General features: G+C 46.8%; 1 protein-coding gene across 1 annotated transcript; it reads right to left on the reverse strand.

The window, feature by feature from the left end:
- Window positions 1–2,631: 2,631 nt before the first annotated feature.
- GRK5 (G protein-coupled receptor kinase 5) lies at window positions 2,632–58,907 on the reverse strand. Its single transcript, XM_040361474.1, has 16 exons — window positions 58,746–58,907; window positions 38,313–38,408; window positions 36,719–36,831; window positions 32,106–32,183; window positions 30,924–31,024; window positions 28,658–28,750; window positions 28,516–28,579; window positions 26,313–26,453; window positions 13,518–13,708; window positions 13,392–13,429; window positions 13,039–13,128; window positions 10,310–10,518; window positions 9,651–9,788; window positions 7,420–7,557; window positions 7,194–7,325; window positions 2,632–3,197 (listed from the first exon to the last, which is right to left on the reverse strand). Exons 1-16 carry the CDS (start codon window positions 58,795–58,797, stop codon window positions 3,099–3,101), a joined length of 1,773 nt encoding a protein of 590 aa, XP_040217408.1. The 5' UTR covers window positions 58,798–58,907; the 3' UTR covers window positions 2,632–3,098.
- Between the last annotated feature and the right edge of the window lie 508 nt (window positions 58,908–59,415).

Genomic DNA, 59,415 nt, shown 5'->3' on the forward strand with positions numbered 1-59,415 from the left:
AGATTTGGTGACCCCTGGCAAATCGTCATTCGAACCCCTCGGGGGTCCCGACCCCCAGGTTGAGAACCACTGGTCTAGACTCTGGCTAAAATGTATGCTCCGCGGGTCTTGGGTGCATTTGATTTGCATGTGCTCTGCCTGTGTCCCATGTGACCTCTTGATCTTACGTGCTCTCTATCACATTTTGGGAGTGCTGTAATTATCCAAATTTCTTCTAATGACTCTATCCCTCTGTTAAGAGTTCATGTCAATTGCTGTCATATGCAATACTGTTTATACTCTTTGTAGACTTTTTGAACTATTCAATAAACATTATTAAAATAGGATTACAGTATGAGAGCTGTCATGGTAAGCTTCATATACCTTATCCTTTCTATACCCTTTATATTATTATAATTCCAAGGCATTTCTACTTTTTTCCCTGGACGATTTTACCACCATGTAAAGCCACAGCCTGTTTTCTGTAAGTGCATAGAGAAGAGACCGGATCTGAGTGATCAGTCTTGACCAGCTGTGTACAATCCATATGGCTATCAATCCTTTTCATCTTTGGTATAAATTGGGTGATTGGGGCTGAATATTCTACTTTCAAACCTGGAGGATTCTGTTACCAGGGTTGAATGTAGCAGGAACGAGTATGTAGCACAGGACGGATCCAACCCTTCTTGCAATGATTATAAGTCCCCCACACATTGTTCCCTCAGCATTCTGCACATTACTAAAACTTCTCTGCATTTCAGAGTAACAGTCCCTTTCGCACTAGTCCTTAATTGACTCACCCTCTGCCTAACGTGTCGTTCTTGCCTGGTCTGTGGTCAGCTCTTGCTGTCTCCAGAAGTTCTATGTTCAGCTGTCTCTTCTCTCTCAGCTGTCTGACCTCTCTCACCTCTATACCCAGCTGAGATCAGAGCCCACTCTACCTCATATACCCAACCACAAATAAAAGTTGTCTTCCCCAAGATTATATCTAATAAGACACACTTTGAGCAAAGAGTGTGCAGCTAAAATATTGTCTGACTGGGCAGTAATGAACACCAGTCTGTTATGAATCATAGCCAGAGGCCAAAAATAACGCATTCAGACAAAGGCACGGATGTTATAGACCAGGGGTCTCCAAACTGTGGCCTGAGGGCCAGATGTGGCCCTTTGATTGCTTTTATGTGGGCCTTGGGGCACAATTCCTTCCACTGATATGAGGCACTATTTTTACCACTGACAACAACAATGGGGCACTATATATTTTACCGCTACCAATGATGGGATACTATTCCTCCTACTAATAGGGGGAATACTCCTCCTATTGACCACCAACCCTGGGGCCATATTTATTCTCACTGATGCTGGGCCTGTGACATTTTCTGCCCCTGCTGGCCACAATCCGGCCCTCCTAAAGTCTGAAGGACAATAAAGTGGCCCTTTGCTTAAAAAGTTTGGAGACCCCTGTTATAGACAATAACGAGTAGTGGACCCTCTGTGCTATATGAGGGAGAGACTGTGAGCCCTAAAAAGGGTGAAGAGTGTAAGTACATGCCACCAGATCTTCACCAGAGCACCCTGCAATGGGTGGTGGACTTTACTGGATAGTGTAACAGGTTGCAGTCATGTGTACAGGCACATCTGCATTTATGACAGTTAACCAAATGTTAAAATTGGCAAGTGGTACAAAGACGACAGGCAGATTCAGATTCTAATGGTCAGGGCAGGCAGGGAACAAGCATAGTCAAATACAAGCCAAAGTCGGCAACCAGAGGATTAAAAATGCAAGGCCACAGGGGCTAACACAGAGTGGAGCTTTGGGCAAGGTTATGAATCAACCTCCACAGTTGGCCTCTCACAGTTAGTTTGGATGATTTTCCAAATTTTTTTCAGTATACACCTCTTAACACAATCCAAATATTTTCCTTGAGACTGTGGAATACATACAGGTAGTATGAAGATGTAGATGATGACCCATCAATGCCAGAGGCGTAGCTTGAAGCTTGTGGGCCCTGATGCAAAAGTTGACCTGGCCCCTGGGCTGTTCTAACCCTGTGATCCTCTCCATTCAGGAAATGGCTCACAGCTTGTCCCCAGCAAATGAGAACGGAGGGGTGTGGACCGTGGAAGCGAAAGTGGAAGCCCAGTACTGGAGTGTGGCTGTGGGGCCCTTGGGCAGATCGGAGCTGGACTTTGTGGAGGATATGATAATATGACAGGGAGGCTGCAGGGGCCCCCTGGAGCTAGGGGTGGGGTTGCGATTGTGACCCCTGCAACCCCTTATGCTACGCCCATGATCAATGCTAAAGAAAAGGAGCCTCAGACCATCGTCAGGTGAAGGTCGCTAGATAACAAATAAGCAGAATTACAATTGGTCATGACTAATCTGATCAGATAGCATATTCCTTAAACTGGATTTTTTTTGTCCAGCTGTCTCTCCTGTAAATACTGCATGATAGTTCTGCCCTTTGTGATGCAGCCAACGAATGATACACATTCTGCAACAAGATATTCTGTGCGTCTATGCATATGCTCAAGTAGTCTCACGGACAGAAATGTGCCACCTGCTTCACCTGGAATGCTAACTTATGAAACTAAATTTAAAATCCTGCTTTTCCACAAAATGTTGTAATAAATGTTAGACACACTTAAAAATCCCGAAAAATAAAACATTTTTTTAATTTCTTTTGTTGAAAATAAAGATATAGAGTACAACTGTGGACACCTAAGCCAAGAGGCCCATTGGTCTTGTCGCTTGTCGTGTGGATTTAGTCCTTTTTTTTTTTGTGTGTGTACGATGTGATTTTGTTACCTGTTACATGCAATTGGCAATGTCCTATTGCAGAGTCATGTGACTGTGGGAGGTATAATTTTTCTTGTTTAACCCCTGTCATAAAAAGGAGGGGCTTGTACCCCCTCACCTGAGCGAATCTTCCATGTGAGGCTTCACTGTGAGAAGAGGAAAGAAACTCCCATGATCTGTCAATCCCGCCGACACACATATACAGCGTTCCCTGGTGGAAGGCTGTCAGGCCTCTGACTCTCCTCTCTCTCTGACGTCAGCAGTAGAAGAAGGTCACCACTCCTGACTGTATTTCCCTTTTGGTGAGTGCACTTCCTCACTAACTGCTTCCCGTTGAGTTGGAACTGATATGGTTGGTGTTCGCATGATGGTTTATAGAGGACTTGGGGCCAGGCAAACTGTTGGAGTTGTTTTGGTGCTGAAGAAGAAAAAAAAGATGAATTAGAATTTTTTTCAGATTGCACAAATACATGTACGTATACTGTTTGGAAGTAGAAGTGGTTTAGAAAATACACTCTGCACCTAACAAATCGTTGTTTTCTCAGAAAAGCTATGAAGGGTCCATTAAATGACTGTGGCAGGAGATGTGCCTCAAGCTGTTTTTTTTTTTAAAGAACATATGAAACATGTATCAGAATACATATATGTTAATCAGCTTGCGTCACCCTGGTTGTTCAGTGCTCTATAGCAGTGATTACCAAACATGCCAGATGTGACCCTTTGCTTACCTTTACCTGGCCCTTAGGGCACTGTTCCTCCCACTGATATGAGGCACTAATCCTTCCACTATCACCAACGATGAGGCACCATTCCTCCCACTGATGCACACATTGCGACACTATTTCATCCATGGACACTGATGGTTGGGCACTATTCCTTCCATTGACACCAATGATGAGGCATAATTCCTCCCACTAATACCAATGATGGGGCAGCATTCTTCCTCCTACTGACAACAGGTGCTATGTAAACGTTATTAACGTCATTAACCATCAAGCCTGATGCATGGTCTACTCCCACTGATGCTGGGGAATTTTCTACTCTCACTGGCTACAGTCCGGCCCCACTAAAGTCTAAAGCAGGGTAATATGGCTCTTTGTTTAGAAAGTTCCCTGCTCTATATCAATCACCTGGTATGGGGCAGCATTGTCTATGTAGAAGACTTCGGGCCGGATTCATAAAGAGTTACGCCGGCATATCAGTAGATACGCCGACTTAACTCGGAATCTAAGCCCGTCGTAAGTTTAAGTGTATGCTCAAACTGAGATACACTTAAACCTAGCTAAGATACGACGGCCTGCGCCGTCGTATCTTAGGGTGCAATTTTCCCGCTGGCCGCTAGGTGGCGCTTCCGTTGTTTTCGGCGTAGAATATGTAAATGACTAGATACGCCGATTCACGAACGATTCACGAACGTACGCTTGCCCGTCGCAGTAAAGATACGCCGTTTCCGTAAGAGATACGCCGCGTAAAGATAAACCTGCCCCCTAGGTGGCGTAGCCAATGTTAAGTATGGCCGTCGTTCCCGCGTCGAAATTTGGAAATTTTCCGTCGTTTGCGTAACTCGTCCGTGAATGGGGCTGGACGTAATTTACGTTCACGTCGAAACCAATGACGTCCTTGCGGCGTACTTTGGAGCAATGCACACTGGGAAATTCCACGGACAGCGCATGCGCCGTTCGGGAAAAACGTCAATCACGTCGGGTCACCAATAATTAACATAAAAGACGCCCCCTCATCCTCATTTGAATTACGCGTGCATACGCCGGCCCCATTTACGCTACGCCGCCGTAACTTAGGAGGCAAGTGCTTTGTGAATACAGCACTTGCCTCTCTGACTTACGGCAGCGTAGCGTAAATACGATACGCTGCGCCGCCGTAACAATGCGCGCCCCTACCTGAATCCAGCCCTTGATGTTAGTATAACTTAACCAAGAGAAGGACCATGTGTAATTACTGCAAGTCAGTTTTCGAACCAAAAAATCTTCTAATGCTAGACATTCCCCTTGAAGGGCGATCATAAACCCTCATTTAATATTTCATCAGCCTCAAACCCAAGGATATCTGTCCTTATGCAACTCTGTAGCACAGACTGTAATGGCTCCCTTTGAGCAGTACACCTCTCCCCCTTTAATGGGATTGATGGTTCATACTGCAGGTTCTTTGGACACAAACCCCACTACTGTATACAAAGGTTTCTGAACCCATGCAGTCAGGGCTGATGATCTGAGGAACATGTGTGACTATGATGTTGATCCTTGAGCTGAAGAATCAGAAGTTGCCGTTGAACCTGTAATCGAAGGAACAGTGCTAGTTGGTGAAATGCTGGAACTCATTTTCTGTCTCTCGAAGGTCTGCTCAGCCTAAGGCTGCATTCACACCTGAGCGTTTTGTCGCCTGAAGCGCGACGCTCAAAAACGCTAGAGGGGAAAAAATACATTATTCCCTATGGAGATGGTTCACATCTCCACTCCAAAACGCCTGACGCCGAACGCCTGAAGGTCAAACAATAGAACATTTCACCCAGGCAGAAGATAAAAAAAATCTACCAACATAGCAACAAGTGATGAAAAGATGATAATTTTTCTTATTAGCTAAAATAAAAAACGTCGAAGTACAAAAACGTCAGACGGCGCTGTATGCAAACGCGGGAAATAAGCATGAATACGCGCGAAAAAACGCCGGAAAAAATGACCGAACGGCCTACGTTCAGGTGTGAATGCAGCCTTAAAAATACAACAGCAAACCTTCCTTTTTCAGTGTAACTCTAGAGAGTCCTATCTTTGAATGGTTTTAAAAGGGTAAAATGAATCTTCTTATGGCGTGTACACACGCTCGGAATTTCTGACAACAAATGTTCGATAGGAGCTTTTGGTTGGAAATTCCGACCGTGTGTAGGCTCCATCGGACATTTGCTGTCGGAATATCCGACAACAAAAATTTGAGAGCTGGTTATAAAAATTTTCCGACAACAAAATCCGTTCTCGTAAATTCCGATCACGTGTAGACAATTCCGACGCACAAAATTCCACGCATGCGCTGAATCAAGTACGAGACAGAAGCGCTCGGTCTGGTAAAACTAGCATTTGTAATGGAGATAGCACATTCATCACGCTGTAACGGACTGAAAATCACGAGGCTGAAAAGCGGGAATCGTCTCTCACCAAACTTCTACTAATACGACTGGTATTGAACTTTCCTTAAATAGTGCCGTCGTACGTGTTGTACGTGACCGCGTTCTTGGCGATCAGAATTTCCGACAACATTTGTGCGACCGTGTGTATGCAAGACAAGTTTGAGCCAACATTTGTCGGAAAAAAATCCATGGTTTTGTTGTCGGAATGTCCGATTGTCTGTACGTGGCATTAGTGTCATTCTCCTGAATACACAACCCTTTTGTAGGGAGTCTTAAAAACAGTGCACAAGCTGTGCAGTGGATAGGTGAGAGGGGTTTGCCCATAATGAAGTATTTCTGGGGTAGATTCAAAGAGCAATTGCGTCTGTGTAACCATAGTTACGCAGCGCAATTGCTTACCTGCGCCGGCGTTACGAATGCTCCTGATTCAGGAACCTTGTTACGCCGACTGCAGCCTAAGAAATGACTGGCATAAGGCTCCTTATGCAGTCATATCGTAGGCTGCATTCTTATGTTGGCCGCTAGGGGGCGTTCCCGTTGTGGTCAGCGTATAGTATGCAAATTGCATACTAACACCGATTCACAACCCTACGCGAGCCCTGCGTACGCAGTTTACGTAGTTTGCGTACGCCAGGTTTCACGTAAGGCTGCTCCTGCTAATAGCAGGGGCAGCCAATGTTACGTATACCCGTTGTTCCCGCGTCGCGAAGTTAAAATTTTACGGCGTTTGCGTAAGTGAATCGTGAATGGCGCTGGACGCCATTCACGTTCACTTTGAAGCAAATGACGTCCTTGCGACGTCATTTGCCGCAATGCACGTCGGGAAAGTTTCCCGACGGAGCATGCGCACTACGTTCGGCGCGGGAACGCGCCTAATTTAAATGATCCACGCCCCCTACGGGATCATTTAAATTGCGCGCGCTTACGCCGGGCATTTTGCCGGAGCGCCCACGCAATTTACGGAGCTACTGCTCCATGAATCGTGGGTAGCGCAGATAATTTGCGGGGGCGCAGGGCAAAAACGGTGCCCTGTGCCTACGTAAAAACTGCGCAAATCTTACTGAATCTACCCCTCTGTGTGTCCATGTTCTATAATAAAGAATAATTCCGCCTAACAGAACCGCAGCTGTACAGAATTGCGGACAATATGCATTATTTTAAGTACTGTCTTTACTAGAAAAAAAAAATTCTCAGGAAGCAAGTACAGTCCTCTAGATCTTTCTGGAGACCTCTTCCCAGGACAGGACGTGGGCAAATTTGACCCTCTGCTTTCCTCACCTGACGTTTAAAGATGCGATGTAGCAGACTCTTCTTAGGTGGCTCTGGTGGGTGACTCCGGTTGAGATCAGGGGACATGGTACCATTAGGCCCGAAAACATTCAGTTCTTTGAAGCATTCAGTCTCTACCATCTAAGGGGTGGAGAGCAGGAGTTGTTACATGATGCTACACTGGGTGCAAAGCCTCAGAAGTCAATGCAGCCGGTATTACCTTTCACCTTCTTACCTCATTTTGCCAGGGGATGGACACTGAGCCTGTAGAGAACTTGCTGTAAAAGTCGTCATCTGTTTGGTCCAAGTTCACTCCCTTCACAGTGGAAAACTGTTCGATGTCTAGGACATCTTTGCAGTAGACGGCTCGAGGCTGTAGGAGAGTTTCAGTCACGGGTAAGTTTAAAGAAAAACTATAATGGATTTGTATTACTGCTATTTGAGTTGTTTCTTTAAGCTGAACTCCAGCTAAAAAAATACTTTATACTTCTTGCTACAATACTCAGCTTCAATCCAGAGCTGCTCCCTCAACAGTAATTTCTTTTAGCCATTCGATTTCCTTTGTCTTCTGGGTTAAACAGCTAGGGCCAGATTCACGTATCTGGGCGCATCTTTGTGCGGGCGTAGCGTATCCTATTTATGCTACGCCGCCGCAACTTAGACAGGCAAGTGCAGCATTCACAAAGCACTTGCTCCGTAAGTTGCGGCGGCGTAGCGTAAATTGGCCGGCGTAAGCCCGCGTAATTCAAAGTAGGCTGGTAGGGGGCGTGGTGTATGTAAATTATGAATCGTGACCCCACGTAAATGACGCGCCTAACGAACGGCGCGCGCATGCTCAGTATCACGTCAAATTTTTTCCCTAAGTTACGCCGGTTCAATGCTTAGTCAACGTGAACGTAACCCACGCCCATCCCCATTCACATACGACTTACGCAAACAACGTAAAATACGACGCTGTTCCGACGTTTCCGACGTCCATACCTAACATGACTTACCCCTGCTTTATGAGGGGTAAAGTTACGCCGGACCGACGGCTTACGTAAACGGCGTAGCTAAATCCGACGGGCGCAAGTACGTTTCTAAATCGGCGTATCTACCTAATTTGCATATTCGACGCGGAAATATACGGAAGCGCCCCTAGCGGCCAGCGTAAATATGCACCCCAAGATATGACGGCGTAGGAGACTTACGCCGCTCGTATCTTGGCAACAGTGAGGCGTATCTGATTCTATGAATCAGTCGCAAAGATACGACGGCGCACATTCGGACTTACGATGGCGTACGTGGAGATACGTCGTCGTAAGTCCTTTGTGAATCTGGCCCCTAGTGTCATTCACTCCACTTCCTCTGAGCCCAGGCTGTCACTGAGCTGCACCCAGGTGGGTGGTCCTTACAAAGCGGAAGGACTTTATTACATGAGAGGTGTTCATTGCAAGAATAAAGACCGGGGCGATCCTTACTGCTGTACTAAACACCTGTTATGGGTCTTTCCTCTTTTCCTTCAGTGGTAGTGATGGGGGCCACCACCAACACTGCAGGAGAAGAAGAAAGACCCATTTTCTCAAGTGGAGGGCTGCATCTAAATCAATCATTTTGTATTACAAATTTTCTGTAATTAAACCAGGAAAAGACGTGCATATAGCAGGGATAACCCCTGTCTAGAAAGCTCCATCCTCAGGGGTCCCTCCACTCCATCCTCAGGGGTCCCTCCACTCCCCTGCATACTGCTGCTGTATTCCTCTCTAAAGACCAGCCTGTATGAAAGCAATGCCACAGACATGGTCATGCAAGGGGTTCTAGATGTTCAGCTCAGAGTGGGGGCAAGTAATAAAGAGCAATGGCCGTCTTGCATTGGTCACTGTTTAGCTGGGACGCTACGGGCAACAAAAGAAGGCCCCATGAGCCTCCAGTTGGACAACCCTAGACTATATGAATGCTGGGAGCTTATAGAAGCTATACTATAGCTATACATTGCGCTAAATGACATTTTTTTTAACATAGACGTGAATCCCGATTCACGGACGACTTACGCAAAAAAATTGTTTTAATGAAACGCGGGAACGGCGGCCATACTTAACATGGCAAGTCTAACTATACGCCGCAAAACAGCAGCTTTAACTATATGCCGGAAAAAGCCGACTAGAGACGACGTAAGAGAATGCGACGGTCGCGCGTACGTTCGTGGATCGTCGGAAATAGCTAATTAGCATACTCAACGCGGAAAACGACGAGAACTCCACCCAGCGGACGCCGAAGTATTGCATCTAAGATCCGAAGGCGTACGAAGCCATACGCCTGTCGGATCTAACCCAGATGCAGTTTGAGGATTCAAACCAAAGATACGACGCGGGAAATTTGAAAGTACGCCGGCGTATCAGTAGATACGCCGGCGTACTCTCTTTGTGGATCTTCCCCATAGTGTCCATATTTCCAGCTAATAACCCCATCTATCAGAGGAATACTCACATCTGGGACAAATGGAGGGTCCATGATTCCCGCTTCTAACCGCTTAAAATATATGACTTTGAAGAAAGGATGCCTCTTGACCTCTGTTACCCTCTCATTGTGACACCCAAGCCGATTCCTCACATCTTTGGTTAGAAGCTGAAAGTGATTTAATAGAATTAGCAGAAAAAGAAAAATGAAGAAAGCGCTGTAAAGTGTATGATATAGGTAATGAAGATACATGACGTTGGGGGCTACCCCTCGACCCCACCACACTCTCCTGGGTTTGGCTGATACCAGGAACTAGCTGAAGGTCCATTACACATAACATGGATGTAAGCAAACATTGATGTGAGGTTGTAGACATTTACCGGCATGCTGGACAATTATCTGCCTTTAAATATATGTTCATGGCCTACTGATTAACACTGAAGCCTAGGTAGGCTGATAGTGCTGACTAGCCCTGCGGAAGGTAGCCACAAATTCTACCTGGGCAGCAGATACGCCTGAGTCTGTGGTGGGTGCCATAATCTGAATGGTCACATAGGGAGGTGATATGAGTGCTGATAGAGGGAGACATGTAAGATCAATGCAGATGTCCATGGTGTGGAGTCGAGTGACCCTTCGGGCACAGCCTGAAATGAGTACATGTGGAGGAGCAGAGCACTGAGTGGACTCACCATTTTACACAGTGACTTTGCTTCCTCAGAGAACTTCTCGCTATAAACCTCCTCTGTCTCCAGGACCCTCCTGTCCACCTCTTCCCGCTTCACCTTCTCCTTCCTGCCCCTGAACGGACTCTGTCCAGCTATCATCTCATAGATCAAGCAGCCCAGGCCCCAGAAATCAGGACTGAAGGAATATCGTTGGTTATTGAGCACCTCCGGGGCTGTAAGGACAATTCACAGGCTCAACACATAGAAATAGAGTCAGGCTGCCAATCCTGAGTTTCCTAACAGAAAACTACTCCTTTGGGGGTCAGAGCTACTCACACAGCTTCTGCCATACTAGTGAGAAAGCCCTGAAAGGATTCTCTTTTCACTCTGAACTGACCTGTTGGGTCATCTTCCCTGAGAGAGGGATGCGAGGCAAAGAATTAAACTGACCGCTATCAAAGTTTTCAACAGTTGTCACCCAACTGTTGTCGTCAATTCAAGCCCATGAACAGGCAGATTATAGCACAGTTTTTTTTAGATGACTGCATAGTTATATATAGCCAGATTCAGAGAGGTTTACGCCGGCGTATCAGTAGATACGCCGTCGTAACTCTGAATCTGCGCCATCGTAAATTTAAGTGTATCCTCAAATTGAGATACACTTAAATCTAGCTAAGATACGACATCGGGCGCCGTCGTATCTTAGCTGTCTATTTAGGCCGGCCGCTAGGGGCGTGTACGCTGATTTACGCCTAGAATGCGTAAATCAGCGAGATACGCCTATTCACGAACGTACGCTTGCCCGTCGCAGTAAAGATACGCCGTTTACGTAAGGTGTTTTCAGGCCTAAAGTTAGTCCACCAAAAAGATGGCGCAGCCAATGTTAAAGGGTCACTAAAGGAATTTTTTTTTTTAGCTAAATAGCTTCCTTTGCATTACTGCAGTCCTGGTTTCATGTCCTCATTGTTCGTTTTTGCTTTGATGTTGCTGTAATTCCTCTCTGTTCTGGACACTTCCTGGTTGTCTGTTTCCTGATCAGCACAGTACTGGGAGATTTCTCACTGTGGTGACTAATCAAGGAGGTGTGTCTAAAAACCCTCAGCACCAATCCAGTTTCATTTTGCAAAACCTTCACTGCCATCTATTGGCTGTCTGGCTCTGTACATCAGAGAACCAGGAAACAACAGCAAATACGAAACTAAACTGCAGGCACATTATATGATTGGTTTTTATCTATTTTTAATCATTTTTAAAAGGAATCAGTTAACTATTATGTCTCTATACCCTGTAAACAGTCATTTCAGCAAAAGATTTTTTTTCCTTTAGTGACCCTTTAAGTATGGACGTCGGTCCCGCGTCAAATTTTTACGTTGTTTGCGTAAGTTGTCCGTGAATGGGGCTGGGAGTAATTTACGTTCACGCCAAAACCAATGAGTCTTTGCGGCGTAATTTGGAGCATGCGCACTGGGATACGTCCACGGACGGCGCATGCGCCGTTCGATAAAAACGTCATTTACGTGGGGTCATGCTTTATTTACATAAAACACGCCCACCTCTTCACAATTTGAATTAGGCGCGCTTACGCCGGCACATTTACGCTACGCCGCCATAACTAAGGACGCAAGTGCTTTGTGAATACAGCACTGGCCTCTCTAACTTACGGCGGTGTAGCGTATATGAGATACGCTACGCCTGCCTAACGATTCTTTTTGAATCTAGCTAATAGTTATTTGGTAGGGTAAGGTTGAATAAAGATACCAGTCTATCCCTTTCAAACTGAATATGTGTGTGTTTGTGTTTATAACACTAGCATTTTCTATAGTGCTGTACATTGTGCTCTCTAAAATCCCTTTCACGCTGGGGCTGTGGGTGCGTTCGTGGTAAAGCGCTGCTCGTTTTAGTGCCGCTTTTTACTGCTGTTTAGGTAGCGTTTTTCGGCTGCTAGAGGGTACTTTTAACCCCAAAGAAGGGGTTAAAAACTCCCGCTTTGCGGCTCTTCCGAAGCGCTGCCCATTTATTCGAACGAGCAGGGCGTTTTAGGAGAACTTAATACAGCACTCCCAGCCTGCACCAAAGATGCTGCTTGCAGGACATTTCGGGAACGTCACGCAAGCGCACCACCCGAGTGTGAAAAGTCACACTTAAATAAGTGGTTTTCAGATGCTTAGCAGAGGCTATTTCCAGCGCTTAAGTGCTTGAAAAACCGCCCCAGTCTGAAAGGGGTCTAAGAAACACATCTAAAAGAATTTTAAATGTATCTACCCTCCCTGTCAACACCACCAACTGTGGAAGAGAGTTCCACATCCTTACCGCTATACCAGTAAAGAACCTCTTACACAGTTTAAGATTGAACTGTTTCTTGTCCAACTTCATGGTGTGTCTTAGTTAGAGACTTTAGGTTAAATAGTTTTCTCCCAACTCTAGAGTCACCATTTAAATATTTATATATCACTTAATATAACCCCTCTTAAGTGCCTCTTCTCCAGGGAGAAAAAGTTTTATGTTTTCAGTTATTCCTCATAACTGAGGTCCTCCAGTCCCCTTATTAGCTTTGTTTCCCTTCTCTGGACTCTCTCCAGTTCAAGGACATCCTTTCTGAGGATTGGTAACCAGAACTGAAAAGCATACTCAAGCTAAGGCTGAACCAAAGTTTTGTAAAGTGGTAGAATTATAGTTTTACTGCATGTTAGGCTAATTTGGACAGCAAAACAGGTAGACTTGGCCAAGTCATAGTGGTAGCAGATTCTACTCACCCATGTAACCAACTGTCCCCACACGGCCACGGATTGTGTCCCCCTCTGGAATTTTCACAGCTAGACCCAAATCTGATATCCGGATATGACCTGTAATAATGTAGAACACAGACATAGGAAACACTGTCTGCAGAAGATTCCGATCATGTTCTTGATAAGTCTAGGTGGTCCCAGGAGATCATGTCACATGCTGTCCCTTTTCCCAGGAAATTGTATATTTTGCTGTCCCTTCTCCCAGGAGATCATTTCAAATACCTACCTTTAACCCAGGAGACCAAGCCTCATGCTGCCCCTTCTCCTAGGAGGCTGCGTGACATGCTGACCCTTCTCCCAGGAGGCTGCGGTCTACTTACCGTGATCATCTAACAAGATGTTTTCTGGCTTCAGGTCTCTGAGTGAGACAAAACAGAAGGGTCATATTCATCAAACTTTATAAAAATTTACAGTAAATAACAATATAAGCAGTCTGGTACTCTCACCGGTACACAATACTCTCTTGATGGAGATCAGCAAGACCGCATAGTATCTCAGCTGCATAGAAAGAGGCTCTTTGTTCCTGGAAGCCTGGGTTTCCCATGCTGTAGATGTGGAATTTCAGGTCTCCTCCATTCATCAACGTCAGCACAAGACAAAGGGCGTCCTTCGTCTCATACGCATATGCCAGATTCACCTGATATTTAAAAAAAATATTTTATTTCAGAACTCTCTTATTATACCATGTAAATTAATATATTTTTTGCTGCATCCACCACCTGCTTACTTGAGATGCAGCAAAAACTGGAGGGCGGTGGGATAACCTTGTGCTGATCACATCATCCACAACATGTGGCCACCTCTTGAGGAGGTTCTGCCACACCAAATCTACACATATGCTAGCAATTGTCCCTTAATTTGCTTCTTTACACCCATCACTGCAACAGGTGTGTCTAAAATAAGAATTGCCTGTGTTGCTCTACAGCAGTTAATCAAGTTTTCGGGTTGCATTGAACTCTGTGTATTCCGAACACATGCTGTAGGTAAGGCAGGGCTCAAAATTTCAAGTCCTGAGCTACTAGCCAGGCCTCAAGAGTTACTCGCCACCAGTTGCCCCACCTAATTCATACACTGCCCTGCGCCTAATTGCACCCGTAAACACGCCCTCGTAGATTATCTCATGGAATGACAATGTTTTATGCAGAATAAAGTTACAAAATTAAATATTACCAACAACAACTTTAACAAAATGGGACAGGGCACTGGGGGCAGACCAGAGGGACAGGGCACTGGGGGCAGACCAGAGGGACAGGGCACTAGAACTGGGTCTCTTCCCCATTCTCTTGCTGTCTCCTCTGCAACTCCCATCCATCCTCTCTCTCTCTCCCATTCATCTCATCATCAGGAGCCTGTGTGTGCGGCTCCACGCTTGCATGTCCCTACTTCCCCCTTTAATTCAGACTGGCAGAGAGGAGAGGAGCTGCAGCACAGCGGGAGGGAGTACAATCCAGCGCTGAGATCCACACAACTGCACAGCCATTGACACCATAGCACAGCGCACACTGACAGCGCATAGCACACATTGAGACCAGTCTGCTCACAGTGCTCAGGCTAAACTGTTGGACACTTACATAGAGCACAAGGAGAAGAAAACTGCATAAACTAGAAGGCTGCCGCTCTCATGTCAGGGCAACTTTCAATGAGCGCTGCACCGGAGTGGTAATTTTGGCAATCCTCCACCTCACTCATTACTTTCTGCTCTCCAGCTACATTGGTCGGGCCCGGGGGAGGGGGGCAGGCTCAGAGAGGTCATACTGTTGGGTCCCATGGCTTAATGAGAATTGTAAGTAGAGCACCTGTGTACTGCTCTGCCTGTGTGCGGCTCACCAGACTACTTTTCCCGAGCATGCACCTTTCCTCTTCGGCCACCAATCTCATCGGGACTCTAAGTGTAGGCACAGATTGGAGGGAGATTGGTCATGCAGCCCTGTCATCACTCGCCCCCAGCTTAAATCCACTTGCCAAATGCTAGTAGGCGAGTGGAAATTTTGAGGGATGGTATAGTGTAGTCATTAAAAGCAGGCCAGCTAAATCAATGCAGGAAAGGGGTAGATGGGTTAGTAAAGAAACAATGGCCAACTGTTTCCTTCTTTACAACATCAGGATTACCCCTACTTTATAGGTCAGAGAACTTGAGCCCTTATGAGATTTTGTTTGGGGGCCCACCTAAGACAGGGTTGTATTTTCCACATCGGACTGTTGTAATATATAATCATTTTATTTGTTATGTAATTATGTAATATAGGCAACTGTGAACCAAGATACCAGTCAATGCTTGAGGGGATTGTGCTATGGTCCAGCTAGTTATGCCCCTGAAAATCGTATCAGAACACCCGTGAACTAAGAGTCACCAATGGTATTGAAGGAAAACTTCTCCCAAAGGGTCATTTAACTCTCATATCTGTGGACAAAAAAGTGTAGCGCTCTGATACAATAAATGATGACATTGAAGTCAAAACAATACATGAATAATAGATAATGATGTAAAAACAAAGTATCAAAATAAATATGGAACCGTGGTTCAAATGATAAAACAGCGCTAAGAAGTGTATAGCCCCAGGTAGGAGCTTTAAATATGAAAACAAAGGTGGTGTGCTAGGTGATCAATAAGCAAGGCGTGAGTGCACCCTGTACCCTATTTAGAGATTCACCAGACTAATAATAAAATTCCCAAATGGGATGCAGGCTTACCACAGCCTGTAAGAGGACTGGCTTGTAAAAGTCAATCCTCTCAGGCACAACCTCCTTATGTTTTCAGAATCTGCCACAGGTCATTCCAATGGGGGCACATATAGGCAAAAGAGAATACTCAATAGTGAAGTAAGACCAAAAAATATCCCACACCATGCCAGGAAAACAAAGCCCCCTTAAGTAAATGCCCGTACAGAAAAACCAAAGTAAATGAACAAGTAATCAAGCCTGTAATGTTCTGCTGTCACCGCCGTCCACGAGCACCAGGGGCCGCACGAGTGTTTGTATCGCTGGTAGCGCTGGTAACCAATGGTCAGCTTGTGGAGCGCAGAAAGACTTCCTGTGTTGCGCCGATGTAGCCACGCCCTGACGCGTTTCGTCACTTCCGACTTCGACAGTCGAAGTCGGAAGTGACGAAACGCGTCAGGGCGTGGCTACATCGGCGCAACACAGGAAGTCTTTCTGCGCTCCACAAGCTGACCATTGGTTACCAGCGCTACCAGCGATACAAACACTCGTGCGGCCCCTGGTGCTCGTGGACGGCGGTGACAGCAGAACATTACAGGCTTGATTACTTGTTCATTTACTTTGGTTTTTCTGTACGGGCATTTACTTAAGGGGGCTTTGTTTTCCTGGCATGGTGTGGGATATTTTTTGGTCTTACTTCACTATTGAGTATTCTCTTTTGCCTATATGTGCCCCCATTGGAATGACCTGTGGCAGATTCTGAAAACATAAGGAGGTTGTGCCTGAGAGGATTGACTTTTACAAGCCAGTCCTCTTACAGGCTGTGGTAAGCCTGCATCCCATTTGGGAATTTTATTATTAGTCTGGTGAATCTCTAAATAGGGTACAGGGTGCACTCACGCCTTGCTTATTGATCACCTAGCACACCACCTTTGTTTTCATATTTAAAGCTCCTACCTGGGGCTATACACTTCTTAGCGCTGTTTTATCATTTGAACCACGGTTCCATATTTATTTTGATACTTTGTTTTTATAGCTTTATTGGGTTTTTTACCCATTTTAAAATAGCAGCTCTTTGGATCTTTTTATCAATTTTAGTTACTATTGATAAATCCAACACCTTTCCTTCACTTCTTTTTCTACACTTGGGATCAGACAATTTATTGTCCACTGGCGCCGGAAGTGCACTTTTAGTCCCATACCTGTCCAGTTGATGCACCTTTATCTTTAATAGATAATGATGGTAGAAAAATGCACATATAATGAGGACAAATGAATTCTGTCATGGATGCATAAAGTCCAAAGTGAACCAAGTAATGAATAAATAACCCAAAGTTCAAAATTGGAAATTCAATGAAAGTGAGATGATGTCTTCCAAAGAAAAAAATAAGTGAATTGAGATGAATTTCAAGTGAAAGAGATATCCCGTCACCAGTGTGAGTGCAGGCTTACCGGAACGTGTGGACTCTGAGAAGGTAGAAAGGTATAGTATAGCAGGGCTCAAAATTTCAAGTCCTGAGCTACTAGCCAGGCCTCAAGAGTTACTCGCCACCAGTTGCCCCACCTAATTCATACACTGCCCTGCGCCTAATTGCACCCGTAAACACGCCCTCATAGATTATTTCATGGAATGACAATGTTTTATGCAGAATAAAGTAAAAAAATTAAATATTACCAGTGCGCATGCGCGCGGCGCCGAGGACGGTCATGAGCTGATCGAGCTCCGCACAGCCTCGGCCCTTAAACAGCCACAAATAGCGTTTGGACGGGCGGATCGCATCCCAGCCAGCTCCTGTTACGAGGACCATGCAGCGGAGGACGGCCGGTAACAGACATAACCAGCGCCGTCCCTCCCAGCAGACCCGGAAGACGCGATCCTCACAGGCCCTGCAGCAATCCCCGCAGTCCAAGATGGCGCCGGGTAAGGGGAACGTCTCACGTAGCGGCTCCCGGGCGCAGCCGAATCTCCAGGCCGCGGAGGTGAGACAGGGAGGGGGAGACTTACATCAGACTGGCCCTCAGTCCCAAGTGCGTTCTCCCTGGGGACAGATATTGTCACAGCCTGGGTCGGTAGCTGGAGGAGGAGGTGGTTCCCCCCTACATCGGGCCCCCCTGCCTACAATGGCGCTGGGAAGCAATCAGGGAGACCAGGATTTGGAGACTGCTCTGCATAGCCCTGGGAATGTGATTTCAGTACAGGCTGTGGTTCACAGAGACCCTTTCTCCTCACAGTCCCAGGATGGAACCCCCTCCCCATGCTCAGATATGGATAAAGGGCCTAGTCAATCTCCTTTGTTAGACTCCCCTAATGGGGCACAGTTGGTGTTTGCGGACTCCGCTGCTTCATCCACAGACAGGCAGATGGCTGAGCTAGTTGAAGTGACTTTCAGTCAGAATAGTCCCGGGCTTTCATTGCCCTCAGTCCCTGCTCCAGCATCATCATATTCTGGGGACACGGTGCTCCTGGCCAGATTTTCAGCCCTTTTGCAACAGGAATTGACAAAAGCTTGCACTATGATAACCTCAGGGATAAAATCTGACTTTCAAGAAATTGGAGCACGATTGGATAACATTGAAACCAAAATGGACGGCACGGTCAAGCGGGTTAATCAAAACTCCAAGATGATCACTTCGCTACAAGATCAATTAGATGACGCTAACGCAAAGATCGAAGATTTGGAGAACAGATCTCGGAGATACAATTTCCGGGTGCGGGGTCTCCCGGAAACCGTGGTGAATTTAGAAGAGACCGTGCATGCCTTGATGTCACAATTGATCCCAGATATCTTGCCTCATCAGTTAGAACTGGACAGAGTGCACCGCGCCTTGACGGCCCCCAGGCCCGATGGCCTACCACGTGATGTCATAGTTAAGCCACACTACTACAGGATCAAGGAGAGAGTGATGCTGGAAGCCAGGCAGATGGGTAATGTTACGATCCTAGAACATCCGGTTCAGATCTTTGCGGACATTTCTCAATTAACAATTCAGAAGAGGAGAACACTTAAACCCCTCTTGAGCCATCTCATCAATCGTCACATCAAGTACCGATGGTCGTTCCCGTTCAAACTGTCGTTTTCATACAAGGGTAGACCCTACTCTTTCAACTCGTTCCAATCGGGGGAGGCGCTGCTCCGAGAATTGGGACTGATATCCATGGATCCGCAGACTCCCACCAGCGGGTCCGGAGGGGGGGACAGGCCGATCTCCCCCCTATGGTCTCAGCAGGGCCGTTCCAGAGCCAGGAAACCCCCCTTGAACACTTGAATCTTGGGCATAGTTGGTGTCTGGTTCTCTTCTTCCTGTTGCCCCGCTTTGCCCTTTACAGGTTTGCGGGATGAATCCCTCCCACAGTGAGGGTTACAAAAGTCGAGGACGTATAGTTTTCATGCTTATCCTCCAGTTAATTTTGAATTTTTTTATGCAGATATAATTATGCACACTGTTTATACCTAGAGAGGACCGGGTCCCGAATGGGAATTACAATTTTTTTTTTCTTCCTCCTATAGGAGATATTTAGTTTTACTGGCTGGGGCCACCTGTCCGTCTAAATTGGAGTGTACGAAGGGCCGAGGTGGTATCGCATGCCACGTATTGTGAACTTGCCTCTCCTCTCCGAGTAGAGGTAACTTCACTCAAGTTGACGGGTGTTTCTACACCCCCCGAATACACGCTGACTAGCGGTGTGTTAATGGAAGGGAGGGGGGAAATTATTTTTTCCCCCTCCTTTTTATTCTTTTTGATTATTTGGATGTTGTTGTTCATTTTTCTTTTTCTCCGGTTTTTTTCCCGGATAAAATTGTTACTTAGCCGGTTTAGGTTAGCCTGTGATATGATGTACACATGCCGGTTTTTTCTATGTCTTTTCCTCTATAACCTGATCTTTTTCTTCTCTTCTCGAGTATATCTCTCTGTTGGTGCATCCCCCTCCCGAGATGGGATACAACTGCAATGCCCGGGGCGTTTTAGGCCTGAGTCCTCGACGCTTCAAAACCGTGAGTACAGACTGCCGAATCACCATGGCTTACAGGCCGTCTGTCAAGTACACCATTCTTACACATAATGTGCAGGGTATCAATTCCCCCACCAAGAGAGCGAAGGCCTTCCAGCAATATCACAGGATGGGGGTGGATATTTTGCTCCTACAGGAGACACACTTTTCTAAGACTTCCGCCCCTAGGTATTTAAATGCGAGATACACAATGGTGTATTCATCTAATGGCCCTGATAAGAAACGGGGGGTTGCTATCTGTTTTGCCAAGAAGGTCCCATTCACGCCTACCACTGTACTTAGAGATAAGGAGGGTAGATATGTCATGGTAGTGGGGAAAATTAACGAGAGCGAGGTCACCTTCCTGTCATACTATGCTCCTAATACAGGTCAACTAACTTTCTTTCGCACTATGCTGGAGATCATAATGCCCCATGTGGCGGGCCATGTGATCCTGGGGGGTGATAGCAACACGTCGCTAGATCGGGTTCTTGATAAATCGAACCCTGGGAAAGGGATTTTAAAACACGCCTCTAGACAGAGTGGGGCACTGGCGCGTCTTCTACATAATTACGATCTGATAGATGTATGGAGGGATGCCCACCCAACTGATAGGGACTTTACACACTACTCTCATGTACACAGAACATATTCGCGCATAGACCATGTGTTCACGTTCTCTCCCCTGCTTTCGTTCGTCTCATCTGCAAGGATACTCCCAATGGCATGGTCAGACCATTCTTCGGTCCAAGTAGAGCTAACTGATCTTTGGGCTAAATCAAGCCCCCCGTCGTGGCGTATGAACGAGTCATTGCTTAACGATCCTATCTTTGAAGGAGAAATTGAGCGGGCGATACAAAACTACTTTAGAGAAAATTTTTCTTCGGTCTCCTCCCCGGTGACGCTATGGGCGGCCCATAAGGCTACGATTCGTGGCACGTTTATACAGCTTGCCACTAAGGTTAAGAGGGAGCGTGAACACATGATCGCGTGGTCGCGCCATAGATTTTACTCCTTGGGGGACAAACCGAATAAATTGTTGGCAAGAAGACTAACACCCAGGCCGTTTAATTCCGCTCTCCCTAAATTGCGTCTGGGGACTGGCCAAGTCACCCAGAACTATCACAAAATACTTCAAGAGTTTTCTTCGTTTTTCTCCAAATTATATAAATCCTCGGGTGATTTTAATAAGAACCAGGCAGAGGCATTTTTGCGAAATATACCCATCCCCAAGTTAAACAAAGTCCATGTAGATTCAATGGAGGAAGAATTTACTATAGAGGAAACTGTGGCGGCCATTAAATCCTTGAACCCTTCTAAATCGCCTGGTCCGGACGGGTTTTCTGGACACTACTACCGTAAATATACTGAAATCCTAGCGCCGCGTCTTTGTGCCTTTTTTAATGGGTTGCGGAGAGGGCTCCCTCTCCCGTCGCAGGAGAATAGGGCGTTTATACACGTCATCCCCAAGCCTAATCAGGATCATAGTGATTGTACAAACTACCGCCCAATTTCACTGATCAATGTGGATCTTAAATTACTGACAAAAATACTGGCCACTCGTGTGAACTCGTTTCTAGCTCGATATATCCATCCAGACCAGGTGGGGTTTGTACCCCACAGACAGGCCCCAGATCAGACTAGGAGAATTATTGACATCATATCTGCGATAAACTCGGGCTGGGATGGCGGTTTTTACTGCTCTCGTTAGACCTGCAAAAGGCGTTTGATTCTCTGTCTTGGGACTACCTTTTTTATATACTAGAAAGATACGGGTTTGGTGCGAGTTTCCTGACAACACTCCAAACAATATACAGCGCCCCTATTGCAAACTTGCTGGTCAGGGGCTATAAGTCTCGGGACATTTATATAAATAGGGGTACCCGACAAGGTTGCCCGTTATCTCCTTTGTTGTTCATCCTGGCTTTGGAACCCTTGGCGACCAAGATTAGAATACATCCTGATATATTAGGGGTTCGTTGTGGAGGGCGGGAGCACAAATGTGCGCTGTTCGCGGACGACATGTTGATGCTCCTCTCCTCCCCGGTCACCTCATTGCCTACTCTAAACGCGGTACTGGGACATTTTGCGGCATTTACAGGTTTGCGGGTCAATCATTCCAAATCACAGGCTCTTGGCATTTCTCTACAACCCCATGTAGTTCGTGCTCTGCGCGGACAATATTCTTTTAGCTGGCAGGAAGAAGCACTCCCTTATCTGGGTATTTACTTAACTCCCACCCTTACTACATTATATCAGAAGAACTATCCCCCATTGTTTCGAAAGTTGCTGGAAGACCTTCAAAGGTGGTCAAACAGGCCCCCGTCGTGGTTCGGCAGGCTGTATTCGGTCAAGATGATTATTTTACCAAAGGTGTTATACCTTTTCAGGACCCTCCCAATAGCCATAGCTGGGGCGGACCTCAAGAGGTTTCAGGCTAAATTACTTGACTACATATGGGACCATAAGAGGCCTAGGGTGAACAGGAAGACATTATACTCTCCTAAATCGGGCGGCGGTTTGGGTATGCCAGACCTTCTAAAATATTTCCATTCAGCTCAATTGGCCCAGTTGATCCGATTTCATACAGGCCGGTCCAGGCCGCTCTGGATGGGGTTGGAGTCCTCTCTGAACCCAGACAGAGAGGTCAGCCACCTCATGTGGCTGAGGGGACGGGATAGACCATCTATGATGTGTCCGTCTCTCTCGTTCTCCCTGAGCCTCTGGGATCGCTTGTCAAAAACTTACAGATTCAAGTCGCCTCACACTCCGATGGCGCCCTTATTTCACAATCCCCTGTTCACCCCGGGTCTCCGTCCCCAGGACTTCTCCTGGTGGACCAATAAGGGTTTATTGAGGATAGCAGATCTGTGCGATCACAAGGGGGCTTTGTCAAAAATGGTTCTGCAGGACAAATACGGTCTTCCGAACTCTGAATACTTTAGATATGCTCAAATTGCGCATTTTCTGGAGACTTTAAATCGCACTTCTGATCTTACTACTTCTACGGCTATGGAACAACTTTGCAGAACCTTTGACAAACACTCCGGCCACATATCATTGATTTATGGACTGCTGTCTTCCGGTACCCAAAAAATGGCCTATATGACTAAGTGGGAACAGGATATTGGCATGGAACTGGACATGGCGGATTGGAGTAAGCTGGTACAGGGAGCCTCTAAGTCATATATCAATACCTCTCTAATAGAGGCTAATTACAAAGTACTAATGCGTTGGTATATGGTACCTGCACGTATTGCTAGCTTTGTCCCGGGGGCGTCTCCGCGGTGCTTCAGGGGGTGCAGTGTGGACGGTACTATGTATCACATTTGGTGGACGTGCCAAAGGGTGAGACGATTTTGGATACGCACTTATAATTTTATCTACTCTCTAACCCAGGTGAATCTTGTTAAGTCGCCTCTGCATGCACTGCTGGGACGCCCGGTGGAGGGAACATCAAAACACTTGAGAAAACTGATAGCTTTTATATTTGTGGCAGCTAGAATAACCATTGCCAAGTCTTGGAGGTCCCCAACTGTCCCTTTTTGTCTGCTGAAGTCCAAATTGTCTTGGATTATGGTGAACGAGAGGATGTCGGCCATCTTGAACGACAGGGTAGCGGTTTTTGACAGGGTGTGGGACCCTTGGATCTCCTATCTCACGACGGTACATTGATCTGTGCCAATGAACGGGTTTATTCTACTCTGATACCTCCCTCTCGTGGCCGGGGTAAGGATGCACCATCCCCCCTTTTTTTTTTTTCCTCTCTTTTTCTTCTTCTCTTCTTTTCCTTCCTTTTCCTCCTTATCTTTCTTACTTTTCTCTCCTCTCCTCCTTATGCATTTATAAGGCTGTTCCCCATGGTTACTATACTGAATCAGCTTTAACTGACTGTTACTTGTTGACCCCATGGGTCTAGATAGTGCCTCAAATGACAGACCCGGGGCTGGGTCTAAGTTATCCGTCCTGATAGATAATTGCAGTAGGAGCACTAAAAGTTGAGTTAATGATGTGTTTTTGACCTGCCAAAATTTGTATCTATGCTAGTCCTTCAGATGGAGGCTATGATCGTTTCCCCCCCCCCCCCCCCTCTCCCTTTTTCTTTATTCTGTACACCCTATTTTTTTTTGTCTTGAAAAAATTTAATAAAAAACTATTGGAAACGAAAAATTAAATATTACCAACAACAACTTTAACAAAATGGGACAGGGCACTGGGGGCAGACCAGAGGGACAGGGCACTGGGGGCAGACCAGAGGGACAGGGCACTAGAACTGGGTCTCTTCCCCATTCTCTTGCTGTCTCCTCTGCAACTCCCATCCATCCTCTCTCTCTCTCCCATTCATCTCATCATCAGGAGCCTGTGTGTGCGGCTCCACGCTTGCATGTCCCCACTTCCCCCTTTAATTCAGGCTGGCAGAGGAGAGGAGCTGCAGCACAGCGGGAGGGAGTACAATCCAGCGCTGAGATCCACACAACTGCACAGCCATTGACACCATAGCACAGCGCACACTGACAGCGCACAGCACACATTGAGACCAGTCTGTTCACAGTGCTCAGGCTAAACTGTTGGACACTTACATAGAGCACAAGGAGAAGAAAACGGCACAAACTAGAAGGCTGCCGTTCTCATGTCAGGGCAACTTTCAATGAGCGCTGCACCGGAGTGGTAATTTTGGCAATCCTCCACCTCACTCATTACTTTCTGCTCTCCAGCTACATTGGTCGGGGGAGGGGGCAGGCTCAGAGAGGTCATACTGTTGGGTCCCATGGCTTAATGAGAATTGTAAGGAGAGCACCTGTGTACTGCTCTGCCTGTGCGCGGCTCACCAGACTACTTTTCCCGAGCATGCACCTTTCCTCTTCGGCCGCCAATCTCATCGGGACTCTAAGTGTAGGCACAGATTGAAGGGACATTGGTCATGCAGCCCTGTCATCACTCGCCCCCAGCTTAAATCCACTTGCCAAATGCTAGTAGGCGAGTGGAAATTTTGAGGGATGAGGTAAGGCATGTCCTTCAACCTAGCTACTGTATATTTGATACAGCCTTAATTAAAAGCATTACTGAATTTATATTTTCATGATATAAATTAAACAATTAGGTAGATTCAGTAAGAGTAAGGCCCCATACACACGGGAGGATTTATCCGCGGATACGGTCCAGCGGACCGTTTCCACGGATAAATCCTCTCGAGGATTTCCGCGGATTTCCATCTGATGGAGTGTACTCACCATCGAATCGAAATCTGCGCCGAAATCCTCTGGCGATGACGTGTCGCGCCGTCGCCGCGATTATGACGCGGTGACGTGCGCGACGCTGTCATATAAGGAATTCCACGCATGCGTCGAACTTATTACGACGCATGCGGGGGAACCCTTCGGACGGATGGATCCGGTGAGTCTGTACAGACCAGCGGATCCATCCGTTGGGATGGATTCCAGCGGATAGATTTGATAGCATGTCATCAAATATTTATCCAGGGGGATAAATATCCGCGGAAACAGATCCGCTGGAGTGTACACACCATAGGATCTATCCGCTGAAACCCATTCGCTGGGATTTTTCAGCGGATGGATTCTATCGTGTGTATGGGGCCTTAGGCCGGCTTATCAGTAGATAAGCCGACCTAACTCAGAATCTAAGCCGACTTATGTTTAAGTGTATGCTCAAACAGAGATACGCTTAAACATATCTAAGATAGGACGGCTTGCGCCGTCCTATCTTAGGTTGCAATATTTCGGATGGCCGCTAGGTGGCGCTTCCATTGCGGTCGGCGTAGAATATGTAAATGAGTAGATACACCGATTCACGAACGTACGCCCGGCCGCCGCAGTACATTTACGCCGTTTCCGTAAGCCATTATCAGACCTAAAGTTATTCCATCTATTAGATGGAATAGCAATGTTAAAGTATGGCTGCCGTTCCCGCTTCGAGATTCGAAATTTTTACGTTGTTTGCGTAAGTCGTCCGCGAATAGCGATTTACGTTGTTTACGTCCACGTCGAAATCAATAGGCCCGTAAGGCGTACTTAGCCGCAATGCACACTGGGAAATGTAGGCGCCCGGTGCATGCGCAGTTAAAAAAAAAAACTTAAAAAACGTAAGGTCAAGCCCCATTAACATAAAACACACCCCCTTACACACATTTGAATTAGGCGCCCCTACGCCCGCCCGCTTTAGGCTACGCCGCCGTATATTAGCAGGCAAGTACATTGTGAATCATGTACTTGCCTAGCTAACTTACGGCGGCGTAGCCTAAACACACTAAGCTACGCCGCCGCAAGTTTAGGCACAGCCACTTGAATCTACCTAAAAATATCGAATTCTTCAGCTGTCCTTGTCCGGGTCAAAATGTGGCTGAACAGACCATTCTTATTTCGGGTAATTGTGATAAACGAGTCTGAGAAGGTTCTCATGTATCCAGGTCATAGTATAGCTAGTAGTAAACTTGTTCTGTAAAGTTGAGGGTGTTTTATAGCTTATGCAATGAGTGTGATAAATGAGGCATAGCAGAGGGTTCTTGCTTATACTGTCCTCCTCAGCTGCTCCCTATGTCCACCCTGTACCACCATCCACAATCTAGAGAGCTTACCACAAATCTGCTGGTCACTTTCTCCAGGATCTGCTTCTCGTTCAGCGCCATTGACTCGCCCTTTCTCTTCTTAATTCTCTTCTTCTCTAAGCGCTTACAGGCATACATTTTCCCTGTGGCACGTACTTGACACGCACACACCTGCCAATTACAATTTCCATTTAGTGTATATCTGTCCTGCATGCTAAGATATGACCTGTCAATGTCAGGTCAGCACACTTTCACATTCATGGGATGTAGAAGGGAGTCATTTATTCGAATGTCTGAATAAGCAGTTTGGGGGGCCTTTATAACACTGGAAATTTGTTGTTTCACATTTAGAAAAGGTTACAGCCAGAAGACTGTACAGTATACATGGAGTATTCCACATTCTCTCCATCACTGATGTCTCATCTATCCACATGGAAATCCAGGGAAAGTTCCACCGCCTATAGCCCTCCAATCACCCACCAGCGCCATGGACTCCCAAATGTCTCAGATTTTGTTAGCTGACCCCCAAACCCCCTTTTCCATGTAGGACTGTTCATATATTTGTGTGAAGTATTCTAAACATACAGGAAATTCTCATCAAACTAAAAGATTTTAGTGATAAATTCTGCAAATGTACTGTGCTAAACTTTCCATTGTATCACCTGTACCTGATGGTATCTGAGGCTCATTGCAGAGTCTGGGCAATATAGGAAGGTCACTAGAGGGTCAGTTCCATGGAAAGGTGGGGACAGTAACAGGTCAGTTCCATGGGTAGGTGAGGACACTAGAGGCTCAGTTCCATGGGAAGATGGGGACACTGGGGGGTCAGTTCCATGGGAAGATGAGGACACTAGAGGCTCAGTTCCATGGGAAGATGGGGACACTGGGGGGTCAGTTCCATGGGAAGGTGGGGACACTAGAGTCTCAGTTCCATGGGAAGGTGGGGACACTAGAGGCTCAGTTCCAAGGGAAGATGGGGACACTGGATGCTCAGTTCCATGGGAAGATGGGGAAACTGGGGGGGTCAGTTCCATGGGAAGGTGGGGACACTAGAGGCTTAGTTACATGGGAAGGTTGGGACACTAGAGGCTTAGTTTCATGGGAAGTTGGGAACACTAGAGGATCAGTTTCATGGGAAGGTGGGGACACTAGAGGCTTAGTTCCATGGGAAGGTGGGGACACTAGAGGCTTAGTTCCATGGGAAGGTGGGGACACTAGAGGCTTAGTTCCATGGGAAGGTGGGGACACTAGAGGATCAGTTACATGGGAAGGTGGGGACACTAGAGGCTTAGTTCCATGGGAAGGTGGGGACACTAGAGGCTTAGTTCCATGGGAAGGTGGGGACACTAGAGGCTTAGTTCCATGGGAAGGTGGGGACACTAGAGGCTTAGTTCCATGGGAAGGTGGGGACACTAGAGGCTTAGTTCCATGGGAAGGTGGGGACACTAGAGGCTTAGTTCCATGGGAAGGTGGGGACACTAGAGGCTTAGTTCCATGGGAAGGTGGGGACACTAGAGGATCAGTTACATGGGAAGGTGGGGACACTAGAGGCTTAGTTCCATGGGAAGGTGGGGACACTAGAGGCTTAGTTCCATGGGAAGGTGGGGACACTAGAGGCTTAGTTCCATGGGAAGGTGGGGACACTAGAGGCTTAGTTTCCTGGGAAGGTGGGAACACTAGAGGATCAGTTCCATGGGAAGGTGGGGACACTAGAAGGTCGGAGACCTAGAGGGTCAGTTTCATGAGAAAATTGGGACACTAGAGGGTCAGTTTGATAGGAAGGTGGGGGACCTAAAAGATCATTTCCATGGGAAGGTAAGGATACTAGAAGGTCGTTTCTATAGCACCCCATCACACACAATTTACTACATGCAAATAACAGTATTGATTTTGGCATTGTTTGGTATGTCAGATTCAATTCACAAAATAAATTGCTTAAGTTTGCTAAGAATTGTGAGGTTCTTTGAGGCATCTATTGTGGTAATGTGGATATAAAACTTCTCTATGAGATAAAATAAGGACACATGACAAACAAAAATGTCTTTCAAAAGTCCCTGCATGTTAAAAAAAATATATAGGTTTTTAAATGAAGTGATGTTCTGATGAACTCATTACTGTGAGATACAAGAACAAACCCCATGCCTACTCCTCTCCTTCCCCCAACCATGAATACCCATTGGATAAGTCACACCATGAATATCTCCCCTGTAAAAGGAAGATTACTGGAACTCACCTCTCCAAAGCCGCCTTTTCCAAGAACTCGGTACTGACGAAATGTATTCTTTGTCACTGGCTGCCTATAAGATATAAGGTTCCTCAGTACTGATCATGACATTGATTTGGTAATCACAGAAGACAGTACTCAGGATACCTACCTCTCCAGCCATTTCCATTGCAGGAATCGGTCAAAGTACATGCTGGACAGATAACACTGGAAGGGCTCTCCACTTAGAAAATCGTAGACAGACCTGAAAAACCATTGTCACTTTACAGAACAGAACTACAGCTGCCATTGATAGTATATATTATTATCATTATCATTAGTGGCCTAAGTGCTGAATTGCCAGGATAAAACTCTTGGGGTTTAGCACATCTATAACATTTTATCCTAAATGTTATCTGGGTCCTCCACTGCAATACATTAAGCCCCACTAGCGCATCTATATTTTATATGTAAGCCCCACTATTCCTTTCCCCACTGCTGTAAATCCAACCTCACCAGATCCACCCCTACTGCTATACATTCAGCCAGACCAATCAGTTTCCCCACTGCTGTACATCCTACCTCATCAATCTGTCCCCTACTGCCAAGCATCCAGTCCCACCATTTCCATCCACCACTGCTGTACCTCCGGTGACAGCAATCTCTGACATACTGGCATACATTGAGCGCTAACAATTCCTTATCCACTGCCATAAATCCAGACCCACCTATCCGTCCCCCCCACTGCCGTACATCCAGCCCCACCAATCCTTCTCCCAGTACTGTACATCCAACTCCACCAATTCTTCTCCCAGTACTGTACATCCAACTCTACCAATCCTGCCCCCACAACTGTACATCTAACCCTACCAATCCTTCTCTCACTACTGTACATCCAACTCTACCAATCCTTCTCTCGCTACTGTACATCCAACTCTACCAATCCTTCCCCCACAACTGTACATCCAACTCTACCAATCCTTCTCTCACTACTGTACATCCAACTCTACCAATCCTTCTCTCACTACTGTACATCCAACTCTACCAATCCTTCTCCCAATACTCTACATCCAACTCCACCAATCCTTCTCCCACAACTGTACATCTAACTCTACCAATCCTTCTCTCGCTACTGTACATCCAACTCTACCAATCCTTCCCCCACAACTGTACATCCAACTCTACCAATCCTTCCCCCACAACTGTACATCCAACTCTACCAATCCTTCTCTCACTACTGTACATCCAACTCTACCAATCCTTCCCCCACAACTGTACATCCAACTCTACCAATCCTTCCCCCACAACTGTACATCCAACTCTACCAATCCTTCTCTCACTACTGTACATCCAACTCTACCAATCCTTCTCTCACTACTGTACATCCAACTCTACCAATCCTTCTCTCACTACTGTACATCCAACTCTACCAATCCTTCTCCCAATACTCTACATCCAACTCTACCAATCCTTCCCCCACAACTGTACATCTAACTCTACCAATCCTTCTCTCGCTACTGTACATCCAACTCTACCAATCCTTCCCCCACAACTGTACATCCAACTCTACCAATCCTTCTCCCAATACTCTACATCCAACTCTACCAATCCTTCTCCCAATACTCTACATCCAACTCTACCAATCCTTCCCCCACAACTGTACATCCAACTCTACCAATCCTTCTCTCACTACTGTACATCCAACTCTACCAATCCTTCTCCCAATACTCTACATCCAACTCTACCAATCCTTCTCTCACTACTGTACATCCAACTCTACCAAGCCTTCTCCCAATACTCTACATCCAACTCTACCAATCCTTCTCTCACTACTGTACATCCAACTCTACCAATCCTTCTCCCAATACTCTACATCCAACTCTACCAATCCTTCCCCCACAACTGTACATCCAACTCTACCAATCCTTCTCTCACTACTGTACATCCAACTCTACCAATCCTTCTCCCAATACTCTACATCCAACTCTACCAATCCTTCCCCCACTACTGTACATCTAACCCTACCAATCCTTCTCTCACTACTGTACATCCAACCCCACCAATTCCTCACCCACTCTATTACATTTAGTCCCACCACTCTGTCCCTCAATGCTGTACAGCCAGCCCAATCAATCCTTCCATCACTGTCGTACATCCAACACGCACATGCACCAATCACATCCAGCCCCAACAATCTGTTCTCCTACTCCTCTACATGCAACCTCAAAAATCCCTCCCCCCACTGCGATACAAATAGCCCCACCAATCTATCCCTCACTGCTGTACAGTCAGCCCCACCAATCCCTCCCCTACTGCTATACATCCAACCCCACCAACCCACCCCCACTGCCATATATCTAACCCCACCAACCACTCCTCCTTTCTGTACATCCAACCCCACCAATCTTTCCCCCACTGTTGATAATAATGGCACTTACTTGGCACAGTTAGAGAAAAGCTCTTTGAATGGGCAGATTTCCAGTTTCTCTTCCATCTGATGTACAATGTCCTGTCCTACTTCAGATACATAAACTGGAGACTGCAGAAAAGAAAACCAAGCTGCGGAATTACTGACAGATTTTCAAAGCATACATCAATTCATAGCATATTTTGGCCCTACTCTTTCTTCTCCAGACAGCTGTTCACAGGCAATAATACATATGTCCCTACCCTGTGGATCCTGGGAATTGCTTTCTGCTGCTCTCTGGTTCAGATTTCTTGCATCATACCCTCTATGTGTGCCGTATTGTGCCTGCACTGCGCCCCCCCCCATCCTTGTACCAGTGTTACCCAATCCATTTTTTTTACATTGTTAGAGCCCTATTCATCCAAATCTTTCTAATCTGAATCTTCACAATACTAATTTCATACCAAACTTACACTAGTCAACGATGCCAGCACAGCTTTCCTTCATTTGCCTGTAAGGTACAGACAAAGCTGGAACACACAGGTAAGTAGCTGCAGACTTATTTACATGAAAACATCCTAAACTGTGAAACTACAGGACACAAATACCTAAATTCACAAAGAGTTACGCCGGCGTATCACTAGATACACCGACGTAACTCGGAATCTAAGCCCGTCGTAAGTTTAAGTGTATGCTCAAACTGAGATACACTTAAACCTAGCTAAGATACGACGGTCCTTAGGAGGCAAGTGCTTTGTGAATACAGCACTTGCCTCTCTGACTTACGGCGGCGTAGCGTAAATACGATACGCTACGCCGCCGTAAAAATGCGCGGAGCTACGTGAATACGGGCCCTAATGTCTAGTGACTAAAGATTAGCAAACCTGGCTTTGGATTAATGTTGATGATGTCCTGCAGTAGGGAACACAAAATGGACCATACTGATTTCACATTCATTGTTTTAAATTTGTCCCACCACAGCACTGTGGTTATTGCATAGCATGTTACAGTAAAATGACAACTCTCTGGACCTTATTTATGAGGGATGTTGTGATAAGAACTGTGGGCATCACAGCCACCAGATCAGAAGCTTCTTTTAAAAGAAAACACACAATCAGGTTATCCTGTCCTCTTATAGATATCTTCCTAGAGTCAGCCAAGGACATAGCAAGTCTTGTCTGCAGCAATTACATCGGCTAAGCTGCCAATTTACCTCCGGGGTGAGGAACTTCAGAATAATCTCCCTTCCCTTTTCTCCTAGTTTTTCATCCGGTGTAACTTCATACTCTGCCTGGAGAGGAAACCAAACAGATGATAATAATGAGCCATACAGACCAATTGCACATGTGATCATTGAAATCAAATTCAAGAGGCCATGAGATAGTGATGAAAAGGTATGAAAAAGTATGAGAGTGAAAAAGATTTACAAGAGAATACAGTAGAATGCTGGGATTAGAAGTGTATAGTGAAAGGATGGTGGGATGGTGGATGAAGAGTAAGAGGAGTGTAATGTAGGGATAGTGGATTAAAGGTAAGAGGAGTGTAATGTAGGGATAGTGGATGAAAGGTAAGAGGAGTGCAATGGAGGGATAGTGGATGAAAGGTAAGAGGAGTGCAATGGAGGGATAGTGGATGAAAGGTAAGAGGAGTGCAATGGAGGGATAGTGGATGAAAGGTAAAAGGAGTGCAATGGAGGGATAGTGGATGAAAGGTAAGAGGAGTGCAATGGAGGGATAGTGGATGAAAGGTAAGAGGAGTGCAATGGAGGGATAGTGGATGAAAGGTAAGAGGAGTGCAATGGAGGGATAGTAGATGAAAGGTAAGAGGAGTGCAATGAAGGGATAATGGATGAAAGGTAAAAGGAGTGCAATGGAGGGATAGTGGATGAAAGGTAAGAGGAGTGCAATGGAGGGATAGTGGATGAAAGGTAAGAGGAGTGCAATGGAGGGATAGTAGATACAAGATAAGAGGAGTGCAATGAAGGGATAATGGATGAAAGGTAAAAGGAGTGCAATGTGAAGAAAGAAGATTGGACGGCTGCACACCCATATAATGCAGATAAAAACTTATTTTTTCCAAAAATCATCAATAAAAACAGGCACAATGCATATTGGCAGGGGGAAAAAAAGGTTGACGCGTTTCACACATTTAGTACGTGCTTTGTCAAAACCGGTTTTGACAAAGCACGTACTAAACGTGTGAAACGCGTCAACCTCTATTTTCCCTGCCAATGTGCCTTGTGCCTGTTTTTATTGATGATTTTTTGAATAAAGAAGCCTTTAACTGCATTACATGGGTGTACAGCCATCTAATCTTCTTTCTTCACATGTACTCTGCAGCAATGACAGGGCGTGCACCCCATACACAGCTGGATTGCAGACACCATCATTGCCGGTTCACCTGGAGCAGCAGGATTGTTTTTACTTCTATTAAGAGGAGTGCAATGGAGGGATAATGGATGGAAGGTAAGAGGAGTGCAATGGAGGGATAGTGGATGAAAGGTAAGAGGAGTGCAATGGAGGGATGATGGATGAAAGGTAAGAGGAGTGCAATGGAGGGATAATGGATGGAAGGTAAGAGAAGTGCAATAGACTGATAGTGGATGGAGGGTAAGAGGAGTGCGATAAAGGGATGGACGATTGAGGATGAGAGGAATGTGATGAAGAACAAATGGTAAGAAGAATGTGAAGGGATGGAAAATTGAGGGTAATAGGAGTCTGATGAATAGATGAAGGATAGGATAGAGGTTGAGAGGACACTGATAACCCGATGGAGGATCAACTGTAAGATGATTGTGATGAACAGATAGAAGATCGAGGATAAGAGGAGTGTGGTTGAGGAACTGTGCATGGAGGGTGATGGATGGAATGTAAAAGCTGTGTGATGGAGGGACTATGGGTGGAGGGTAGAAGGAGTGTGATGGACGGACAGGGGTGAAGGATAAGTGGAGTGTGATTAGGGGATGGGGATGGAATGTAAAAGCAGTGTGATGGAGGGTAGAAGGAGTGTGATGGAAAGACAAGGGATGAAGGATAATAGGAGTGTGATGGTTGGATGGTGGATGAAGGGTAGAAGGAGTGTGATGGAAGGACAGAGGATGGAGGATAAGAGGAGTGTGATGGTTGGATGGTGGATGAAGGGTAGAAGGAGTTTGATGGAAGGACAGGGGGGGGGGATGAGAGGAGTGTGATGGGATGGTGGATAAAGGGTAGGAGTGTGAGGAAGGACAGGGGGTGGAGGATGAGAGGAGTGTGATGGGGAATGTAGGGTAGAAGGAGTGTGTTGGAAGGACAGGGTGGAGGATGAGAGGAGTGTGATGGTGTGATGGTGGATGAAGGGTAGAAGGAGTGTGATGGTGGATAAAGAGTAGAAGGAGTGTGATGGTGGATGAAAGGTAGAAGGAGTGTGATGGTGAATGAAGGGTAGAAGGAGTGTGATGGTGGATGAAGGGTAGAAGGAGTGTGATGGTGGATGAAGGGTAGAAGGAGTGTGATGGTGTATGAAGGGTAGAAGGAGTGTGATGGATGGACAGGCGGTGGAGGATAAGAGGAGTATGATGGTGGATGAGAGGGTAATAGTGTGATGGTAGATGAAGGGTAGAAGGAGTGATGGAAGGACAGGGGGGGGGGATAAGAGGAGTGTGATGGTGGGTGAAGGGTAGAAGGAGTGTGATGGAAGGACAGGGGGTGGAGGATAAGAGGAGTGTGATGGAAGGACAGGGGGTGGAGGATAAGAGGAGTGTGACGGTGGATGAAGGGTAGAAGGAGTGTGATGGAAGGACAGGGGGTGGAGGATAAGAGGAGTGTGATGGTGAATGAAGGGTAGAAGGAGTGTGATGGTGGATGAAGGGTAGAAGGAGTGTGATGGTGGATGAAGGGTAGAAGGAGTGTGATGGAAGGACAGGGGGTGGAGGATAAGAGGAGTGTGATGGAAGGACAGGGGGTGGAGGATAAGAGGAGTGTGATGGTGGATGAAGGGTAGAAGGAGTGTGATGGAAGGACAGGGGGTGGAGGATAAGAGGAGTGTGATGGTGGATGAAGGGTAGAAGGAGTGTGATGGTGGATGAAGGGTAGAAGGAGTGTGATGGTGGATGAAGGGTAGAAGGCGTGTGATGGTGGATGAAGGGTAGAAGGAGTGTGATGGAAGGACAGGGGGTGGAGGATAAGAGGAGTGTGATGGTGGATGAAGGGTAGAAGGAGTGTGATGGTGGATGAAGGGTAGAAGGAGTGTGATGGTGGATGAAGGGTAGAAGGAGTGTGATGGTGGATGAAGGGTAGAAGAAGTGTAATGGTGGATGAAGGGTAGAAGGAGTGTGATGGTGGATGAAGGGTAGAAGGAGTGTGATGGTGTATGAAGGGTAGAAGGAGTGTGATGGTGGATGAAGGGTAGAAGGAGTGTGATGGAAGGACAGGGGGTGGAGGATAAGAGGAGTGTGATGGTGGATGAAGAGTAGAAGGAGTGTGATGGTGGATATAGGGTAGAAGCGGTGTGATGGTGGATGAAGGCTAGAAGGAGTGTGATGGAAGGACAGGGGGTGGAGGATAAGAGGAGTGTGATGGTGGATGAAGGGTAGAAGGAGTGTGATGGTGGATGAAGGGTAGAAGGAGTGTGATGGTGGATGAAGGGTAGAAGGAGTGTGATGGAAGGACAGGGGGTGGAGGATAAGAGGAGTGTGATGGTGGATGAAGGGTAGAAGGAGTGTATTGGAAGGACAGGGGGTGGAGGATAAGAGTAGTGTGATGGTGGATGAAGGGTAGAAGGAGTGTGATGGTGGATGAAGGGTAGAAGGAGTGTGATGGAAGGACAGGGGGTGGAGGATAAGAGGAGTGTGATGGGGAATGAAGGGTAGAAGGAGTGTGATGGTGGATGAAGGGTAGAAGGAGTGTGATGGTGGATGAAGGGTAGAAGGAGTGTGATGGTGGATGAAGGGTAGAAGGAGTGTGATGGTGAATGAAGGGTAGAAGGAGTGTGATGGTGGATGAAGGGTAGAAGGAGTGTGATGGTGTATGAAGGGTAGAAGGAGTGTGATGGTGGATGAAGGGTAGAAGGAGTGTGATGGAAGGACAGGGGGTGGAGGATAAGAGGAGTGTGATGGTGGATGAAGAGTAGAAGGAGTGTGATGGTGGATATAGGGTAGAAGCGGTGTGATGGTGGATGAAGGCTAGAAGGAGTGTGATGGAAGGACAGGGGGTGGAGGATAAGAGGAGTGTGATGGTGGATGAAGGGTAGAAGGAGTGTGATGGTGGATGAAGGGTAGAAGGAGTGTGATGGTGGATGAAGGGTAGAAGGAGTGTGATGGAAGGACAGGGGGTGGAGGATAAGAGGAGTGTGATGGTGGATGAAGGGTAGAAGGAGTGTGATGGAAGGACAGGGGGTGGAGGATAAGAGTAGTGTGATGGTGGATGAAGGGTAGAAGGAGTGTGATGGTGGATGAAGGGTAGAAGGAGTGTGATGGAAGGACAGGGGGTGGAGGATAAGAGGAGTGTGATGGGGAATGAAGGGTAGAAGGAGTGTGATGGTGGATGAAGGGTAGAAGGAGTGTGATGGTGGATGAAGGGTAGAAGGAGTGTGATGGTGGATGAAGGGTAGAAGGAGTGTGATGGTGAATGAAGGGTAGAAGGAGTGTGGTGGTGGATGAAGGGTGGAAGGAGTGTGATGGAAGGACAGGGGGTGGAGGATAAGAGGAGTGTGATGGGGAATGAAGGGTAGAAGGAGTGTAATGGAGAGTAAGAGAAGCACAATGAAAAGATGGATGGAGAGGCAAATGGCAGAGGGATGATGGAAAATAAATGACTAATAGGGTTGGATGTATTCCATTTGTCTTACCACAGTATCCAGGAAGTCAATGAGACACTGGAGCTCTAGCTGCGTCTGACAGAATAGGCGAAAGAGGAACCTCCCAATTGGCTGCTTCTCACACAGGTTATAATAATCTTTTTCTACAAGACAGTCACCATTATTACGATTGTCTTATAAATCAACATTGGCAGTACATAGAATATTACACAACGATGTGATCACATTAGGTGAAATCTGTACTGAGAATGAAGGGGTTTCTATTGCTGACCTCCCAACAATGCTAGGCTGCCTGGCAGTCTCTTGTTTTACAATCACTGACCTCGAAGAAGCATCCTGCCTAAAAGGGAAGACCTGATCTGCATACTGGGCCAGATTCAGGTAGACTTACGACGGGCGTATCAGTAGATACGCCGTCGTAAGTCCGAATCCCCACCGTCGTATATTTAAGCGTATTCTCAAACTGAGATACGCTTAAATATTGCTAAGATACGACCGGCGTAAGTCTCCAACGCCGTCTTATCTTAACTGCATATTTACGCTGGCCGCTAGGGGCGTGTACGCTGATTTACGCCTAGAATATGTAAATCAGCTAGATACGCCTATTCACGAACGTACGCCCGGCCGTCGCAGTAAAGATACGCAGTTTATGTAAGGGGTTTTCAGGCGTAAAGATAAACCACCAAAAAGATGGCGCAGCCAATGTTAAGTATGGACGTCGGAACCGCGTCAGTGCAGGCTAATGTGAACCTAGAAGGAAACAAACAGCACTATGTTGCTTGTTTTCTTCTTGTTTCTTCACATGCAGAGTTGCCTCTAGCTCCTGTAGCAGGCTACCACTGGGTCCATGAGCATGGGCGTCCGCTCCATAGGGCAAGGGGGGTCGTTTGCCCCCCCTGGAATCGCCAGGGAGAACCAGGAGCAGGGCCGATTTAAGCGGTGACTGCAGCGCTCCCCTCCCCTCTAGTTGTCCCTTATTTAGAGTGCCCGTCCCTCTTCTGGAATCAAATCCATTTGTGCCTCATTCCAAAAGGTTCCTGTTTTAGACCTGAAATAAATATACTGTCAATACAGTGTAGTGTTTCAGTCAAGGGAAAGGGGTGCTGTGTAATGTAAAGGAGTCCAGTGGTACAGGGTGCTGTGTAATGTAAAGGGGGCCAGTGATGCAGCATGCTGTGTAATGTAAAGGGGTCCAGAGCTGTGGGGTGCTGTGTAATGTAAAGGGGTCCAGAGGTGCAGTTGTGGAGAGGGGGGTACACAGTAGTGACAAAGAGATATTGAAAGATGCAGGGGGCACAGTGGGGTGTTTTTACATTTTAACGTGGGGAGGGGGCGCTTTTAACCCCCGCTAGCGGTCGAAAAAAGGGTAAAATGCGACTGTGTATCGCCGGCGCCGCTGCCGAAGCGCCCCCCTCTGAAAAAATTTCAGTCCATGAGTCTGGACTTTCCTTATTGGACTGTTTTTAGGACTAATATAGGACTGTCCATTACAATCATACAGTAGATAGTTTCATCATCATTGGTTTTCCCTTCTCGGTGCGCCACATTTCTCTTCCATTTCTAATTTGAACCTAGCCTTAGTTACCAACATTCACTAGAGTACTACCCACAGTGGGAGGCTCACCTATACTTCGCCGGAGTTCCTCACACTGGCTGATGTGCGGAAACCTCAGAATTTCCTTCCACTTCTTACTCTTCCCCTTCCGCTTTCCACCACCCCCTGGGAAGAAATAAAGTTCAAATAAAGTCAATTTGTCGCATACATTTCATGAGGCAGTGCAAAAAGCAAAGTCTATTAGCAATGAGAGATAATGAAAGATGGCGGACAGGGGTTATTGTTCTTATAAGAGATTATCAAAAACAAAACACCCCCGGGGGGATTCTTCATATTTACTATCAACGTTCAGCTAATATGTTCTGTTCACGTATGAAAAAAATTTGGATTACCGTAGAACTGGAAAAGTTTTGGAAGGCTATAAAGAAGGGTTGGCTGAGCCCTTTGCTGATCTATCAGTAAAATGTTAAGGTTCAAAAGTGATATTTACTGTAATGTAATCTGAGCCGTGCATTCGCAGCTCAGACCACATGTACAACGCCAACTCTGTGCCGTTAGAAAGTGACTTCCATGCGCATACGTGCAAGTGACTGTTCCCGAGTGTCCCCTGTATTCTCCTCCGGCTTCTCCCTGTGTTCTCCCCTGTGTTCCTCCTCCGGTCGCTCCTCCTATCCTCCGGTCCCCCTCTGTGTGCTCCTCCGGTCCCCCCTGTCTTCCTTCGGTCCCCCTCTGTGTGCTCCTCCGGTCCCCCCTGTCTTCCTTCGGTCCCCCTCTGTGTGCTCCTCCGGTCCCCCCTGTCTTCCTTTGGTCCCCCTCTGTGTGCTCCTCCGGTCCCCCCTGTCTTCCTTCAGTCCCCCTCTGTATGCTCCTCCAGTCCCCCCGTCTTATTTTGGTCCCCCTCTGTGTGCTCCTCAGGTCCACCTCCCCCATCTTCCTTCAGTCCCACTCTGTATGCTTCTTCGGTCCACCTCTGTTTGCTCCTCCGGTCCCCCCGTCTTCCTTCGGGCCCCCTCTGTGGGCTCCTCCGGTCCCCCTCTGTGTGCTCCTCCGGTTAATAGGCAGTGCGGATCTTCTGCTTGTTTCCGAGCATGCGTGGAATTTTGTGCGTCGGATTTGTGTACACAGATTTTGTACACAGATTTTGTTGTCGGAAAATTCCAGAACCAGCTCTCAAATTTTTGTGGCCGAAAATTCCGACAGCAAATGTCCGATGGAGCCTACACACGGTCGGAATTTCCGACAACATGCTCCCTTCAAACATTTGTTGTCGGAAATTCGGATTGTGTACGCGGTATTACAAGATATAACCTGGTCAACGCACCCACTATCTTTAAAGTATACTGTACATCAAGAACAGATTTCAGATGTGAAACATAACTGATAGATAAGCATATGGGGGCCAGATTCTCGTACATCCTGCGGCGGCGTCGCGTAAGCTATTTACACTACGCCGCCACAACTTACAGGAACAAGTGCCGTATTCCCCAAACACTTGCTCCGTAATTTGCGGCGGCGTAGTGTAAATGGCCCGGCGTATGGCCGCGTAATTCAAAGGGGGAGGCTAGTATTCAAATTAAGCGCGCCCCAGCGCCGATTGAACTGCGCATGCGCCGGGCTGAAAAATGGCCCAGTGCGCATGCTCCAGCTCACGACGGAAAACGCCAATGACGCCGACGTGAGCGTCATTGACGTAAAGTCGTATTCAAGAACGACTTAGGAAAACGACGTAACCGACGGAAAAAGCCGACGCGGACCCGACGCCATACTTAACATGGCATACGGCGGACTGGCGTAAGGTTACCTCTCATATAGCAGGGGTAACCTTACGCTTACGGAAACGACGTACGCGACGAGTACGCAACGCAAATTTGTTCGGGAATCGGCGTATCAGGCTCATTTGCATAGTCAAATGAGACCTGAACGTAAACGCCACCTAGCGGTCAGCGTTGTATTGCATTTAGGATCCGAAGGTGTAAGTGACTTTTCGAATTTCGAATTACGCCGGTGTATCAGTAGATACACCGGCGTAACTCTTTTGAGAATCTGGCCCCCGAAGTTTAGATGACATTTCAAGAAACTATCAAACGATTTATGAGAGAAAAACTTGGACAGAATAAAAAAAGACCAATCAATAGTGGATGATGGGAGATCATCAAAATTGCGCAGAAGTTAAGAGAAGCTAAAATCGAAAAAGTTGAAAATCTTGTATAACTGGAGAAATCAATCGTAAATTCCAAACAGGAAGGATAAAGATCAATATTACAGCAACATTTATGAAGACTGAAGATGGAAATGTGGAAAAACAAGGATGGCTTTCCAGAAGATCCATTAAATCAAAGCCTACGTATGCTCAAAGATGCCCATGGAGAAATCATCACTGATGGAACTGAGATCAAGAAAAAATGGAAGGATTCCACAGAGGACCTTTATAGCAAAGACATCAATAATCAAGAAACGTTCGTTGATGGACGATATGAGACAATTACAAACCACTGAAAAAGTGGTGATGAACTTATGCCAACAAGTCTGAAAAACCACTCAATGTCCGACATATTGGAAGAGATCAGTTTATTTTCCAATACAAAAAAGAGAACAAAGGGCCAGATTCACGTAGGGGAGCGGCGGCGTAACGTATCGTAGAGTTTTCATCGCAAGTGCTCTGTGAATCAGGCACTTGCGATGAAAACAGGCACTTGCGATGAAAACTTGCAGCGGTGTAACGTATCGTAGATACGTTACACCGCCGCAAGTTTTCATCGCAAGTGCCTGATTCACAGAGCACTTGCGATGAAAACTACGCCGGCGGCCTCCGGCGCAAGGCAGGCCAATTCAAATGGGCGTGTGCCATTTAAATTAGGAGTGCTCCTGCGCCGGACCTACTGCACATGCTCCGTTACGCAATTTGCGTCGTGCTTTGCGCGCCGTGATGTAATTTTTTCGAAATGCGACGCACGTAGCGCAATTCCGTATTCCCGGACGGCTTACGCAAACGACGTTCATTTTTAAATTTCGACACGGGAACGACGGCCATACTTTAGACAGCAATACGTTTGCTGACTAAAGTTAGGGCACCTAAAACGACGACTAACTTTGCGACGGGAAACTAGACTAGCGGCGACGTAGCGAACGCGAAAATCCGTTTTGGATCCGCCGTAACTCCTAATTTGCATACCCGACGCTGGTTTACGACGCAAACACCCCCCAGCGCCGGCCGCGGTACTGCATCCTAAGATCCGACAGTGTAAAACAATTACACCTGTCGGATCTTATGGATATCTATGCGTAACTGATTCTATGAATCAGTCGCATAGATAGAAACAGAGATAAGACGGAGTATCAGGAGAAACGCCGTCGTATCCCCTTTGTGAATCTGGCCCTAAAATACTATGAAAATGGATATCAAACTGATATCACATGCCAGCATGAATATGCTAATTATTTAATGTAGACTGTGGCCCAGATTCTCAAAGGACTTACGACGGCGCAGCGCCATGTACGCCGTCGTAAGTCCTAATCTGGGCCGTCGTATCTATGCGACTGATCCTTAGAATCAGTTACGCATAGATATCCATTAGATCCGACAGGCGTAAGTCTCTTACAGCGTCGGATCTAAACTGCAAATTTTTTTTTTGCCCGCTAGGTGGCGTTTCCGTCGATTTCCGCGTCGAGTATGCAAATTAACTAGATACGCAAATTCCCGAACGTTCGCTCGGCCGACGCAGTAAATTAAATACGTTTACGTTAGGCTTTTCCCGGCGTAAAGTTGCCCATGCTATATGAGGCGCAGCCAATGTTAAGTATGGCTGTCGTTCCCGCGTCGAAATTTTAAAAAGTTACGTCGTTTGCGTAAGTCGTCCGTGAATGGGGCTGGACGTCATTTACGTTCACGTCGAAACCAATGACGTCCTTAGCGACATCATTTGGAGCAATGCACACTGGGATATTTTAGGGACGGCACATGCACATGTTCGTTCGGCGCGGGGACGCGCTTCATTTAAATGATACAGGCCCCCTACCCGCCGAATTTGAATTCCGCCGGGTGATTTACGCTACGCCGCCGTAACTTTACAGGCAAGTGCTTTGTGAATAAAGCACTTGCCTGAAAAACTAAATCGGATACGTTACGCCGCCGCAGAGATACGCCCAAGGTACCTGAATCTGGCCCTAAAACCTTATCTGATGTACTAGCTAGTTTTAGAAAAAGATGCATGTTGTATAACTGAAAAAAGAAGGAAGTCAATATATGCCTCATTGATTACAGTAACGCCTTTAACTGTGTCAACTGTGAGAAATTATGAAATGCCCACAAGAAAAGGGGTGTACCTGAACATCTCATTGTTGTTATGTGGAACCTCTACACTGATTACAAAGCTACAGCCATGACAGTGTAGCTCTACCCTTAAAGGGGCCACTGGTAATAGTTGGTTCTTTCCTAAAAGTACAGAGGCTGCCCAAGCACCAGTCCATTCGCACCAGCTCCATTAACATAGTCTAGGGCAGGCATGGCCAAAGTCCGGCCCGCGGGCCAATTGTGGCCCGCATTCCAATTTAATGTGGCCCCCCTGGTAATTTTCCCCCCAGGGCCACAAAATATATATACTGGGCCGGATTCAGAAAGAGATACGACGGCGTATCTCCTGATACGCCGTCGTATCTCTGAGTTCCGATGGTCGTATCTATGCGACTGATTCAGAGAATCAGGTTACACATAGATATCCCTAAGATCCGCCATGTGTAAGTGTTTTACACCGTCGGATCTTAGGCTGCAATTCCAGGCTGGCCGCTAGGTGGCGCTTCCGTATTTTTACGTGAGGAATATGCAAATGAGGATTTACGCCGATTCAGAAACGAACGACCGCCCGGCACTTCTTTTTTACGTTGTTTGCTTTCGGCTTTTTCCGCCGTAGAGTTACCCCTACAATATGAGGGGTAGCTAATGTTAAGTATGGCCGTCGTTCCTGCGCCGAGTTTTGAAATTGTACGTTGTTTGCGTAAGTCGTTCGCTAATACGGCTGGACGTAATTTACGTTCACTTCGAAACCAATGAAGTCCTTGCGACGTCATTTAGAGCAATGCACACTGGGATATGTACACGGACGGCGCATGCGCCGTTCGTAAAAAAACGTCAATCACGTCAGGTCATCACACATTAACATAAAACACGCCCCCCCTTCCACATTTGAATTACACGGCCTTACGCCGCAACACATACGTTACGCCGCCGTAAACAAGGGCGCGAGTTCTTTCTGAATAAAGAACTCGCGCCCAAAGTTAGAGCGGCGTAACATATCGGAGATACGTTACGCGGGCCGGACAGATACGCCATTGTATCTGAATCCGGCCCACTATATTTATCAGCACTGCCTCGGTGGGAACAGGGAGGGGGCAGGACGAGTGCGGTCAGATTACATACAGGAGAATCTCCTGTTTACTCGGCGGCCTCTGTAAAAGGAAGTCCCGTCTTCAGGGCTGACATTGGACGCCTGTTCTGTCTATCATAGGAGGCGGGACTTTGTATTAAAGGGGCCGCTGAGTAAACAGGAGGTTCTCCTGTATGTAATATGTTGGCGCTCGTCCCACCCCCTCCCTGTCTCCTCCATGGCTTCGGATGGGCATCGATCAGGCTGTACTGATGGCAATGGAGAGGCTGCATTCATGGCAATGGTGAGGCTACATTCATGGCAATGGTGAGGCTACATTCATGGCAATGGTGATTCTACATTCATGGCAATGGTGAGGCTACATTCATGGCAATGGTGATTCTACATTCATGGCAATGGTGAGGCTACATTCATGGCAATGGTGAGGCTACATTCATAACAGTGGTAAGGGTGCAGATGGGCACTGATTAGGCTGCCTTCATGGGTATCGATAAATTTGATATATATATAAATAACACCCCCAAAGCTCATCCTTCGTCCTGACTGGCGCTCGGGGATTCGTTGAGGCCACAAAAGGTATATATCCAATTAACAAGCCCGAGCTCATCGTCACCACACAAAGGCAAGAAAATTCTTGTTGGGCCATGTATTAGTGCTCGGACGAACACTGGGCCAGATTCATGTAGATCAGCGGATCTTTAGATCCGCTCTATCTACGTGTTTTGCGATCCGTCGGTGCAATTTAGCGAGGCTAGTGCAGTATTCACAAAGCACTTACCTCGAAAATTGCACCGTCGGATCGTAACTCCCCCGGCGGAATGCAAATTCCGTGGCTAGGGGGAGTGTACAATTTAAATCAGGCGCGTTCCCGCGCCGATTTAACTGTGCATGCGCCGCCGGCGAAATTTCCCAGTGCGCATGCTCCAAATGACGTCGCTAGGACGTCATTGTTTGCGGCGGCTACGTCAATTCCGGCCATCCGTATTCCCGATCGACTTACGCAAACAACGTAAAAATTTGAATCTCGGCGCGGGAACGACGACCATACTTAACATTAGCTACCCCTCATATAGCAGGGGTAGCTATCCACCGGAAAAAGCCGAACGCAAACGACGTTAAAAAAAAGCGACGGGCGGGCGTACGTACTTGAATCGGCGGTTCTCCTCATTTGCATATCCGCACATAAAAAAAAGCGACGACACCTAGCGGCCGGCGGTAGATTGCAGCCTAAGATTCGACTGGTGCAAGTCACTTACACCTGTCGGATCTAAGGGAGATCTATGCGGAATCTGATTCTATGAATCAGCTGCATAGATCCGACCGGCTGGACTCAGAGGTACGACGGTGGATCAGGAGATCCGCCGTCGAATCTCTTTGATGAATCTGCCCCACAGACCGAATTGTAATGGTTCAAAGAACGTCAGGCAAAATGGTCGGCCCACACGCATGTTTACTTCATCAAATCTGGCCCTCTTTGAAAAAAGTTTGGACGCCCCTGGTCTAGGGCATGTCTTTTAAGATTGGGATACTTCAAAGCTAGGGGTCTCCAAACTTTCTAAACAAAGGGTGTTATTTACTAAAAGCAAATCCACTTTGCACTACAAGTGCAAAGTACACTTGAAATTGCACTGAAAGTGCATTTGGAAGTGCGGTCGCTGTAGAAGGGGGACATGCAAGGAAAATAAAATCCCCTCATTTCAGATCTACCCCTCAGGATTTACAGTGACTGCACTTTCAGTGCACTTTGCACTTGTAATTTGCACTTGTAGTGCAAAGTGAATTTGTCTTTCGTAAATAACCCAGTGTCAGTTTACTGTCCTTCAGACTTTAGGGGGACTATGGACATGGGGAGTAGAAAAGGTCCCGACATTAGTGGGGGAAAAACAATGCCCCATGTTTGGTGTCAATGGGAGGAATCGTGTCCCATCATTGGTATCCTTTGGCCCCATTCTTTGTGTCATTGGGAGAAATTGTGCCCCATGGTTGGTGCCACTGTGCCATCAATTGTCACCACTGTGCCATCAATTGTTACCACTGTGCCATCAATTGTTACCACTGTGCCCAGCAATTGTCACCACTATGCCATGCCATCAAACGCAGCCACTGCGCCATCAATTGTCACCACTGTGCCATGCCAAACGCAGCCACTGTGCCATCAATTGTTACCACTGTGCCCATCAATTGTTACCACTGTGCCCAGCAATTGTCACCAAGTGCACAGCAATTGTTACCACTGTGCCCAGCAATTGTCACCAAGTGCACAGCAATTGTCACCACTGTGCCCAGCAATTGTAGCCACTGTGCCCCGCAATTGTCGCCACTGTGCCCAGTAAAATGCTAGCTGCCACTGTGACCTGTAAAATGCCCCCCGCCTGGCACTTACCTTTCTGGGGTCAGCCGTGCTTCTACCATCCCTCGATGTCTTCTCCCGCCCTCGGTGACGCTTCAGCCAATCAGGTTACCGGTAACCAGAACCGGTGAACCTGATTGGCTGAGACGCCTGTCACTCTTATCCAAAGCCCCCCCCCCCCCCCCAGTGCGTCCCGAGGATAAGCATCTGGAAGCCGACTACAGCCTGAGGGCTGTAATCGGAAAGCCTATCAGAGCCACTGGCTCTGATAGGCACTTCCACAGCCGCTGTTATTCAGATGGCCGGCGCTCACCAGGGGGCCGGCCATCTGAATATTCGGCGGCAATACATAGATTCATGCAATGCAATGCATGAATCTATGTATATTGTGATCAGTGGCGTGTGCGGGAGCCAGAGGGGGCGGTGCTCCAGCGCCCTCTATACACGCACCGCCACTGGGGGCCAGATATAACCCTTAAGCTAGTTAGGGACCGCTTTTATTGGCCGTCCATGAGGGCCGAAGTCGAAAGATATTGCCGCTCCTGTATTCGGTGCATCCAAAGAAAAACATTGCCTGGTAAGGCTGCCCCAATGGGCCATCTGCAAAGCCAAGGGCCAATGGCACTGGTGTGCATTGACTTCTTGTGTCTAGAACCTGAGTGGGCGAAGCATTGTCCTGGTTGTGACTGATCATTTCACCCCTTATGCTCAGGCCTTTCCCACCAAAGACCAACAAGCCAGTACTGTTGATAAAACTCTGGTGGAGAAGTTTTTCATCCATTACAGTTTGCCTCGGATCAAGGTCGGGATTTTGAACGCAAACTGATAAAAAGACTAAGGCCCAGATTCTCAAAGGGCTTACGACGGCGCAACGCCATGTACGCCGTCGTAAGTCCTTATCTGGGCCGTCGTATCTATGCGACTGATTCTTAGAATCAGTTACGCATAGATATCCATTAGATCCGACAGGCGTAAGGCTCTTACGCCGTCGGATCTTAAATGCAATTTTTTTTTTTGTCCGCTAGGTGTCGCCTCCGTCGTTTTCCCCGTCAAGTATGCAAATCAGCTAGATACGCAAATTCCCGAACTTACGCGCGGCCGACGCAGTAAAGTTACAACGTTTACGTTGGGCTTTTCCCGTCGTAAAGTTGCCCCTGGGTATATGAGGCGCAACCAATGTTAAGTATGGCCGTCGTTCCCGCGTCGAAATTTATAAATTTACGTCGTTTGCGTAAGTTGTCCGTGAATGGGGCTGGACACGTCGAAACCAATGACGTCCTTGCGACGTCATTTGGAGCAATGCACCCTGGGATATTTTACGGATGGCGCATGCGCAGTACGTTCGACGCGGGAACACGCTTAATTTAAATGCTACACGCCCCCTACCCGCCTAATTTGAATTAGGCGGGCTTGCGCCGGGTGATTTACGCTACGCCGCCACAACTTTACAGGCAAGTTCTTTGTGAATAAAGCACTTGCCTGAAAAACTTGCGGCGGCATAACGTAAATGAGATACGTTACGCCCGCCCTAAGTTACGCCATTCTACGAGAATCTGCCCCTGTGTGAACTATTGAGCATTAAAAAAACAAGAACCACACCTTATCATCCCAAAGGAGATCCACAACCAGAGCATTTTAATCATACTCTAATAAACATGATAGGAACCCTACCTCTGGAAAAGAAACAACTTTGGGGTGACTGCATTTCCGCAGTAGTCCACGCTTACAATAGTACGGTGAAGAATTCTACTGGATACTCTCCTTACGGGTTGATTTTTCGGGAGAAAGGCCCATTTGCTTGTGGATCTAGCTTTTGGAACGTCCCTGGTTCACACTTCTCAGGCCTCTTATCAATTGATCGGCCTAAACCAATACATTCCCATGCATGGATGGCCACCCGAGGCCTAGACCTTCTGACCTCCTGGCCCTTACACAGTTAACTCCTACTTTTCTGGGAGTTTCTCACACACATCATTTTCCAGGACCCAGATGGCCAAGTTGGGTTGCCACCTGTCCAGGATTCACCCGGACAGTTCAGGTTTGGAATCATGTATTTGAGTTTCCGACTGCCTGAAACCCAGACACATTATTCAAACTGGACTATGGCTTCCCAGTAGGGTTGCTGGCTGCAGTTGGCTAAGCGGAGAGTGTCTGTTACACTCTGTTTTACACTGCCCAAAGCCAGCACTAACAATACTAACAATTCCCCCACCCCCAAACTGATGGGAGAGGAGAGAGGGCTTGATCTGCACCTCTTTCTCCCACCTCTACTCCTCTGTGTCTGCCCACACTCCAATCCTGTTGTGCCTCAGAAAAGGATAGTGGACGGACATTGGAAGTCCAGCAGCCTCAGATACATCTGGATGAGAGGTGCTGACTGCCAAGGCGTGAGTGAGCTCACCATCCATCCCTGTCTGTGACTGAAGTCTCCTCCCTTTTCTCTCCTGCCTCTGAGTAAGTACACTAAGGTAAACCAGGGTTCACAGAGCACCCCTTACATCAGAGTTCCAGAGGCCACAGTGTTCCCCCTTACAGCAGAGTCCTCTCCGTACATCAGAGTGCTCAATTTTCCCCTTTTAAATCAGGGTTCCCAGAGCATCCTTTAGAGTCCCCAGGGTTCTCCCTTACATCAGAGTCTGCAGAGCCCCCCCCCTTACAGTGAAAGGGATCTCTGCAAATTCAGATGTAAAAGGTGAACACTGCGGATTCAGATGTAAAAGGGGAACTCTGCGGATTCAGATGTAAAAGGGGAACTCTGTGGCCTCTGATGTAAAAGGGGAACTCTGTGGCCTCTGATGTAAAAGGGGAACTCTGTGGCCTCTGATGTAAAAGGGGAACTCTGTGGCCTCTGATGTAAAAGGGGAACTCTGTGGCCTCTGATGTAAAAGGGGAACTCTGTGGCCTCTGATGTAAAAGGGGAACTCTGTGGCCTCTGATGTAAAAGGGGAACTCTGTGGCCTCTGATGTAAAAGGGGAACTCTGTGGCCTCTGATGTAAAAGGGGAACTCTGTGGCCTCTGATGTAAAAGGGGAACTCTGTGGCCTCTGATGTAAAAGGGGAACTCTGTGGCCTCTGATGTAAAAGGGGAACTCTGTGGCCTCTGATGTAAAAGGGGAACTCTGTGGCCTCTGATGTAAAAGGGGAACTCTGTGGCCTCTGATGTAAAAGGGGAACTCTGTGGCCTCTGATGGAAAGGGGAACTCTGTGGCCTCTGATGGAAAAGGGGAACTCTGTGGCCTCTGATGTAAAGGGGAACTCTGTTGCCTCTGATGTAAAGGGGAACTCTGTTGCCTCTGATGTAAAGGGGAACTCTGTTGCCTCTGATGTAAAGGGGAACTCTGTTGCCTCTGATGTAAAGGGGAACTCTGTTGCCTCTGATGTAAAGGGGAACTCTTGTTATTAACTTCATATGATTAGAAACGTTATTTAATAGCAACATATATGTAAAGTTCATACTATAAACTATAGCTGTGTGCCGCTAAAGTGTTCAGGTTTGATGTAACCACTATACTTCCGGCTGCCGTCAATTGACGGCGGCACGATAGCTCTATTGTTCTGACAGGACGTCATATGACGTCCTCATCTTTTACAGCCACAAGGGGGCGCGAGCGCCGACGGGCACCCGCGATTGCCCAGTAACTGAGCATGACCGTGGATCTGTGTGTGTAAACACACAGATCCACGTCCTGTCAGGGAGAGGAGACCGATGCTATGTCCCTTGTACATAGGGACACAGATCGGTCAACTCCCCCAGTCAGTCCCCTCCCCCCACAGTTAGAAACACTACGCAGGGTAACCCCTTCCTCACCCCCTAGTATTAGCCCCTTCCCTGCCAGTCACATTTATACAGTAATCAATGCATATTTATAGCACTGATCGCTGTATAAATGTGAATGGTCCCAAAAATGTGTCAAAAGTGTCCGATGTGTCCGCCATAATGTCGCAGTACTGATAAAAAAAAAAATCGCAGATCGCCGCCATTACTAGTAAAAAATAAAAAAATAAAAAAAAATAATAATTATGTCCCCTATTTTGTAGGCGCTATAACTTTTGCGCAAACCAGTCACTATACGCTTATTGTGATTTATTTTATTTTTTTTACCAAAAATATGTAGAAGAATACGTATCGGCCTGAGAAAAAAAATTGTTTTTTTTTTTTTAAAAAATGGGATGTTTATTATAGCAAAAGGTAAAAAATATTGGGCCAGATTCTGGTACATCCGTGCAATTTTGTGCGGGCGTAACGTATCTGATTTACGTTACGCTTCCGCAACTTAGACGGGCAAGTGCTGTATTCTCAAAGCACTTGCTCCGTAAGTTGCGGCGGCGTAGCGTAAATCGGCCGGCGTAAGCCCTCCTAATTCAAATTTGGATCAGGGGGACGTGTTTTATGTAATTGACGTTTTTCCCGAACGGCGCATGCGCCGTCCGTGGAATTTCCCAGTGTGCATTGCTCCAAAGTACGCCGCAAGGACGTCATTGGTTTCGACGTGAACGTAAATGACGTCCAGCCCCATTCACGGACGACTTACGCAAACAACGTAACTTTTTCAAATTTCGACGCGGGAACGACGGCCATACTTAACATTGATGCGCCGCACTTATGCCACCATATAGCAGGGGCAACTATACGCCGGGAAAAGCCTAACGTAAACGTCGTAACTTTACTGCGTCTGCCGCGCGTACGTTCGGGAATTCGCGTATCTAGCTAATTTGCATACTCGACGCGGAATTCGACGGAAGCGACACCTAGCGGTCAAAAAAAAAATGCAGTTTAGATCCGACGGCGTAAGAGACTTACGCCTGTCGGATCTAATGGATATCTATGAGTAACTGATTCTAAGAATCAGACGCATAGATACGACGGGTCAGATTAGGACTTACGACGGCGTACATGTTGCTGCGCCGTCGTAAGTCCTTTGAGAATCCGGGCCATTGTGTTTTTTTTCAAAATTGTTGCTCTTTTTTTGTTTATAGCGCAACAAAAAAAAAAAAACGCAGGAGGTGATCAAATACCACCAAAAGAAAGCTCTATTTGTGGGGAAAAAAGGACGTCAATTTAGACGGAAAATACGACGCTGGCCCGACCTCCATACTTAACATAGGATACCCCTCATATAGCAGGGGTAACTTTATGCCGGAAAAAGCCTAACGTAAACGACAAAAAAAAAATGCGCCGGGCGGACGTACGTTTCTGAATCGGCGTATCTACCTAATTTGCATATTCCTCGCGTAAATCGACAGAAGCGCCACCTAACGGCCAGCGTAAATATGCAGCCTAAGATACGACGGTGTAAGACACTTACGCCGGTCGGATCTTAGGGAAATCTATGCGTAACTGATTCTATGAATCAGTCACATAGATACGACCGACGCAACTCAGAGTTACGACGGCGTATCCGGAGATACGCCGTCGTAACTCCTATCTGAATCCGGGCCACTGTGTATTGTATGGGGACCCCCAGAATGCTCTGTCGAATAGAAGAAGCAACATATAGGCTCCATTTACACGCCACGTTTCTGCCTGCTTTTTTAGGAAAAGTGAGAAAAACACACAAAACGCATGTTGCGCTTGCGGTGCCATTGTTTCTTAATGAAACTTAAATACGGCTAACAGTCACATGTTTTTCGTTCAACAAAACACGCAAAAATGAGCGTTGCCAAGCGCGTTTGGCTCACTGCCAGAAATGGTACTTGAGTTTCTTTAGCGCATCTGTCGCGTGACATGAAGTCAATGGGCTGTCACATGTTGTGTCACTCAGGTGTGAATGCAGCCTTAAGGGGACCTTTACCTACCTCCTCCTGACTACACCTGCATAATTGGCTCCTGGGTAGGTCGGCCATAGTATGTATGCATGTTAACCACTTCCATACAGGGCACTTATACACCTTTCCGCCCAGACCAATTTTTAGCTTTCAGCGCTGTTGCACTTTGAATGACAATTGCGCGGTCATGCTACATTGTACCCAAACTAAATCTTTATCATTTTGTACCCACAAATAGAGCTTTATTTTGGTGGTATTTGATCACCTCTGGGATATTTTTTTTCTGCAATTTTTTTTTTAAATGACCGAAAATTTAGAAAAAAAACATTTTTTTTTGTTTCTGTTATAAAACATTGTAAATAAGTATGTTTTCTCCTTCACTGATGGACACTGATGGTACTGCACTGACGGGCACTGATAAGGCGGCACTGATGGGCACCGATGAGGTGGCACTGATGTGGTGGCATTGATGGGCACTAATATGCGGCACTGATGGGCGGCACGAATGGGCACTGATAGGTGGCATGGATAGGCGGCATGGATGGGCTTGGATAGGCGGCACGGATAGATGGCACAGATGGGCACAGATAGGCGGCACGGACGGGCACGGATAGGCAGCACAGACGGGCACGGATAGGCAGCACAGACGGGCACGGATAGGCGGCACGGATGGGCACGGATAGGCAGCATGGATGGGCACTGATAGGCGGCATGGATGGGCACTGATAGGCGGCATGGATGGGCACTGATAGGCGGCATGGATGGGCACTGATAGGCGGCATGGATGGGCACTGATAGGCGGCACGGATGGGCATAGATGGGCACTATTGTATGTGCTGTACTAATGGATGCCAATCAGTGCCAAACAATGCCTGCCAATCAGTGATGCCCATTGTGGGCACTGATTGGCATCCATTGCAGCACTGATTGGCATTCATTTTTTGTGTCCTCCTCATCCCTGGTGGTCTAGGGTGGCATCCTTTTTTCTTTTTTATCCCTGGTGGTCTATATGGCCATCCCTGTTGGTTCAGTGGGCATCCCTGGTGGTCCAGTGGGCATCCTCGGGGGGGGGGGGGGGGCTGTGCTCATAATCGATTAGCACAAACCCCCCCTGTCACAGGAGCAGCCGATCGGCTCTCCTCTACTCGCGTCTGATAGACGCGAGTGAGGAAAAGCCGATTACCGCCTTTTCCTATTTACATCGTGATCAGCCGTGATTGGACACGGCTGATCACGTGGTAAAGAGTCTCCGTGAGAGACTCTTTACCTTGATCGGTGTTGCGGGGTGTCAGACTGACACCCTGCAACAACGATCGCCGCGATGCGCGCCCCCGGGGGCGCGCAGCGGCTCAGAATCCTGAGGACGTCATATGACGTCCAGTCAGGATTCTACAACCACTTTGCCGACGTCAATATGTCATTGGTGGGCAGCAAGTGGTTAAATAGAGACTTTTAGATTGTAAGCTCCTTGAGGGCAGGGACTGATGTGAATGTTCTAGTAAGGCTCCAACACAATATTAAAGGGGTTGTAAAGGTTTGTTTTTTATTTTCTTTTTTTTTACATATCTTTTATTTTGTTTTTCTCCAATAAACAACACAAAATGTTACAACTGTAAATACATCTTCTACACATTATCATTTAACAGTTCCTGCCTCCTAACCCTTCTTCGTTTATATCCCTTCTTAACCTCCCTCCCTTCCCAAACCCAAAAAAAAAAAAAAAAAAAAAAAAACCCCCTACCCTCCCCGTCCACCCTCCCCTCCCTTTCCCTCCCTCTCTCCTCTCTCGGTAACTAGGACTTGAACCTCTCAGAACTTTCTCATCAGCCTCTGGCCTACTTCCTTCTCACTACGATTCTAATTTCCCTCTAACAACCTCCTTCCTTCTTCTGATCTAATGAATACCTTCCACCCCGACCATGTTTCTTCATACTGTGTTTTCTTATTCTGTGCTGTATATACCAAATCTTCCATTGCTCCTACTTCATCAATCCTTTTCAGCCACCCTGCAATAGATGGCGGGCGCACATCCCTCCACCTCAACGTGATTCCTACTTTTGCCGCGTTTATCATGTGACACACCACCGACTTCTTATATTTCTGCACTGGTATCTGTGAGCTATGTAACAGGAAGAGAGCAGGATCGTCCGCAATCCATTCTTCCGAAAATTTTTGAGAGATTCTTCTTACTTCCTCCCAATAGTGTCGCATTTTTTGGCAAGACCAAAAAATATGGAACAGAGTTCCTTGTTCTCTACCACATCTCCAACACCTTTTATCTACCTCTTTATCAAATTGATATAATCTTTCTGGAGTGTAGTACCATTGTATAAGGAGCTTGTAATTAGCTTCTTGCATTTTTGAGCATACTGATGAGTTGAATGTCAGGTATATTATTTGTTTACGTTGACTTGGGGTGAATATTCTCCCCAGATCTTCTTCCCATTTCTGAATACCTGGCATCACATAATCCTCAGCTGGCACGTTCAAAAACCCATACATTTTAGATAATGTCCTTGAAACTGGTTCCACCCCGCTGCAACCTTTTTCCAATACTGTCAATTTCCTATTAAATTCTGTTACCTGGCCCAAAGATCTTAAAAAATGACTTACTTGCAATGCCTGCCATAATGCAAGTTCAAATGTACCTCCCACTTCTGTCAAATCCTTAATTGATGGCCACGCATTTGGCCTCAGAAAATCTGAGACCTGACAGAGGTCCTTTTCTTTAAATTTTTCTTTTATGTTTTTTTCCATCCCTGGGGTAAAATTAGGATTACCTATTATAGGTATCAATGGCGATTTACTTGGTGTATATTTCTTATCTTGACAAATTCTTGCTGAGATTTGCAGTGTAGGGCCAATTATAGGGTGTCTCTTAAGGTATCTAGGAAGAACCGCGTAGCACCAAGGTGCTCTAGCCAGGGGTATCTGACTCACGTACTGCTCTATGTTTACCCAGCGTTTAGACTCCCCGTTTCTACACCAATCTACCAACCTAGTTAAATGCGATGCTCTGTAGTATTTTATTATATCCGGGACTGCCATCCCTCCTACCTTTTTCGACATTCTCAACAATTCTTTTTTAATTCTAGCTTTTTTCCCTGCCCATATAAATTCCATAAACAGGGTATTTACCTGTCGAAGGAAGGTCATTGGTATACGGATTGGCAGTGCCTGAAACAAATATAATACCTTTGGCAAAATACACATTTTAACTATACTTCCTCTCCCGAACCAGGAGTGCATTCCATGTCTCCACTTTTCCAACAGTCTTTGTATTTCGTTATATAATGGGGGGAAGTTCAACGCATAAATATTTTTAATATCTGATGGTATATATGTGCCTAGATACTTTAATACCTTTCCCCATTTAAACCTAAAATTCTGTTTAATTATATCCCCCATAGGTTTTGGTATCGCCACCTCCATAGCTTCAGATTTTATGTTATTTATTTTCAAATTAGATAGTCTACCATATACCTCTATTTCTCTTACGAGATTAGGAAGTGATACATGAGGGTTGGTCACTGTAAAAAGCAGGTCGTCCGCATATGCTGCTACTTTATGTGTCTGATCTCCCATCTGAATTCCCTGAATGTCTACATTTTGTCGGATCCTATTTAATAGGGGCTCTAGTGTAAGGGCGAATAACAAGGGTGATAGGGGGCATCCTTGTCTTGTTCCATTTGTAATTTTAAAAGGAGGTGATATTACTCCATTGACCCTTACTGAGGCACGTGGGTCTGTGTATATACTCATAATCCATCTGACCATCTGTTCACCTATTCCCACTTGTCTCAGTACTTCCTCCAAAAAACGCCAACTCACCCTGTCAAACGCTTTTTCTGCGTCTGTGTTCAAAAGCACACAGGGTATTTTTTTTTCTCCTACATAGTGTACCAAATTAAGTATTTTAGTCGTATTATCTTTAGCTTCCCTTCCTGGGATAAATCCCACTTGATCCATATCTACTAATTCAGCTATCCATGGTTGAAGCCGAGACGCTATTATCTTGGAGAAAAGTTTAAGGTCTGCGTTTAATAATGAAATCGGCCTATAACTCCCACATTCAGCCGGGTCCTTCCCCTCTTTAGGAATGACAGTAATATGAGCCAGAAGTGCCTCGGGGGGGAATACCGCCGTACCTCCAACTGCATTAAAGAACTTTGCCATCTGTCCATTTAATATCGTGGAAAATTCCCTATAATAGCTTACCGAGAATCCGTCTGGGCCGGGTGATTTCCCTAACTTCATTTTTTTTAAGGTTTCCCCTACTTCTTCCACTGAGATAGGACTCTCCAACTTCTTCCGGACTGTTTTTTATTTTCTAAATAGGTTCCTTTAAGCTTGTACTTACCTTTTCCTTCGATTTTCCTTCTAAATGTTTTTTTTCTTTGTCTGAATCTCTCACTTCCCGTTCCTTCTCAGTAAGCTTGCCCCCATCATCTGAGCCGTTCTGGCTGGGGGTTAGTCAGCGTGCTCACCCCAATCCCTTGGGACTACATCCCTGTGGGGAGACGATGTGAACACTGCTGACTAACCCCCAGCCAGAACGGCTCGGATGATGGGGGCAAGCTTACTTTAGGAGGAACAAGAAGTGAGAAATTCAGACAAAAAAAAAAAAAATTTAGAAAGGAAATCGAAGGAAAAGGTAAGTGAACAAACAATGCACTAGCTTAACCACTTAAGGACCCCCTACCGACGAGGCAGAATGGCACGGCTGGGCACATCCACGTACATGTACGTGGCTGTTTAAGCCCAGCCGTGGGGTCGGGCGCGTGCACGCGACCGTGGCCACGGGACTCGCGGACTCGATCGCCGCTGGAGTCCCGCGATCGGTCCCCGGAGCTGAAGAACGGGTAGATCTGTGTGTAAACACGGCTTCCCCGTTCTTCACTGTGGCGCTGTCATCGATCGTGTGTTCCCTTTTATAGGGAATCACAATCGATGACGTCACACCTACAGCCACACCCCCCTACAGTTGTAAACACACATGAGGTCACACATAACGCCTTCAGCGCCCCCTTGGCGCTTTAACTCCCAAACTGCAACTGTCATTTTCACAATAAACAATGCATTTAAAATGCATTTTTTGCTGTGAAAATGACAATGGTCCCAAAAATGTGTCAAAATTGTCCGAAGTGTCTGCCATAATGTCGCAGTCATGAAAAAAATCGCTGATCGCCGCCATTAGTAGTAAAAAAAAAAAAAAAATAATAAAAATGCAATAAAACTATCCCCTATTTTGTAAACGCTATGAATTTTGCGCAAACCAAACGATAAACGCTTATTGCGATTTTTTTTAACAAAAATAGGTAGAAGAATACGTATCGGCCTAAACTGAGGAAAAAAAAGTTTTTTTATATATTTTTGGGGATATTTATTATAGCAAAAAGTAAAAAATATTGGCCCAGATTCAGCATAGATTGCGCTTTATTTGTGCGGGCACAGGGCAACGATTTTGCCCTGCGCCCACGCAAATATTTTGCGCTGCCCTCGATTCAGCAGTAGCTCCGTGAACTGCGAGGGCGCGCCGGCAAATTTGCCCGGCGTAAGCGTGCGCAAGTTAAATGATCCCGCCGGGGGCGGGAATCATTTAAATTAGGCGCGCTCCCGCGCCGAGCGTACAGCGCATGCTCCGTCGGGAAACTTTCCCGACGTGCATTGCGGCAAATGACGTCGCAAGGACGTCATTTGCTTCAAAGTGAACGTGAATGGCGTCCAGCGCCATTCACGAATCACTTACGCAAACGCCGTGAAATTCAAATTTCACGGCGCGGGAGCGGCGGCTATACTTTAGCATTGGCTGCCCCTACTATTAGAAAGGGCAGCCTTGCGCTAAAGTAGCCGTACGGAAACTCCGTACCTGGCTTGCGCGGGGCCCGTGCAAGCTTGTGAATCAGTGGTAGTATGCAATTTGCATACTACACGCTGATACACAATGGGAGCGCCCCCTAGCGGCCCCCGCAAGAATGCAGCCTAAAATCTGCGAGGCATAAGAGCCTTATGCCGCACAGATTTTAGGCTGCAGCCGGTGTAACGAGGTTCCTGAATCAGGAGCACTCATTACACCGGAGCAAGTCAGCAATTGCGCCGTGTAACCTATGGTTACACGGGCGCAATTGCTTTCTGAATCTGGGCCATTGCATTTTTTTCAAAATTGTCGCTCTATTTTTGTTTATAGCGCAAAAAATAAAAAACGCAGAGGTGATCAAATACCACCAAAAGAAAGCTTTATTTGTGGGAAAAAAAGGACGCCAATTTTGTTCGGGAGCCACGTTGCATGACCGCGCAATTGTCAGTTAAAGCGACGCAGTGCCGAATCGCAAAAACTGTCGGGGTCCTTTAGCTGCCTAAAGGTCCGGGTCTTAAGTGGTTAAAGGAGCCTATTTAGAAAATAAAAAACAAACGTTTACAGCCCCCAAATAATCATCCCAATACTAATCACCCCAAAAAAAGGTGTGTGCCAGCTCCCACAACCACAAAACACCTATGAGATAGTCAATGACCTCCAGGCCTAAAATTCCAATCCCAGCCTCTAAAACAAAACACGGACCTTTATTGCGGGCGAGAAGCGAAGAGAGCCAGTTTTCACGTTTGCAGGGTAGCGCCAGTGCTGAGCATCCACCAATTCCCACAGGCGGTTCAATGTGTACATTCCACCAGGCCTGGAATCATCACAGCAAAATGTAACCCTGCGAGGGTTAAAGCAAGCATCACACACTTCTGTATAGAGGGGGCTGCGGACATATCCCCTCAATGGATCCCATAATATGGGGCCAGCAGCAGAAATCAGGGATGCAGGATGTGTGGATGGTACTGCCAGCCTGGGCACACAGCATCATTTTACAGGTGCATACACACTGCTTGTATACAACATGCCATGGCTCTGCTATGAACATAGAAAGGACCAAGTGTGCTTGTGTAGGATGCTGGAGGATGAAGGAGGATGGAGAAAGCAGCCTCCTCCTTTCTCTATTCTCCCCCAGATGGCTCGCTTACCTTCTCTGGCTTTCAGCAAAACCGTGTTGGCCACAATGTTTTCCAGCTCCATTGACAGTCTCTGTCTGCAAGGTAGCAATGCAGCAGCTCCGGAGGCAGCAGGCGAGGGAGGGAGGGATGGAGGGATGGAGAGCTGGAGGTGGGAGGGGGAGTGAGGAAAAGGGTAGACAGGAGCCCAGGGTACACACTACACCTCATATACTATGCACAGGGATGGGCAGATGGAGATGGGAGCAGAAGAGATCAGGGTATACACTACATCCTATATATACTATACACAGGGATAGGCAGATGGAGATGGGAGAAGAAGAGATCAGAGTATGCACTACATCCTATATACTATACACAGGGATGGGCAGAGAGAGAGAGGTGGAGAGCAGAAGAGACCAGGGTACACACTACACCTCATATACCATACACAGGGATGGGAAGAGAGAGCTGGATGCAGAAGAAATAGGGGTACACACTACACCTCATATACTATACACAGGGATGGGAAGAGAGAGCTGGATGCAGAAGAAATAGGGGTACACACTACACCTCATATACTATACACAGGGATGGGAATAGAGAGCTGGATGCTGAAGAAATAGGGGTACACACTACACCTCATATACCATACACAGGGATGGGAATAGAGAGCTGGATGCAGAAGAAATAGGGGTACACA

The sequence above is a fragment of the Rana temporaria genome, chromosome 8, assembly GCF_905171775.1.
Source record: "Rana temporaria chromosome 8, aRanTem1.1, whole genome shotgun sequence".
Classification (NCBI taxonomy): domain Eukaryota; kingdom Metazoa; phylum Chordata; class Amphibia; order Anura; family Ranidae; genus Rana; species Rana temporaria.

Coding starts and splice junctions, on each gene's coding strand:
- GRK5 (XM_040361474.1), bottom strand. CDS start 58,797: ATGGAGCTGGAAAACATTGTGGCCAACACGGTTTTGCTGAAAGCCAGA. Junction 9,789..10,309: donor CAAAGTCACTGTGTAAAATG/GTGAGTCCACTC, acceptor AATCACTTTCAG/CTTCTAACCAAAGATGTGAG. Junction 3,198..7,193: donor ATCGCATCTTTAAACGTCAG/GTGAGGAAAGCA, acceptor TTTCTTCTTCAG/CACCAAAACAACTCCAACAG.